The sequence below is a fragment of the Martes martes genome, assembly GCF_963455335.1.
Source record: "Martes martes genome assembly, chromosome: 5".
Classification (NCBI taxonomy): Eukaryota; Metazoa; Chordata; class Mammalia; order Carnivora; family Mustelidae; genus Martes; species Martes martes.
This window is the reverse complement of record NC_137892.1, coordinates 22,433,842-22,503,859: the sequence shown is the minus strand read 5'-3', so window position 1 is coordinate 22,503,859 and position 70,018 is coordinate 22,433,842. Positions and strand designations below refer to the sequence as shown.

Sequence of the window (70,018 nt, the reverse complement as noted above, 5' to 3'; positions counted from 1 at the left end):
CCCGGGATCATGACCTGAGCTGAAGGCAGAGGCTTAACCCACTGAGCCATCCAGGCGCCCTGCATGGTTTCTTTTTATAAATAAGTATAAAGTATCATTATGGGTGGGTTCGGGGAAAGCATAGTATTATATAGTAGCATAGATAGGGCAATGTTATCTAGACCTGCACTGTATAAAAATAACATATTATCTTATATTCCTATGCAGTAAGAAAGCCCAGGTGCGATTACTCTCTGGACCCAGCCTTTTCTCTATCATCTTCACCTTTGATACACTATCTTGCTGTTGTTTTATTCTCCCTTGTCCTACTTCTGCTGTGAATTTTTCAAACCAAATATGTACATATGCATGGTAGAGGCTAATTCAGAAACTGCATCCTACTCTATTTTTAAAGACCTATTTAAGGAGCATCTGGCTGGCTCAGTCGGTTGGAATGAGTGACTCTTGACCTCGGGCTCATGATTTTTAAAAATATTTTAAAATTATTTATAATTATTTAAATATTTAAAATTTTAAAAAATAAAATCTTTAAAAAAATAAAAAATAAAGCCATTAAAAATCTATTATGGTTTGAGCATTAGGAGAGCTCGACAAATTTACCTCGTCTCCAGATGAACATCATGTCCTGGAACCAGGGAGCAAGGAATGAGGACTGAGTCAATTTTCATCACAGATGACATAACTTCAAAATAAAAGCTTGGGGCACCTGGGTGCCTCAGTGGGTTAAGCCTCTGCCTTCGGCTCAGGTCATGATCTCAGGGTCCTGGGATCGAGTCCTGCATCAGGCTCTCTGCTCAGTGGGGAGCCTGCTTCCTCCTATCCCTCTCTTTCTGTCTGCCTCTCTGCCTACTTGTGATCTCTCTCTGTCAAATAAATAAATAAATTCTTAAAAAAAATAAATAAAAGCTTACCCTAGTCTCCATTGGAATTAAGTAAATATATAAAATATGAAACATGAACTCAATATTGCATATAACATTGGTGAAATTGCTGGTGAATATTTTTCTTCTTCTTGCTTAGTCGGCTGAGACTAAGCATTTTGGATTTTGGACAGATAGTCACTGACTGCTGTCTGGGCATGGCCAAAAAGCAGATTTTTTTTTTTTTTCCCGCAGAAAGGTCTGTATGCAATTTGTCTAATGATATTTATTTTCCGAAGGTGATTATCTGAGCTACATTACATGATCCTTCTGTGCTTTTCCTTGACGGGGATCAGATTCTAAGTCACACAAGTTGAAGAAATTTAATAAGCTTTCATCAGCATAAAGCTAAAAGAAACAGAAGCATGAGTCATTAAATGATCAGAGTTCTTTTTAACTTATGGATATCATATTCTAAAGTGAAATGAATAAGGGCAATTATGAGATGAACTTTCTGAGCACATGTTATCACACTAATGAGCAATGGTTTCAGAGGGATAGCCTGTCATTTTGTCAGGACCTTTGGAGACAAGTCCAAGAGCTCATATATAATCAGCATAAACATTAAAATGCCCAATAACTTAACATGCTATTCATTTGTGTTTTAAAGATTTTATTTATTATTTGACAGACAGAGATCACAAGTAGGCAGAGAGGCAGGCAGAGAGAGAGAGGAGGAAGCAGGCTCCCCGTGGAGCAGGGAGCCCGATGCAGAGCTTGATCCCAGGATCCTGGGATCATGACCTGCGCCGAAGGCAGAGGCTTAACCCACTGAGCCACCCAGGCGCCCCTATTCATTTGTTTTTAATCACAAGCCCCAGCTCATCCAAACGATTACTAAAGTATATTTCATTCATATTTCCTAAAAAGTCAAACGGGTGAAGTGACAAAGATTCAGATTCTGGGCTGTGAGGCAGATTGCCCACGGAATGCAGTAGTGAGATAGCAAATGTCTGGGGCATATGTCTAGGGTACTAGGTGGGAGAACTGTTCTCGAAGGAAGCAGGTAATAAAGTGAAAGAGAGTCCCATTCAGATCGTAAAATGTTTCCCTCAAAGCACGGCATCAAACTCTAAACTTTTCCATTGCTTGATTAAACCCGAAATCCCTGAAAACCAAACCCAGAGATTAATTCTTGGGCTTGCCTTATTGTAATAGTTGAATTCAGCATCTCTCCGTGTCTTTAAAGGAAATCAGGACGACAGTGTGGGAAAATGAGGATCCTGATGACTAGAAAAGCAATTATCAGGATTGGAGAATCCAGGAGCCCCCCCAGAACTGAAATACTTGCTCCTGCTTACCTTTCCAGAGGCTCACCTCCCTTACAGAAGAAAGTGAACAGTCCTACGGGAAGTCCCACTGTGGTTTGGCTGGTGACCAGAATTCAAACTGAGACAGAGTGAGGTATAGAACCGGAGTAGAGAAAATGAGAGCTTTCCATTACAAAGAATTACAAGAATTTACTAACTCACATTATGTGAACTTCATGGAAATGGCTTTGGAAGGAGCTCAGTTTTCCCATAGCTTATATTTCGATGTGGGTGTTGCCGTTCTTTGGGCTGGCTCAGGAAATCACCTCTGATTCTCAAAGTTTGATGGCTGCACAGGCAAATACAAGCTGGCCATGAACCCATGTGTCGAAAGGCAACAAGTTCCTTTGCATGAGGCTGTGGAATGAATTCAGACTTCAGAGGACATCCACGTCGGATTTGGTGTATGAAAGCATCCCTCCGAACTCCCCTCTCCCCAAAGCAACCTTGAAGACTGCACCCCTGCCAGGAGGGATAGATTGGAGAGAAAATAATCTGCACTACTAAAGGAGGCCTTACTGGCTGTCCTAGTCAGCTGGGAAGGCTGGTGGGAAAAGCTGAAGGAAAATGGCTCCCTAAACTCATGGGGTCAGGAGGGTCCCTGGAGACAGTGCCCCACAGAATATCGTTCTGCTCCGTATAATAGGCAACAGACTGAGCTTGTTTTTTTTAAAGATTTTATTTATTTATTTATTTGGCAGATCACAAGTAGGCAGAGAAGCAGGCAGAGAGAGAGGAGGAAGCAGGCTCCCTGCAGAGCAGAGAGCCCGATGCGGAGCTCAATCCCAGGACCCTGAGATCATGACTTGAGTCGAAGGCAGAGGCTTTAACCCACTGAGCCACCCAGGCGCCCAGAGACCGAGCTGTTAACTGCACCTAAAACCGGGTGTCCTATGTGGAGATTTCACTGTGGTTAATTCATGGCATCCACAGGGATAAAACCAATAAGCAATATATGAAGTTCTAATTGATTTATGTAGTCACAGCCACCAAGTAGGATCAATGTTAAGAGCAACCTTCATCCACTTCCAGACCCAAATCTGTTCCCAACCCTAGAAGGTTTTGAGTAGGTTGCTGGATATCCTTAGGAAAGTTTCTTTCCCTGATCATACTACTAGCCTCTGTCCTAGGACCTTGGCCATTTTACCTTGGAAACATACACTTGGAATAATAATTTCAGTTTTGAGGATTATTAAATGCTAGCTAGCTAACCCTCATTCCAGGGTCTCCAAACATCACTGTGATTCAGGGTGTGTATGCGGTCAAGGAATACAGGATTTCGATTCAAGTCGGCCTCACCTGAAACCCAGTCGAGCCCAAGATATATACATTTTTTTTAAGATTTATTAATTTATTTTTAGAGAAAGAAGAACTGTGAGTGGGAGAGGGGCAGAAGGAGAGGGAGAGAATCTCAAGCAGAGTCCCTGCGAAGCATGAGCTCGATGGGGGGAATGGGAGGGGGAAGGTGGGGGGATGCTTGATCTCATGACCCTGAGACCATGACCTGAGCCAAAATTAAGAGTCAGATGCTCAACTGACTGAGCCACCAAAGCACTCCTCAAGATACATTCTGCAGTCATTTTCTCAGCTCCTGATTATAGGGCTGGTGTAGCAACAACAATTGATAACATTTCCAGGTTACCTCCTGACCCATGGAAGGAATATTGGCAACATGGCAAGAAGCATCAGATCGAAGTTATCAGAGCTCCTTCTCAATATCAAAATACTAAATCAAGGGGCGCTGGTGGCTCAGTGGGTTAAAGCCTCTGCCTTTGGCTCAGGTCCTGATCCCAGAGTCCTGGGATCGAGCCCCTCATTGGGCTCTCTGCTCAGCGGAGAGCCTGCTTCCTCCCCTCTCTGCCTGCCTCTCTGCCTACTTGGGCTCTCTATCTGTCATATGAATAAAATCTTTTAAAAAATACTAAATCAAAATAATACCAAGGAAAATAGGGAAATCCTGGATGATTCCTAGATTTCTAGATAAATAAATGTGACAACAATAGAATGAGACCATTGCTCAGAGACAGACCAGCCTTCTCTTTTCTGTTTAGTGTGATCCAGAATAATTTGTAGGTTAGAGGCTCATAGAGGGTGACCTTATTGAAGGATATTCTAACCAGGCTCTTCTCAGTTAATACGGCAGTGTCTGCCTCGTTCAGCAAGACCACGGCCAATGTTATTTTCCAAGTGCCAATGTTAAGCTAAAAGACATTGTTTTATTATTAGTTCTTGCTACCCAATTATACAATGTGATATAAAGGACATTGAATGTTGTTAGCCTCGCTAGTTAAGCACAATGCAAATGAACTAAGATTCTCTCCAGTTGCTTCCTGCCCTAACCACCCATTTGCAACTGTTCCTTTCCATTTGTCAATGTAATTTTATTTCCAACCACAATATTCCTACATATGAAAAAGACGATCATATCCAATTAAGGGTAAGCCAGTAAATACAGTTGTTTGAAAATGTCATGCTCTATAATCCTAGCATTTTCCAGTAGTTAAAATAAGATTGCCAGGGGCACTTGGGTGGCTCAGTCGGTTAAGCCCCTACCTTCGGCTCAGTTCATGTGCTCGTTTTAAAAGGAGGAGATTATAATAAAAATAAAGATGCTCGACTTTTTGGTATTTCAAACCAGTATTTCCTTACTCCGTGGGTCAGAAGCCACGCTGGAAACGTTGTCAGTTACCAACCTTACAACCAAGCACCCAGCACAGTGCCTATGCCTAGAAACCCCAGGTTCTCATTCACAGAATGCCCCCTTACAGTTTTCTCGGTGATAATCGCTCTCTGCTCCACTGCCAGACTGTTCCAGCTTCTTGAGCATCACCAGGATGTCGTTGAATTCCTGAGTATTACTCTGAAAACCTGAGTAACTTGGCTTCATTTAGGGAAACATTTCCTTAACCTCAGGAAAAGTCAATGAATCAAATCTCTCTGTCTCTCTCTCTTCCCCGACCCCCTCTCCATTTTTGTCCCCCAGCATCTTTTATATGCTACTCAGTCACCTTGGCCAGTAGCTTTTCTCCTCCTCCTGTAGTCACTCATACCCTCTTCCATCCTACACCCCTCCCAACAGTTACCCCTCAGCCATCAGCCAACTCGCTTTGATTTCTGGTCCCCACCATCTTTTCTCGGGGACACCGTACCGGTCTTTCAGCTGATGATACTTTTTACCTCTCTCATCCAGTCTTGGGCAGTCAGATGCTCTTTTTACAATATGACCCTAATCCTAATTAGGGTCCTAAGCCTAATCCTAATTCTCTCACGCTTCAAACTTTTCAGAGGTCCTTTGCGGCCCTGGGAAAACATCCAAATATAATCACATGGCTTTCCAGAGGCTTTGTGATCCATTCACACTGACCACTTTTATCCTAATGTGCTAGGACTGCAAATCCCCCAGGAGAAAGGAACGCGGCGGGGTTTGTGCCTGGGCAGGAATATTACAAAGGCTGCAGCACCCCCTGGTGGCCAGCGTCGTGTTGGTGCGGCTAAGGACTAAAAGATGAAGGGGAGTAAGGGCTCCCAGAGCCCTGCGTGTGCACAGCAGCACCTGTCGCTTCCAGGTGGAGGGCTTCTTCCTCCGTTCCTTCCCGCATTTGAGGGGGAGAAGGCAAAACTGATGTTCTCAAGGAAGGTGGTGTGTGGATGACTGTCCTCAACTTCCATTTTTCGAAACACAAACACATTTTCCCTGCGTATTTAAAATATCGCGCCCTAAGAGTGGGCTCCAAACCTAAAATCTTAACTCTACAATGTGGAGAAATGTCTCCGAAGAGGGGAAAACCTGGGCCTGGCTTCTGTGCTTTCTGATCGCTGACAGTACGGGTGGAGCGGATTTCTGGCCTCCAGGCGGTCTGTCGTTGCATCTTCCCTGGGGAGAGACTTCTGAGGACTAGGGGCTTCTGAGCGTCTGCCCTTTTCTGGAGACGCACGGGAGACTCGTGTGATTGGCCAACATCAGGGTGTCCTTGCAGGTTTGTTCTTACCTATCAAGTAGGCAGTCACTGGCAGCAACATTCTGAAGAGGTCACACCAATTTATACGATAGATTTAGTGCCGCCTTGGAAAAATTATACGCTGTGTACGTCCTGGCAGATTTGGGAACTCGCAAGAGTCTGGCTGTGCATCCTGGGGGACAAATCTGTGGCTATCTCTTCAGAGAGATTAAAGAACAGTAAAGAATAACAGACTAATGTGCCCCTCCAAGTCTTTACTAGTGAGCCATCTGTGGGGAGCTGGGCAAAAACGCAGGGATCCCTCAGTTTCTGAATTCTCACCATCTGAGGACTGCAGACAATTTTACTCCAAATCTACTCTAAATCAAAGCCCACTCTAATGAATCTGCAGGTACCTGCGAACCAAAATGTGTATTTTAGGGACGCCTGGGTGGCTCAGTCAGTTACACATCTGCCTTCAGCTCAGATCATGATCCCAGGGTCCTGGGATGGAGCCCCACATCAGGCTCCCTGCTCAGTGGGGAGCCTGCTTCTCTCTGTCCCACTCCCCCTTCTTGTGTTCCCTCTCTCTATAAATCAAATAAATAAATCTTTATTTATGTGATTTGTCCATTATGGGTATCAGCTCCGGATTATTAAGGGCTATGGAATGAATGTTTCTGTGCCCAGCCCCCCGGCCCCATCAAAAAAATGCTTATGTTGAAATCCTAACCTCCAAAAGTGATGATATTAGGAAGTCGAGCCTTTGGGAAGTGATTAGGTCTTGAGGGTAAAGGCCACATGAATGAGATCAGTGCTCCTATCCAACAGACCTCACAGACCTCCCTTGCCCATTCCTCCTTGTGAGGACACAGCGAGAAAGCAGCACAGGCTATATACAGGAAGAGGGCCTATGCCAGAAAGCAACAGGCTGTAAACTTGATTTTGAACTTCCTACCCTCCAGAACTATGAGAAATAAATTTCTGTTGTTTATAAGCTACCCATTCATTGTATTTTATTACAGCAACCCAAAAGACTAGGACATTAAATAAAAATGTCTTCTGAGAAATTGATCCTGCTGGTTAGTTGCTGGCTAACAACATTTCAGGGGAAGAGATCATCTCAAAGTCAAAAGTCACAGATCGCTAAGGTGAGAGTCCTGTAAATGCACATGTAAATATAAATATATATATGCTATAATTATATAGGGAAAATGTGAAAGAACGTAAAGTTCTGGTTCACCATGGTGCTCACTGTTGGTCAGCAAAAAGAGGAAGGGGAAGGAGAGTAAATACTCGGTGCCAGATGTTTAAAAGATACTTTAGGTCACGCACAGGAAATGATCGTTGGTGTCAGTGACCGTGATCGTGACACGAGCAGAAGCATCACATCAAAACTGCATTTCCATGCACGATTTCGTTCCTGGGAACTGCATAGCAGAAAGATAAGGGAACGCTAGCCATTTTGAGGAGCTGTTTTATTGGCTGTTTGGGGTTTTGTCCTAGTGTTTCAGGCAGCGCTTCTCAGTCACTGACTGAGCCTTAATTGCCAAGTTGAGAAGACTAACTATTCCTTGAGTTTCGACCCGGATAAACCTCCAGCAGGTACCTACTGCCCACTTCACTGTTCACTAGCCGGTTCTCGCTCAAACCTCACCAGTTGCCAGACCTCCACCAAGACCGTAGTCCCTCTTCCCTCCCACCCACAAACCTCCCTGGGGCGCGGTTAGAAAGTAGCTACTTTTTAATTTCCTCACTTTATCCAATTTTCCTTTCCTATGTGATGTGTTATTATGTATCTCCAACAGAGTATGTCCTTTCTCGACCTTGCAGTGCGGGGTTCATTGCCTTGTAAAAGGAAAGCACAATACCGTGTAGTCTCCTTGAGTGCTGCATACAAACATACTGTTCATGAGCTCAGGAACTGTCAAATAACGGAACAATAAGTATTTTATTATTTTTTAAAGATTTTATTTATTTATTTGACAGACAGAGATCACAAGTAGGCAGAGAGGCAGGCAGAGAGAGAGAGGAAGAAGCAGGCTCCCCGCCGAGCAGAGAGCCCAATGCAGGAGCTCTATCCCAGGACCCGGAGATCAAGACCTGAGCCAAAGGCAGAGGCTTTAACTCACTAAGCCACTCAGGCACCCCAACAATAAGTTTTTTAAATGCTTCAGTCATGCTCTTAATAAATTGTTACAGGAGTTGAAAAGCGATGTTACTGATATGTAGGAAACTTGGCCGCGTTTTTCATATGGACAAGGCATGAATGAGTATTTTTCCCATTTAAAATACTAGCACAGGGACGCATGGGTGGCTCAGTCTGTTAGGGGTCTGCCTTTGGCTTGGGTTATGATCCCAGGATCCTGGGATCGAGTCCCATGTTGGGCTCCTTTCTCTGCGGGGAGCCTGCTTCTCCCTCTGCCTGCTGCTCCCCCCGCTTGTGCTCTCTCTCTCTCTCTGACAAATAAGTAAAATCTTTTTTTTTTAAAAGATAACTTTTAAAAAATGGTAGTCTTTTAAAGGACATTTGTACAGAGTTTCTACTGCATTCCAAGCAAATCTCTCATTTGGTTCCTTCTGGAGACTCTGAGGGAGAAAGTTCCAGGCCTTTCTCCTAGCTGCTGGTAGCTGTGGGCAATTCTTGGCATCCCTTGGCTTGTAGACCTATCACTCCAATCTCTGGTTTTGACTTCACATGGCCTCCTCCCTGTGTGTGTGTGTATTTGTGTATCTCTAATGTCCCTCTCCTTTATTTTATAAGGACACTAGTCACTGGATTTAGGGACCTTCCAAGATCTAGGGTGATCTCAACTCAAGATCCTTAATTACTTCTGCAAAAACACCCTATTTCCAAGTAAGGTCTCATTCACTGGGATGTGGAGTTAGGACTCAGATGTATGTTTTTAGGGGACACAATTCAACCTGCTATCCATATCAACATAAATAACACATTTTAAATGAAAAATAGCCATATGTCCCGAGTAAAAATTTAGTGATGAGTGATATTGCTGCATATTTTTGTAAATCTTTTTAATAATCAGGATTCATGAGCTAGGCGCTCGTCTGCTTTTTTACTTTCAATCCATTATTTGTTGTTTTGGTTGAGATACATGATGAATAAAAAGCCTCCACTCAAAGAATCTCAGACCCTACTGGGAGGGTTTCAGAGGCTCCCAGGGGTCTTTGGGGCACACTTTGAGAAGTGCTCCCTCAGGTATACACTTTAAAATATATGCAAAGTGGAATTTCTAGGCATATGTATATATCTCCTGCTTTCCTAGGTAAAGGAGGAGACTAGCAGTTTTTGAGGGATCTTCTTGCTCAACATCGTTGCTTACCAACCTCTGATATTGTTACACTTTAGAAGCAGGTGAGTGGGAGGGGCACCTGGGTGGCTTAGTCCAGCTGGGCATCTGCCTTAAGCTCAGCCCCTGATCCCATCAGGCTCCCTGCTCCCTGGAAAGCCTGCTTCTCTCTCCCTCTGCTGCTGCCCCAGCTTGTTCTCTCTCTGTGTCCAATGAATAAACAAAATGTCAAAAGAAAAGAAAAGAAAATAGAACCCTTGCTTCCTATTTTGAAATTCATTCTTTCTTCCTCTCCAGGCGCAAACAATGCTTCTGCTTCTGGCGCAGTTCTCACCAAGGTGCATTCTCCTCCAGATCTTATCTCCTTAGGGGTCCTCTCCCCACTGCAGAGGCCTTGGGCACCACAGGCCAGTGGAGGTCCTGCACCTCCCTCCTTACCAACACCCCTCACCCCCACCCAGCCTCTTCCTCCGCCTCCCTCCCTTCCCTGCCTGGCTCCTACCCACCTCACCCTATTTACTTCTCATAAAGCCCTCTACCACCTTCTTCTGATCATCTTCGAGTGCGTGAGCCTCACCATGGTCATTTCTTTAAAAATGGCATGATCCCTAAGGTGTGTTCGTATGCACAAGAAAATGCATAATTTAAGAAATCAACACGTTTGTTACTATTACTATTACCTACAGTTTTTTTAAAGCACTCCAGCACAAACCAGGCTGTGATCATAGGCAAGTTACTCAACTTCGGATCCTCAATTTACTCATCACGAAAACAGGTGTCATCATACCTGACTGCGCAGGTATGTGTAATACGCTTGGCGCGGTGCCTGATAAGGAGCGCTCAAACGACGTTTATTTTTATTTAACAAAAGCTTATTGAGTGCTTACAGTGCCAAAAAGTAAGGTACTCTCTGCAAGTACTGAAGCCCTGTAATAATGCTGTGGGTAAGGCAGCACTGTCCTCATTGTACAGATGGAAACGCTGAAGCAGAGCGGTTGACGTGGTACCTGCAAGCGGCACGCCCCACCCAGACACCAGCGGGACACACCCTTCTCTCTAGCCCCGCCCCGCCACGTTCAGGCCGATGGCCCCGCCCCTCGCCTCCGGAGCCGACGGCAGCGAAGCCGACGTCTCGCGAGCTTCCACGTACACACTCCAACGCCTCTCCGCCTCTGCGCGGGGAGAGCACATCCGGGTTGCTGGAGCAGGTGCCTCTGGCCCCGCCCCCTTTTTCCAGGCGCTCGCCCCACTTCCGGCCATCTCAGGCCTTTTCCGCCGGTGCCGTGCCGGCCTTATCTCCGCTCTGTAGGTCGTTCCCGGCGCCAGGCCCCGGTCCCTGCGCACCGCTCGCCGGCACCCAGCGGCTCGCTCCTCTCCCGAATCTCTCCGAGGCTCGGAGCGACTCTGCCGTGCGTCTTCGCGGGCCGCCGGGGCTGAGGCCTGCCGCGCGCGGCGAGTCGGCGCCGACCTGACCCCGCGTCTCCCCGCAGCTCCGTTGAGGCCGCCGCCGTCGCCTCGGGATGCCGGGGCCGGGGTCCGCGCAGCGCTGGGCGGCCGCCGCGGGCCGTTGGGGCTGCAGGCTGCTCGCGCTGCTGCTGCTGGTGCCGGGGCCCGGCGGCGCCTCCGAGATCACCTTCGAGCTGCCGGACAATGCCAAGCAGTGCTTCTACGAGGACATCACGCAGGGCACCAAGTGCACCCTCGAGTTCCAGGTACTCCGTGCTCTCGAAGTCCAGGGGCCCCAGCTCGCGGTTCCGGGGTCGGGGCTGCAGCCTGCTTGCTGCCTCCTTCCTGCCGTGGTTTTTCCGTTCTTTGGCCGAGTCAGGAATCACCCCTAGGTAGCCGATGCGGGGCATTGGCGTTTCCTGTTCTAAACCTGGGGCGAGGGCCATTTTAGACCCGATAGGAAGATGCGTGGATTCCAGAAATGCTTCCTGTAGCTGTGACTTGTCCTCCTTCCATGCTCCGGTGGCCTGCATTTCAACGCCCATCGAACTTCCCTCCTTGAAAGACTCTCCTTTCTTAAGAAAAAGTTCTTCCTGTTCTGTGGCGCTTAGCGTCCCGTCCCCTGCTCTCCCTGACCCGAACCTCCACTTTAATCAGATTTGAAGGACGGCCAGTATCTCGTTCCACTGCTTTTCAGTTTTTCCACGGATGTTACTAGGACGCTAGGTGAATTCTGCCCCCTGTCATGGGAAGAGCTCCATGGGAGGCCGGGTGAGCACCTGCCAAAGGTGTAGAACGGAGAGGTGTGATCAGTGAGAGGCCCCTTTTTGTCTTTAGGATTTTATAGAAAACTGACTTTAATTCACAGAATGTCGTTTATTAAGTTTGTTACAACAGTCTTTATTTCTGTTTTCCTTGGTAGGCTGACTTAACATTTGAGTGGCTGTTGAGTGGTAGATGCTGGTGATTACAGAAGTGGTTCATAAAGCTTGGGTCACTGCCATCATTCTTGATTCCCTACCCATTCTACCCTTTCCCTTTTTTTCTCCTCATCCTATGCTTTTCTTAGTAATTGCCCATTCATCAAGACACTGCTTTAAAAAAAAAAAAAGACTCTGCTTTAAGAGCAGAAAATAGGAGATAAAATGATCTGGTTTTGGGAGCAAGGAGGGCTTCCTTTAGGAAGTGATTTTAAGCTCAACTCTAAAGGATTAGTTGTACATACTTTGTTAAGGGGGATGAGGGAGTAACCTTTGCAAGAGTGACTGGGTATTTGAGGACCATTGAGAGATCCAGTATAGTTGGGAATAAGGAGCCAGAAGAAGGGAGGTCAGGGGCCAGACCATGTGCCTTGCTGGCCTAGTTAAAGATTTTAGTTTTTCCTAAGAGTATGGGAAAGCTCTCAGGGTTGTAAGTAGTGCAGTGCTGTGATCCAGGTGTTTTGGGTAGTTATATGGATATTCACTTGTGCAAGTAGAGATAATAGAGTGTTGGAGAGTGGCTGTGGAAGACTGATGCGGAGAGTACAAGAGTGGGCCAGGCTTCTAGGATGGGAGCTGTGGGGAAGGAGGAAAGTGAAGGGATTGGAGAGAAGTTAGTAGGTGAAATCAAGAATTTGGTGATGATTTGGCTTTTGTGAGTGAAGGGAGGGGAGGCTAAGGATCACCCTTTGGTTTGTTTAACTTCATGGATCAGAGCCAGGGGACAGAAGAGAAGATAGCAAGGGTGGCAGTACAAAGTGTGAGTGTGTTTCAGGTGTCACCATCAGACACTGTGCTTGGTGCTGAGAATACTACCACTACTATTCCGGGCTAAAAAAAATTAGATCTTTTATGTAGGAGGATATAGATACAGTTCTTTTTTTTTTTTTTTACTTACAAAGCTGAGGCTTTGGAAGCTTTAAACAGGGTCACAAAACTTAGCCAGGAACAGAATCAGTATGCAGTCCCAGGTTAAATTCTCAACTCCTTTACTATATACACCACTGCCCAAAGATCAGTAAGACTGACCTTGACCTCCGGGAGCTTCCATGGACACATTACAGTCATGCAGTGTTAAAGGCAAGAGCGAAAGTGCACTCTGGGTACAGTACTGGCCAAAGGCAGAGGGATCCTCAAGTGAAAGGTAGCTGAGGGGCTGATGTTTGAGCTGTGTCTAGGAGATACAGAATTTACTCTACAAGATGGCAGAGGGGGAAGGGCATCCTAGGCAGGTAGATTGTGAGACTCAGTTCCTGAAATCAGCTTGAGCCCCGACTAAATACAGTGAGTAATAGTGTTGCTTTGTAACTGTGGATCCAGTAGCACTAGTGGTTTGTCAGCACTGTTTATTGGTAACAGATCGATGATGAAACACTCTTGCTGAAACTGCCCCCCTAAAAAGGCTGTGCTGTTGAGACTGGTTACTGGGTAGGAATATCTCGATGTGACCAGCAAAATAGGAAAAAAAAAAAAAACCCAGCCAGGCCTCCATTTGGGGCTCACTGGTTCCACGGTTCACTAGCTCACTGGTTCTTTGCACACTTGGGTGCTTCCTCATCTGTGAGTCTGTGTCCAGCTTCAGCCCCCACAGAGGGAGGACAAAGGAACCCACACCTAAGTTCCCAACCTCTTTCTGTGAGACAGCTTTTGACTCATAGTTTCTATTTTTCTCCTTTAATAAGCTGTAGATTGGTAAGCATTGCCATTGTGGGTCCTGATTCTTTAACAGACAGGACCTGTTTAACCTCTGGCTGTTCATGCAGGTGTAGAACAGACTGGTTCAGAGACCTTCTGGCCCTCTGCTATTTCTGGAACACAGAGTGAGGAAGGGTATAAAAGAGGTGCTAAGGCTACCTTGAAGGAGGTGCAGAGGAGTGGTTTGGCATTGTTTTTACTTTTCTGGAGGTCACAGGAATTGAGAAAAGGTTTTAAGCGAATGGGGGACGGGGAGGTGGGAAGGTTGCCCCCCTACATGTGAGGAGTGGGGAGGCTACTGGCATCTGGGGGTTGGAAACCAGAGAGGCTGCTCAACGGGCTGTGGTGAAGAATTATCCCAGCCCCTCCCACGAAGAATTTTCCAGCCCTAAGGGAGCTGAGGCTGAGAATGAACCCCTGGGTTGGAGGGAGGAGAGATCGGGTTGTGGGAAGACCTTTTAGGAAGTTGTGCCTTTAGTCCTGTCTAGGGTAGGCCTTGGATTAGGAATGGAAGAGATGGGATGAATTTGAGAGAGGCAGTAACGTCAGGAGATTTCTGTGAGAACTGGACAAGTAGGGACACTTAGTTCGGGATGATTCCCAGTTTCTAATTTCTGTGACCAGACAGATTGTGAAGGGGTACTTTTTTAATCTGAAATAAGATTATTTGTTTTAAAGTTTGGTGGAGGAGAAGTGGCATGATGATCAGTTCTGGTCCTATTCCATTTGTGTACACATTTGATGATCAAATACAGCGGCCACACGTGAACGCTTGGATTTACAAAAAAATGCTTCTGCCTTCAGCTCAGGTCATGATCTCAGGGTCCTGGGATCTGAGCCCTACATCCAGCCTGCTTCCCTTCCTCTCTCTCTGCCTGCCTCTCTGCCTACTTGTGATCTCTGTCTGTCAAATAAATAAATAAAATATTAAAAAAAAAAAGTCATGATTTTCACTTGGAGGAAAGGTTGACATTTGGAGGAGTGGTAAATGTCCAATTGTTAAGACGCTTTTTACGTCAAAACATTATATCCCTATGTTAATATATGCTTATTTTTGCAGTTCCCTCAGTACATAATTATACTTCATTTAATTATCAAAATGATCTTGTAGTTAGTTCAGTTATCCGTCTTGTCTCCTACGTGACAAAAGGTCACATTAGCAGCCAGTCCTTTGAAGTGCAGAGTTGGATCTCTGTCCTACAAATCTATAAAGTCAATATTAAGCTAACCAGGAGGGTTCAAGCCTGAAAGTACAGGCTTGTACCCACCCCCGTCCCCATCTCGGGGTGCTTGGGAGCCCTCAAACGCATGTCTCTCATATCTTTCCCAACTTTGCAACTTGCACCCTTTCTTTCCTATGTCCTATGTCCCTCCCTCTCTATTCCCGCTTATTTCTCCCTCCTTTAAGGAGGCCTTTCTCCTCCCTAATCCTTTTCTGACTATGCCCGTCCCATTACCTCAGGAAAAATCTCCCTCCCCTTCTGTGCAACCCCGGTGGCCTATAACTGTAACTGATTAAGCATAAGCCCTTGAAAACAGCTCCAGAATCCTCTTCAGAACATTTCATTTACCTCCCCCACCCCAGCTTTCTTTTCAAACATGCTTGCTCTAAAATACAAGCTTTCCAGATAAGCAGATTTGTTTGCTTTTGTTTTGTTCTGTTTTGTTTTTGCTTTAATCACAAGTGTACAGACAATATAGTTTAGTCCTTAATGTTTCTTTGGAGAACAAATTTGTAAGATAATGATAAACTCTTAGATACCCCAGAAGTCTATTCAGTTCATAATGTAGTTCAAAACAAAATATGTATCACATTCCATATAACTGACTTATAGAAGCACTTATGAAACAAACCTGTCTGTAATTCGTCAGTAAAATGAGTTGAAGTTCTGTAATAGAAACATGCTTGGGGTGTCATGCCAGGGGCCGGTCTACTTTCCTACTTTACTGAATTATCCGTGTGTGTGCTTGGATGGTGCTGAGAGGAAACCACGGGAGAAGATTTGGGGAGGGAGAATATTACATGACAGTGAGCTTAAGGGATAAGAGTCTGAGTTTAGAATTCAGATTCTGCCTCGGCCTTTTGCTAGATGAGCAATCTTGGGTAGGTTGCTTATCTTACCTCCATTTCTCAGCTTGTCAGATAGAGAGCAAGAACCCTCTCTGGTAGGGTCATTGGGAGAATTGAGTGATTTCCCTCCCTTTACTAGAACAGTTGCCTGGCTGGTTAGCTAGTCCCTCTCTCTTGTTATAAGGAAATTTGTTTGGTTTCTATAAAGCTTCAGTTGAACTGACATCTGCCTCCCAAATTCCATCCCCTGCTGGATTGAAAAAAAAGTAAAATTGCCTGGGATAGGGAAAATCCTTTGCCGATAGCCTTATTGTCATTTTGACAGGAAATCTGGTTACTTTCTCAAACTCATTAGTTGCAATGATGTCTTCCTTTTCCCCCCTTCTCTCTGTAGGTGATTACTGGCGGTCACTATGATGTAGACTGTCGACTAGAAGATCCTGATGGTAACGTGTTATACAAAGAGATGAAGAAACAGTATGATAGCTTTACTTTCACAGCCTCCAAAAATGGGACATACAAATTTTGTTTCAGCAATGAATTTTCTACTTTCACACACAAAACCGTCTATTTTGATTTTCAAGTTGGAGAAGACCCACCTTTGTTTCCTAGTGAGAACCGAGTCAGTGCTCTTACCCAGGTAAATAAAACGTTAGCAATGTAGCGGTGTGTTTAAAGAGGGGGAAGCATAAATTAATATGCCTTAACTTACTGACGAACACAGAAGTTTGAGGCTTTTACACAGTCTTTAAGATCTATCTTAGTTCTTATAGTAAATTAAGCCTTTCACAGAGAACTTTGGACATTTTTGGTGAAAACCACTGTTAAAGGATGTTATGAACTTTAAGGTGTAAAGAAAACAAACCTTGAAATAGGAGGATCATTTCAGTGGGAAAAGAAGTTTAGGAAGACTGGACAGTGCCCCCACATTGTGAAGATGTGGAGGGATGTGATTTCATTAACTGGAAATAAAATGATGCCTTAACTGATGCATGAATATGCCACAGGCAGTGTTATACCAGTGTTTAGTGTCAATTCACGCTGCTACTAGAATAGTGTTTGCTGTAACTTAAAGTAAAATATTAAAGATTAGTGGTAAGTCATCTAACAGAAAATAGGTAAAGGGCGCATGGGTGGCTCAGTTGGTTAAGCAGTCGACTCTTTTTTTTTTTTTTTTTTTTTGCCTGGCGCTCTTCTCCAAGCCCAGGTGTCTGAGCACTCAGGCCTGGGGCACGGCAGGTTTCTTGTGTTTTGTACTTTGATAATAGGCCTTTACTAGCAAGACTACCAGATACCAAGCTGGCACCCAGGAAAGAAGGGGCGTCTCCCCTACCCCAGGGGACAACCTGGCCCAGAGCACAAAGATACTATTTACTCTATAAGGTCCGGGAAGAAAGCCCCGACTGATTCATCTCAAGATGAATGAAGTCCTCATGACAACAGCAGGGCCCCCGGGCTCCTGTCCGAAGTGCTCACAAATGGTGAATCTCTTTCACAGACACCCCGGAGCCATGCCACGTTCTTCCCATTTTACAGATGGACAAAATTTTACAGGGGGACAAAATTTAGCATCAGCACTAAGCAGTTGACTCTTGATTTTGGCTCAGGGTCTCAAGGTCCTGGGATTGAGTCCTGAGTAGGGCTCTGCACTTGGCTCGGGGATCTGCTTGAGGATTTTCTGTCTCCCTCTGCCCCTTCCATCTCTAAAATAAATCAATTGATCTTAAAATAAAAAATAGTTAAGGAAGATAAAGGTAGATTGGATTTTATTTTGAAGAAGACCTTAAGGAGAGAAAGATAAGGAAAGAAATTGAAAGTTAATGAACAGATGCTGCTCAGGTGATGAGAAGGGCTCTTTAATTTCCAGTTTAAATGTAGTCTAAGCTTAGATTGTATCTAAAAGATACTCAGTTGGGTATCCGGAGGAATTATTTACCATCTACTTGTTAGGACCTTAAACTGGTATATCATTCTTCCCAGGTTCTAATTAGTCTGTTAGCCAAAGTGATATGGTGATAGAGGCAGTTTTGAATAATGTGTGAGAGCCTTAATTCCTAAACCTACTGTGAGCATTAACAGGATGTATTTACATGCTCGTGCTTTTAGAATTTTAGCATCCTGTAAGAATGGCACTTTGTTTTGTTTTTTAAAGATTTTTTATTTATTTATTTGACAGAGAGAGAGAGAGCTCAAGCCGGGGGAGAGGCAGGCAGAGAGGAAGCAGGCTCCCTACTAAGTAGGGAGCCTGACACGGGGCTCGATCCCAGGACCCTGGAATCATGACCCAAGCCAAAGGCAGGTGCTTAACGACTGAGCCACCCAGGTGTCCCAGCACTTTGCTTTGTAAAAAGATTTATCTTTGGGGCCCTTGTTTATAACTTAACCTTCATGAATTTTAATTTGAATAGGAAGGTAGCTTGCCCTAAAAGCCTGAATAGATAAATAAAAGAAATACATGGTAATAAAGCAGTTGGGTTTTTTTTTTAATAGTACAATGAGGAATTACTATTTTTTTTTAAGATTTTATTTATTTATTTGACACAGAGAGAGATCACAAGCAGGCAGAGAGGCAGGCAGAGGGAGAGGGGGAAGCAGGCTTCCTGTCGAGCGGAGAGCCCGATGCGGGGCTCTATCCCAGGACCCTGAGACCATAACCTGAGCTGAAGGCAGAGGCTTAACCCGCTGAGCCACCCAGGCGCCCCAACAATTGGTATTTTTTATCCATTTATTCATCTCACGTTTTTTATTTCTTAGTCTTAACTTTTCTCCTTTCAAAGAGCTAATAAGTCCCTCATACAGTAATGATACTTACAAAGCAGTTCTTCACACCTTAAAGTGAAAAAAAATTACCAGCTGGTAAATGCAGAAAAATTATAGAGTTGTTGTAAATTCCTGTTTTTCACCTGTGGAAGGCGATGGGTCTGGAGTAGACTGTGATTACCGGTCCCTGCAAAACCACTAGGTGAAAGGCTGAGGGGAGGTTTACAGTGACTGGATCACACTGATACCACCTCAACCTAATGACCAGTCCCGGATGGAGAGATAACTAGGCGTTGTGTGTCTTCTATGTGTCTTTGCATTGAGGACGTACATAGCGTTGTCTGGGGAGGTGTTCCCATTCAGAACATTGTGTCTGAATCCCTTCAAGTCTCTTGCTCCAATACCAGTTTACAGGAAAAACAGGATGGAGGAGCACCATGAGGATACATGGTCAGCAAAATCCAGGAAGTTGGAAATGCTGTAGGACGGTGGACCCATTTCTTCCAACAGACAGGAAGGGAAAGAAGCAGGAAGAGAACCTAAAGATTCAAGTAGACTTAAAAGACACATCAGCCAAGTGACTGTGTCCAAGTTGTTTGGATTCTGATTTGGAAACAACTCATTTGAGATACTTGGGGAAATTTGAACATTAACTTTCAATTGAAACATTTTTAGAACTATTTCTGATTATTTTATGGGTGATAATGCCCCTGGGGTTACAGTTTTCAGGGTTGCCTTTCAGAAATGAGTATAAAGTGTTAGAGTATCACTGAAATGATAACACAAGGGATTTGCCTTAAGTTAATTAGAGCGGGGAGGAAAATGGGTGAGGAATACTTGTTGGTGAAACAAGATTAGCTGTGGGTTCTTTACTGACATGAGGTTTCATTGGACTGAATGTGAACTTGAATATGAACGTTTCTGCTTAGGGTTTCCCTTTTTTCCCTGCATATTCTGTTTCAAAAATTATATGAATCCATACAGTTGGTCCCTTAATTTGTGTGATTTTCTTTCATCCAGCACTTCTTAACCCTCACTCCATGTCGGGCTTCAGGGAATCCTTAAACATTCTGAATTTGTGTCAGATCCTTACTTCTGTGCATACTTCCAGGGTTAGCCCACATACCACTCCAACAATGCTTGGAAAGTAGAGATCGGTTGGAAGCACATTGTAGCCCCCTACCACAAATTAGAAGGCATTCGTTTTAGCACATTTTTGCTAATCTTTGATTCCTCGGGGCCTAAACAAGAATAGCAAAGATGTCGGGTATTCTAATAGACACCTGCAGTTTGTGGACCACATATTTCTCGCACTTGTTAGAACCGTTTTAATGGAATATTTTTAAAATGGTTTCTTTCATACTTACTTTGGTAGAACTTTATTAAATGTTTGAATTCTTTTCCAGTGTCTATATTCCTTCATTAAAATTAAGGCAGGAAAAAAATATTCCCAGAATCTTTGGAGAGATTCTGTGGATTTATTAGTAAAAGGAGGGAAGAAGCTGTAAAAGTTATAAACACGTTAGGAGACGTGAGTCCAAATAACTTTGTAACGTAGAGGTATTATAGTGACTGAGTTAGCTTAATGATTTTGGGGTCCAAAAGCAGAGAGGAGCAGAAAGGAACATTGGAAGGTTGCTAAGATGAACTTCATTTAGTGGAGAATTTTCCAGAATACAGGAAAGTAGTAATCTTCACCACCTTCCTTCCCTTGCTTCCCACACTCAGTGGTCCTCATCACTGACCTCTGTCATAAAAATGTTTTTCCTTTGTATTGCTGTGCATAATATACGTTCCTTCCATAGTGATGAGGGAAAAAACCCTCAGATTATTTTAAGAATTCTTAATATATGGTTTGTGATATAGAATAAGTATAATTTAATAATTGTATAATTATATAATTGTATGTATATTATATAATATATACTAATATTGTATAATATATAGATAGATAATATATGTTATATAAAATATATAATTACATGATAAAACATATAAAAATAATAAAGTGTGTATTTCCTCACTAGAATTAAGTTTTTAGCAGTGGAAGAATACTAAACTCTGCCGTATAAAATAAAGTTTAGATATTCAACCCTTCTCGAAGCAGATCATGTGACGAACTTGTAGAGAGGTGAGGTGCCGTCACGTGACGGCTTACAGACTGATGACATGGTGAAGCTGGAACTTCTTCCCATCAAGAATGGTCCTATAGGTTCCGTTGACTGGCAGGAGGAAGGTGACATATTTAGCAAATGGGTAAATTAAAAACGAAAGACTATGATGCTCTGACTGGTCACTCTCAGACTCAACTGCTTTTAAAATCGTTAACTTTGACTGATTCAATCTATTTTTGTGTCATACTTGGTCTATTTTTGTAGACATTTGGGTTTTGATTTGTCGTCTTCTTACTCATCAAATTTACTGACCTGCCATTCTCGTCCTCCTAAGTCTTCCTCATGGAGGAACCTGAACTTGAAATTCTGTCACCACCAACCATAACTGTTAAGTGTTCCTGCTGCCGCTGTTAGCTCAGTGTTCCATCTAGCACCTGAGCACTGCTACAGCTGTGACCTTCCCAGGTGGTGCAAGCCGCCTCCTCCCTGAATCTCCAGCCTCAGGAGTTGCCCTCGGAGGGCATGGCGAGCACCACTGGCCTGCACAAGTGAGCGAGCCAGAGCCACTTCAGTAGCAGGCTAATCAAGTGAGGAATGGAGATGAGATCGAAAGATGAGTTACACATACTAACGGGAAATCTTTCTCTTTAGATGGAATCTGCCTGTGTCTCCATTCACGAAGCTCTAAAGTCTGTCATCGACTATCAGACTCACTTCCGTTTGAGAGAAGCTCAAGGCCGAAGCCGAGCAGAAGACCTAAATACCAGAGTGGCCTACTGGTCCGTAGGAGAAGCCCTCATTCTCCTGGTGGTCAGCATAGGGCAGGTGTTTCTCCTGAAAAGCTTTTTCTCCGATAAAAGAACCACCACAACTCGAGTCGGATCCTAACTACGGTTTGAGAGTTGACACACCATTGCCACCATAATATTGCTGTCCTCTAATTAATTGTAGGTACCGAAGAACTTAATATTGGCAACATTTTTAAACCTTCCTCATACACTTGTTGGGGGGGAATGTACCGTGCATATCCCCAAACTGTGGAAAGGACACCTTTTTTTATTTGTAAAGGTAGAAAAACTTTGGAACTTATTTTGGGCTCCCCACGTTAAATAGTCAGCACCAGTGATCTTTTCTCAGTTGTTTCTATCTACTCTTCGCACACTAAACTTTGGTATTTTGATTCCTTTTAGCCATTTAAAAGTACTTTTCTTATAGGTAGTGGATATTTTAAAAACCTTCAATTTAACGTCTTGTGTGTTGTGGAGGAAGAAAATTACCTTTTAATTGTTTATAGTAAAGTTTTGTTTTTCAGAAAACCGAACGTGATTAACTGTAGCCCAGGCCCTATTCTGCACTGTTTTAATTTGGGGGTGGGGGGAGCCACCGTGGAAATGTTAGTTAATATTGATATAATTTTAAATTGATGCATCATGGTATAATTTATTTCTTGCTAGTTTGGGAAATGTCAGATTTTTGGTTTTTGTGTTTATTCTATGACTTATAAGCAGATATGTTCTTTTTTCATGAAGACATTCTTACCACAGGGAAAATAGTATGTTTCAATAGTGTAACAGTTTATACAGGCCTTAAAAATTAGACTGTTAAACAGGGAGAGTAATTACAGAAAAACATAAGATTCTATAATGGGAGGCAAACGAAATGAGAAAAGTTTTAGCGAGTTATCGGCACATATTACATTTTCAGAGCTTTTACAGAGACAAAAGGTGGTCTGTTTCATTTTAACATTTTGATTGGCTGGTTCGGGCTCTAATGTGGTTTCAATGTCTGAGTCATTCCTGGCTTAAATTAAGAGTTGTAATATTTGTATTGTAAAAGTGCCATATATTTTATCCTGATGGGTGTGATGCACTGAGAAGTCAGTTTCTTTGGTTTTTTTTCTTTCTTTCTTGTTTTGGTTTGGTTTTTGGTTTTTGGTTTTTGTCTTGCACATGTAATTTGTACAATCTCTGGTTAGCCACCCCAAGATGATTTAAAACTTTAGAATGCTGTGTGTTTCTTATTTGATAATCCTCATCAATTGTACTGCATTTAATGAATATTAAACAGTGCATATTCTGTACACTATAGGGTTTAGACTGTTTTTGTGTTTTATAACTTGTGTAGACTGAGCTGGTCGAGATAAGATTTGTTCAGGTATTCCAGAAGAGAATACGAGACAAATGCAAAACTATAGGTGTTTAAAGCTTTTCTGCTGTTAAAAAAAAAAAAATGCAGCCGCTTTTTGCCCTGCCTCCCCCCCCCCCCCCCAGACTGTGGAGTGCTGAACAAGGCTGTCCTATTGTAGAGACTCTGATAAGTGACACAAAGCTAGCATACTGATTGAATAGCAGTTCGAGTCACTTATCACTGCGGACTAGAAATTAATTCCTAATGCTAAGCTGTCTTTAACCATCTTCGAAAAGCATATATGCTTCTGCATGTAAGAGCAAAACAAATTCACAGTTGTCATGCCTGCTAACTTCAGATGCCCACTGTGTAGCACGGGATGAACCCGTTTTCAACCCTTGAATTCTAAAAATTTCTAAGACCAAATGGCAACTCCTTAAACTGTGTATCAGCAACTGAAGTCTAAGATTTTGCAGATTTATCTGTTTGGGTTCTTGCAGTAGATTTGTCCTGCAGCTTTGTAAGTGTCCCTCTAGATAGATTTGCGCATTTTCAGCACTAGCTTTAATGTGACTGATAAGCATGGGCGTATGTCCAGTGTCCTTCTCTCTAATTGCCTGTCTGCTCTGTCGCCTTCAGACACTTAACACCATAACGAAGCAGAGCTGGGTACCATCAGTGCCTGGAGTTAGCAAAAGTAATGCAGTCATTTGATCTGTGCCTATCAAAACCTCATCATACTGGACTGCTACCATAAATAACTTCTGATGACACTCTTGAGACCTGTTAAAATTTCTGAAATCGCCCCTGTCACCTGCTGTAGAAGATGGTACAGGCTTAGTCTCGTCTGTATATAACTGGTTCAAATTTGATGGCTGTCTGTACTGAACCGGGTGTGTATAGATAAATTAGAAAATACATCTCTATCCAGACCTAAATGTCAAGACCATTTTTCTTTCTTCCTCCTACTGTATAATTTGTAGCTCATCTTTTTTCTTTAATCTTTTCATAACTTGTTGGAACAGTTTGAGTTTCCCAAATATTTATGTTTAGACAGATGGCTTACAATATATATTTAACATCACTAGCTGTATATATTTTTAAAGTAAAATAAATAATGGAAAGGGACTTGATACACAAGTTTATTACTAAAATTCCAACTGTGTTAAGATATTACTTTGCTAATAATCTAAACATTCTTTTTTCTATTAAAGAAACAAATGGTTTGTGGTTCACAGCTTTCATCCTGACTGATATGATAATCGACTCTGAAAATATAGTGGACTGAAAAGCAGTTTTACCTTTGAAAGATTTCCTTTAAATCTCTGTACATCCATTTTTGCTTTAGTTTGTAAATGTGTAACATTTGTAGTTAAATAGGACAAAGCAGACCCTATGACTATTGTTTTAAAAAATTAAACAAGTTAATATATAAATAATTCAAAGGGGGTTTTCATTTACTTTTGAAAAGAAAAATTTCTCTAAACAGATGTTGGTTCTCCGGGATTGCACCAATCAATTCTTGTAGAATAAAAAAAAAAAAAATCTTTCAACAAACTGACTTCACTTGTTTCTGTCAGGATTTGTCTTTTTAAAGCTTCTTACAAACTTGTAGCTTGGGCTATAGTTTGTAGCGAGAGTGATTTTTTTTTTTTTTTAAATTAGGCTCCACACCCAGTGTGGAGGCCAGCTCAGGGCTCGATCTCACAACCCTGAGTTCATAACCTGAGCTGAAATCAAGTGATAGATGCTCAACTGACTGAGCCACCTAGGCACCCAAGAGAGTGATTTTTATTCGGTATTTCATTTAAACATCTCAGGGGCTGGCCAAGAAAGAAAGATAAAGAAGAATACCACCTCTAAACTACCTCCTTTTTAGCCTTTGTGTATTTCTTACTGAAAGTTTGGGTGAAAAGGAGTTAAGCCCTCAGTTCCCTAAAAATCTCTTCATTTGTTTTAAGTAAATTAACTGCAGTTGTTCAATACCAAGTTTCCTCAAGTTTTTTTCTTCCCCTTCATAATGCAATCATAGGAGACATTCTGGTTCCTGGGCAAAATTCAACAAAAGTAGCAGAGAAGGAACGGTAAACCTAGGTTAATATTTATTGAACACATACCCTGTGTCAGATGCTATGCTAAGTATTTTACTTGTAGCGACACATTTCATCTTGGCGATAATCCCGTGAACTAAGGATATTCTTACCATTTCACAGATGAGGAGATGGAGGCAACAATAGGTTAAGGAGCCTTCCTGTATCTCAGTCATGAGCATCAGTGGTGTGACCCATGGCAGTCCGGCTCCAGAGCCCTCTCCCCCACTCTGGCACTGCCTTCCACACCCCAACTAGGGGTAGATCTCAAAAGGTTTTGCTGGCTTGATTTCAGTATAGCTCAACAGCGGGTCAGGGCTTTTTGGCTTTGGAGTCACAGCCAAGTTCAAATCATGATTATGTGACCTCACACAAAGGATTTTATGAACTCCATGTATTTCTGTTTCTTCATCTATTGCTAAGGTAATCTCTACTATAATGGGAGGTGTTTGTGAAACCCTTAGCATCAGTGCCTATCACATAGAAGTACTTAATAAATAGCTCTATTTTTCTCATTGGTCCAGTTCTAGTCTCTTGATCTTTAGTTTCTAAGGTTCTCACTATAGCCTCTGTTCTGTGGCTCTTAAATGATATGTAACACAAGTGTGAAAGTGTTTATCTACCATGTACTTCATAGTCTGCTAGAAGTTTCAAAAATGAATAAGACAGCCAGACTGCCAGGAGCTTAACTTAGTTGAGGGAGACAGGATGGCTCTATGGGCAACTAATGTTACATAAGAAGTGAACCGACTTGGAGTCTTAAGACGTTCTAGGATGCTCAAAGTGAAGGAGAATATATGGATCTAAAGACTGACTGCCCAAGGAGTTTAACTCTGTCTCTTCACAGGGGAAGCCCATGGTTGTCTAACTAGGCCAGTGATTACATGGATTAATCTCTAATTCAGGGATATGGACTATTAGCCAATCTCCGTTGCTACATATTGAAAACACATGTTAACTTTGTTAATAATAAACGTGATGTTTGATCTAACTTCTCTGTCATGGTTGCTTCCAAATTTGGGAAGGAAATACAAGGATGTTATCCCTAAACCACCAAAAGCACTGTTTTTCAGTCCATATCTCTCCATTTTATCCATAATATATTAGAAGTGATCATATTACTTGCTGGAATCAGGATAGACGAGAAATAACACTGGTCTGGTACAATCTCTTAGCACTGGTAACTACTAGTGATTACTACTTTAATAAAGAAAAGGCAACACGAGAATTTGAGAATCAGTGGTTCAAAGAGTAAAATCCACTCAATCTACCATCCACTTGGGTGTATTTCGGTTACTTTTATAGATATGTGTATATATATATTTTAAAGAGTTGGTATTATATTGCCTGAATAAGATTTTCAACTTAAAATTGTAAAATCTGACATAATACAGAAGTCGTTAAATATGTATAATTTAAAGAGAAGTAATGTAAAGCATACATTCATATAACCAGTGCTCAGGTTAAATGGAGCATTGCCAGCGCTGTAGTCGGCTTCTGTGTGCCCTGAACTGACCACGCCCTTGACCTTCCCCACTAGGCATAACTCATGGTCTGATGGTAATGAAAATTGTTTTCTTATTTTTCTTTTTATTCTTACCAGTTTTGTGTAGTAGTTCTTCTCAAGCCACTTTTCTTTTTTTTTTTTTTAATATTTTATTTATTTATTTGACAGAGATCACAAGCAGGCAGAGAGGCAGGCAGAGAGAGAGGAGGAAGCAGGCTCCCTGCGGAGCAGAGAGCCCGATGCGGGGCTTGATCCCAGGACTGATCCTGAGCCGAAGGCAGAAGCTTTAACCCACTGAGCCACCCAGGCGCCCCTCAAGCCACTTTTCTTTTTTTTAAGATTTTGTTTATTTATTTGACAGAGAGATAGAGCACAAGTAGGCAGAGAGGCAGGCAGAAGGAGAGGGAGAAGCAGACTCCTCGCTGAGCAGAGCCCGATGCGGGGCTTGACCCCAGGACCCTGAGATTATGACCTGAGCTGAAGGCAGACACCTAACGACTGAGTTGCCCGGGTGCCCGGTGTAGGATCTCTTACATCCAAGAGTAGAACTGTTTGCATATGGAGTATGTGTATCTTCATCTGTACTAGGTTATATCTCACTTTTCCAAAGCGATTGTAGCAATCAGTGCTTTGACCAGCGGCAGGGGAAGGCTCTACGTTTGGTATTGTCAGACTTGAAGACTTTCAAACATCTCCTGGGCGTGTGATACTGTAAAGGCAACATCTAAGAATTTGAGAAATAATAGGGCAGAGACTACAATCCACGCGTAATCCCACCAACCTTTTTTTTTTTAAAGATTTTATTTATTTATTTGACAGAGAGAAATCACAAGTAGGCAGTGAGGCAGGCAGAGAGAGAGGAAGGAAAGCAGGCTTCCCGCTGAACAGAGAGCCCCGATGCGGGACTCAATCCCAGGACCCTGAGATCACGACCTGAGCCGAAGGCAGAGGCCCAACCCACTGAGCCACCCAGGCGCCCCCCCACCAACCATTTTAATGTATATTGGTTACCTTTTTAGATACATGTATATGTTTTTAAAGAAACTGGCATTCTCCCTGGTGTTGCATAATTTGCATTTCCATGAGATTCATTTGTTTTCTCACAGCTTTGCCTACCGTTTGGATTTCCTCTTTTGTCAAGTCCCAGTTGAAATCATTTGCCCATTTTTTAAAAAGGGATTGTTTTGACTTTTTTTGGTTCACAGGATCCCCTTATAAATTCAGGAGGCTAATGCTTTGGTTATAACTGTTTCAAATATTTTCTCACAGTCTTTATCTTTCTGCACCTAATGGAATGTATCAGCTTTTGTTTTTTTATTGTTGTTGGTTTTGTGTCTTGTTGAAGACACACTTCTCCATCCTGGAGTCACGAATATCTTCTTTTGTAACATTTTCTAAACTAAGTATAATTTTGTTTTATACTTGAATCAAGTTTTGCATATAGGCTAAGATATATAACCTTATTCTCATTTTTTTCTTAATTCCTTGCTCATCTTTCTCTGTTTTGATTTGCCGTACCAATTCTGTCATCAATAAATGCCTGTATTTACGAGTCTATTTCTGGGCTCTTCGTTCTGTTCCATCGGTCAGTCTGTCTGTACATCAGTAACATATTGCCTTAATTACTAAAGACTTTAAAATTCTTGATGTCTGGTAAAACAAGTCTTTATACCTTTTTTCTTCGAGATTTTCGCTGTCACCTCTTGGCATTTTTGTACAAAGTTTGGAATTAGCCCAAGTTTCAACTAAACAAAATAATCTGTCACTTTTCTGTATTACTTGTCACCAATATATTTAGCCCAGATTTTCAACTTCCTAGTCTAATATATATTCTAAACTAGAATTCCTGGGGCACCTGGGTGGCTCAGTGGGTTAAAGCCTCTGCCTTCGGCTCAGGTCATGATCCCAGGGTCCTGGGATCGAGTCCCACACTGGCCTCTCTGCTCAGCAGGGAGCCTGCTTCCTCCTCTCTCTGCCTGCTTGTGATCTCCATCTGTCAAATAAATAAATAAAATCTTTAAACACAAAACAAAACTAAGATTCCTTTTAAATGCGACTTTAGCTGTATGTTCATTTTCTGTGCTCTGTGACCAGTGACCACAAACTTGCCCGTCCCCAGTAGCATACTTCTGTTATCTCCTAGTGTCTCTGGGTCAAGAGCCTGCACACAGCTTAGCTGGGTCCTGTGTTCAGGGGTTCACAAGAATGCCACAGGGAGTCACCTGGCCTGCATTCTCAGCTGGAGCTTGGGGTCCTCTTCCACACGCATCAGGTTGCTAACAAAGTTCAGTTCCCTACAGCCCTCCGCCACTAGAGGTTGCCTCTCCATACAAGTGGATCAGGACTTGACAGCATGCTGCTTCCTGGCCGGCTGGAGAGACACTACTTTGAGTCTCTTTCAGAAAAGGCCAGCCAGGAGGTGCTCCCTTTTGACTCAGAGCCAACAAAATAACGGCATTAATGGCATCTCCAAAATCTTTTCACCTTTGCCCAATCTGTTGGTAAGAAGAAAGTTGGTAGGTTCTGCCCTCACAAGGGTGTGACTATGGGGATGGGGAGGGAGCGCAGAGGCTGTCTTGGAATTCTGCCTATCACAGACTCCATTCTACACGTCTGGTTATGTGTTTTTTAATTACTCATTAATTTCAAAGAATTTTCTGATTTCATTTTTATTTGTATTTGACCCACAGATACTATTTGGAACTAGAGGTCTCAATTTCCGGACATAGCAAGCTAAGTAATGCATCGTTTAATAACAATAACATTAACATTAATAACGATATATATTCTCTGCGTGATCAGAATTCTTTGACATTTGTTGACAATTGCCTTATGACTCCATTTACCTCCCTCTCAGTTTATATGTTGTCATATATTTTGTATCTCTTTAAATATAAGTCATTACTGGGGGTGCCTGAGTGGCTCAGTGGGTTAAGCCTCTGCCTTCGGCTCAGGTCATGATCCCAGGGTCCTGGGATCGAGCCCCGCATCGGGCTCTCTGCTTGGCCGTGAGCCTGCTTCCCCCCCTCTCTCTGTCTGCCTGCCTCTCTGCCTACTTGTGATCTCTGTCTGTCAAATAAATAAATAAATCTTTAAAATATATATATATATATATACATATATATATATATATATATGTCATTACTGTTGTTTTGTATAGTCAGTATTCATTTAGGTTTACCCATATATTTGCCGTCTTTTTTGCTCTCTGTTTCTTGCTGTGTCTTTGAGCTACCGTCTGGAACAAGTTAGTGTAGTTTGACTCATGGCAGATTCACTTGAATTTTTTTTTTTTAATGTCTTTATTTTTCCTCCCCCCCCCTTTTTTTTAAAGATTTTATCTATTTGAGAGAGAGAGACAGTGATAGAGAGAAAGCACGAGGGTGAGGGGCAGAGAGAGAAGCAGACTCCCCGCTGAGCAGGGAACCCAAGGTGGGGCTCGATCCCAGACTCTGGGATCATGACCTGAGCTGAAGGCAGACACTGAACCGACTGAGCCACTCAGGCGCCCCTTTTTCCTTCGCTCTTAAAGGGAATTTTTTTTCTGGGCCTGGAATCCTCTTGGGGGTGAAGATCTTGAAGCTATCTTCCCATTGCCTCTGACTTCTGTATCATAGCTATGAAGAAGTTAACTATTAGTCTCTTGCTCCATCGAAACTAACAGAATCTTTTTTCCTCTGGCTGCTTTCAAGGTTTTTTCTTTGTATTTACTTTTCTACAGTTTTAGAAACTGTGAGGATTTCATTGTATTTTTCCACTTGGATTTTGTTTGGCATCTTGCTATGTGGATTGATACATCAGTTCTGGGAAGTTCCCAACTACAGTCTTTAAATGTCACTTCTGCCCACTATTTTCTCTCCTTGACTTTTGGGGCTCCAAGTAAACACATGTTAGACGTTCTTTGGTGTGTTTCCTAGATCCTCGTTTTTCTAGATGTTCTACATTTATTTTCTCTGTATCCTACGTGGGTTCTTTTGCTGTGGCTATAAATCATGAATTCACTTTTCAGCTATTTTTAATTGACAATAGTCAATTAGTCTCATTAAGTTTCATAATTTGTTTTTATATTTTTAAATTCTGTGTGTTTTGGTTTTGGCTTTGGTTAGGTTCTTTTTCTTATCTTCTCTGTTATATTTTATGGTCTCCAGTTCCTTGCTGCATTTTAAAGTGAGGATTTTATTTCCATACATTCTCCTTTGTGTCTGATAATTCCAATATCTGCAGCCCGCGGTGGTTCTGTTTCTGCTGTCTCTAGTTCATGTCACTGGTCTTCAGTGCTGTCTTGGCATTGTCTTTGTTTGCTTGTTGTGGAGGGGGTGGGGGAAGAAAAAGAAATAATTTGAGACCTGGGGTGATTTCATCTTCCTTGAGAGGTTTTTGTTTCTCTCTGCCACGTGCCTAAGGTCATTAGCAGTCTGGAACCTCGGGCTTTAGAGTCTCTGCCCCCCTCCAGATGACCCACTACACTGCACTCTGTACCCCCACTCCAGGTTACAACCCTTGGGCTCCAGTCTTTGGGTGGAGACCAAACCCAACCATTCCCTTTCCACTCTAATTGTTGATGAAAATACACCTCTGCCTCTCCACTAATTCCTTTAGACAAGGGCAAAAGAGCTCTGGCACTATTTCCTGAACTCTAATCCTCTTCCTTAATTTGACCTGATAAATCCTATCTTTTATGTCTTCAAGCAGATGCTTACTGTTTCCTCATGTTCATCTTCAGTGAGAACATGGTCCAAATGACCTCTTTTCTCATTACCACCTCCAGAAATCCAAGATTACACCTGCTCTTAAATAAGACATGTAACCTCTGTTCGTTGATTCTCCACTTCACCCTTGGGTGACTCAAGGAAGGAGTTCCAGGTGACCCCCACCCCAGATGCTATATACCCATTTATCAGTGAGTGACTCATTTCATTCATTCAACAACTATCTCTTTGGCACCAAGTATGTTCTGTGCTTTACCCCTAGAAATAGGGATTTGGGGATAGACAAGAAATTACTGTTTTGTTCCAGGAGACGGACAGGTCAGTTTTCGCATGAAAGGTTAGTTTAACATGGGGTAAACCCCTTAAAATGATTTACATGAGTGTACGTACATCTTTAGTCTTCTGGAGAGTTTGTGGTTTTCATCACATTCTTGAAGGAGTCTATGACTCAAGTAGTTTTAAAGAGTCACTGCTCTGTGCGATATTAGAGTAATTTTAGCTTTTTTGTATTAATAAAAAGGTTTCGGGGCACCTGGGTGGCTCAGTGGGTTAAAGCCTCTGCCTTCGGCTTGGGTCATGGTCCCAGGGTCCTGGGATCGAGCCCCGCATCGGGCTCTCTGCTCAGCGGGAAGCCTGCTTCCTTCTCTCTCTCTGCCTGCCTCTCTGCCTACTTGTGATCTCTGTCTGTCAAATAAATAAGTAAGTAAGTAAGTAAATAAATAAATAAATAAATAAATAGGTTTAGAGTCTAAGCCCAATTTGTTATTTATTCTGCGTTGCAAGAATTGGAGGGTTGGGTGTTGATTAGCTCAAGAATAAAACTCCCTACCATTCAGTAGATGCTTGACGAAATATCTACTGTGGGATAGGCAGTGGGGGTCCTGGCATAAATATGATAGTTTCTCTGGACACAGACCCTAAACAGAAAATTAGAATATCTTACCTGAAAGTAGTAGTTCTCAAACATGGAGATGATATAAGAATCAACTAGTCTTTTTGTAAAATACTGACCTTTCTCAGGTTCCTTCCCCTGACCCTGAGACTTTGATTCATTAGTTCTGGAATGAGTCTTGGAATCCCCCCCTCCTCTGCCGCAGGATTCTGATGAAGTGTTGTTATACCACATTCTGAGAGGCGTGGTAAACTCTTTTGTAATACTACATGACTGCTCCTCTGTATTCTACTTCAGGCGATCTAATTTATTTTCTCCTCTGAACAGTGCTTTTCCCCCCATGGTACCAGCTAAGAAACCAAAGCACAGAACAGTTGAGTCGACTTGCCCACAGTCACACGGTTAGCGCTAGAACCAGGGTTCAAGGGCAGAAAGCTACAGGGGCAAGCTGGTGTCTCCCCTGTGTGTATGTAGGTGGCTTCCCAGCCATGCAGAGATATGGGATGAGCTTATCCTGACCCTCAGTGGCTCTCGTTTCCAGGGTCTCCCTGTTAAATTTATGGTTAGTCCGCTGGTCTACTACTCACCTCAGGCGAGACCACAACTTCAGGTTGGCAGAGCTGTGGGCTTTCCCCATTCATTTCCTCCCAAGTTTGCAATTTTTATTGCCAACACCATTAGGAGTGAACTTTTTGCCATCCATTGCAAATCAAGTTAGCTCTCTCCAGCAGTGGAGCTCCTGGCCCAGTGTGCCCCAACCCAGGTGGGGAGTCTGTGGGGTTTGGGAGATCAGAAAAGCTTCTGGAAAGAATGCAACAGACTCCCACTACTCCTGCCCACAGTTTGCAGAGTTTTGAAAAATGAATAAATGATTCTCAGTTTGTTGTTTGCCTTGTCAATTTCCAGAGTCCTCAAATGATTGCTTGGACAATTTTTTCCAGTTTACTTTTTTTTTGGTGCGGCGGGCAGTGGGGGCAGTGAGATTTGACATCTTCACTCTATCATCACTAGAATCCCAGCTGTCCATTTTGTCAGGTCTGGGATTTGATTTTAGCCCACCTACCATCTAATAAATTATCTAATAAATTAGTAATTAGGTGCTATTTAATGGGTGCTGTCAGAAAACACAAGACTCCCAGCACAGAAACAAAGGACTTGGTTACCCATGGCACAGCAACAAGTGTAACCATCAGCATATTTGCAGTGGTTCTTCTTGGTCACACGTCCCATGAGTGTGACACGAAGAGGCTTAGGTGGGTGCTACACACGCAGTAGGTTTGGGTCATGTCTGAGGAACACGGAACTTGAGGAACCCACCACTTTTAAAGCAAGCCTGTTCTTTGTCCTGGAGGGAGACATCCCCTCATGTCTCAAGGTTGCTCACTATAAACACCAGCCTGGGAAATGGCTCAGTTAAGGAGTAGTCAGGGTCATGCGTTCTTTTTTTTTTTTTTTTTTAAGATTTTATTTACTTATTTGACAGACGGAGATCACAAGTAGGCAGAGAAGCAGGCAGAGAGAGAGGAGGAAGCAGGCTCCCCGCTGAGCAGAGAGCCCGACGCGGGGCTCGATCCCAGGACCCTGAGATCACGACCCAAGCCGAAGGCAGAGGCCCCAACCCCCTGAGCCACCCAGGCGCCCCAAGGGTCATGCGTTCTTGATGAACCCAGCAAGACACACAGGAACATGAGAAGCAGAGGCACATGATAACTGTCTCTCCCAGCTCATTTTACCTAGTTTATTGGAATGAAGTTGTTAATAATATCTTTCATCTTTTAAATTACTTACAATTTGTAGTGTAGCAGTGCTTCCTTTTTACTTCTAGTATGATTTGTGTCTTTCTGTCCCTTTTTTTTCCTGAGTAGTTTTACCAGTACCTACTAATTCTATTAGTCTTTTCCAAGAACCATCTTTTACTCTTGTTGATCCTCAGTTACTTTTTTCTATTTCTTTGCCTTCTGGTCTTATTTTCATTATTTACATTTTTTTTTTCTGTCTTTGAATTTAATTTCCTGCCCCCCCCCCCAATTTCTTGTTATGGATGTTTAGAAAGTTGATTCTCTGCCTTTGTTTTTCTTTTTCTTTTCTTTTCTTTTTTTTTTTTTTATTGGCTTTGTTTTCTAATACATACTTTTAAGATTAGAAATTCCCCTCTAGGTGCATCTGGGTGGCTCAGTGGGTTGGGGCCTTTGCCTTCGGCTTGGGTCATGATCCCAGGGTCCTGGGATCGAGCCCCGCGTGGGGCTCTCTGCTCAGCAGGGAGCCTGCTTCCCTCTCTTTCTCTGCCTGCCTCTCTCTCTACTTGTGCGCGCACTCTCTCTCTGTCAAATAAATGAACAAAATCTTAAAAAAAAAAAATTCTCCTCTAGTTATATTTTTAGTTATATCCCACAAGGTTTGATATATGGTATTTTTAGTAATACTTAGACCAAAATCTGTATTTCAGTTTTTTAATTTGTTTTTATTTTTCTTTGTTGAGATGTGCTCTGTGGCCAAAAATATGGTCTAGTTTTGTTACTGTCTGATTTTGTTAATGTTTCCTGTGTACTTGAATATGTATCCTAAAATTGTATTGGGTGCCATAATCTATGTATGTCAATCAGGTCAAGTTCATTAATCATATTCAAGTCATTTCCATCCTTACCTAGTTATGTGTGGGTATGCTGGACATACATTAAATATCCAGGAAAATGATGGTGTAAGCTAAAGAGGTCAGAGGTTCAAGATCTTGAAAACAGCATTTAATGCCAAACATTTCAGGGGTGTGAAGCCACAAGAAAAACATTTTACATGTGGGGAGGAGGCATCTCTTCTCTGATTTAATTAGCACTCTTCTCCACTTTGCTCATATCATTCATTCATTCATCATGACCAATGAATGGATCTTGAGTTGCCTTGCTTGTTCTTACATCTTTTGTCTTTCTTTTGGACTAGACTGCAAAATCTCCATGAGGACTGGGAACCACGTGTGTCTTCTTGATGCTATATCCCTCCTGCCGGTTACAGAGATACCAGATATTTGTGGCATAAATGACTGGTGCATTTTCTTGAAATGTATACTTGATAATTAGAGGAAAAAAACAATTAAACTCATAGCCAATTTAACACATTTTCTTAGTATATCACATGAATATTTACGAAGAACAATGCAAATTTGGATCAATTTAAAATATAAAATGGAACACTTCAAGTAAATTTGCCCTTGACACTGGTGACTCAGGGTTGATTTATGCATGCCACGTGGTGGTGAATGGGAAAATAAATGTTTCTCAAACTTGTCATTAGTGGTATTTCAGTGAAAAAACTGAAAAGTGTAAGGGCCTACTTAGCCAGAGCGAGCCATTTTGTTGTTTATGCAGTAAACTTAGATTGACCCTGCCCCCCCACCAGAGGAACTTACTTAGAAACAAGTCTGGGAAACCAGTAAAATATGACCGACCAGCCCCTGATAACAGAGCCCATATACCAGGACGTGTCAGGTCAGGGGGAGGTAACAGAGCCCAGAATACAAGGATGAGTCAAGCCGGTGGAGACATCCAATCAGTAAAGCACCTCCCTAACCACCCAAGAATGTGGGCCCTGCCTTTTGGGCGCCAATTCTGACCAGAGTGATAGTCTAGTTCAAATAGCTACTATAGGGTGAATTGTAATTCAACTGGCCACCTGTGTGTGGCCAAGCTCAACCACATGGCCTTTACTCTATAAAAGTTAGTCTGTGAGGCTGGGAGGGGTCGCCTCTTTGCAAGAGACAGCCCTGGCCAGCCAGTTTGATTCTCGATGCTTGGCGTGAGATAAAGCTTTGCTTGACCTTCGCTTTGTATCAGTCTCACTCCTTTGACCGTGGACCCAACAAAAAGCACTGATTTGAAGGGTTGTCAGGTGAAGTACAGGCAGAGGAAATTTTGGCAGGGAGTAGGGATTTTCTCAGTATTAAAAAATGGAGGTAGATGGTGCAACCACTCTGGAAAACAGCATGGAGCTTCCTCAAAAAGTTGAAAATAGAGCTACCCTATGACCCAGCAATCGCACTACTGGGTATTTACCCTAAGGATACAAACGTAGTGATCCGAAGGGGCACGTGCACCCGAATGTTTATAGCAGCAATGTCCACAATAGCCAAACTATGGAAAGAACCTAGATGTCCATCAACAGATGAATGGATAAAGAAGATGTGGTATATATACACAATGGAATACTATGCCGCCATCAAAAGAAATGAAATCTTGCCATTTGCGACGACGTGGATGGAACTAGAGGGTATCATGCCTAGTGAAATAAGTCAATCAGAGAAAGACAACTATCATATGATCTCCCTGATATGAGGAAGTGGAGATGCAACGTGGGGGGTTAGGGAGTAGGAGAAGAATAAATGAAACAAGATGGGATCGGGAGGGAGACAAACCATAAGTGACTCTTAATCTCACAAAACAAACTGAGGGTTGCTGGGGTAGGGGTGTCGGGAGAGGTGGGTGGGGTTATGGACATTGGGGAGGGTATGTGCTATTGTGAGTGCTGTGAAGTGTGTAAACCTGGCGATTCACAGACCTGTACCCCTGGGGATAAAAATACATTATATGTTTATCAAAAAATAATAATAAATTAAAAAAATAAAAATTAGAAAAAATAGAGGTAGAGAGGATTGGTGAACTGGGTTGAAACGGTAGGAGTAGGATTGGGGTCTTGAGATAGATAGGGTAGAATTAGATATTTGGCCTTATAAAGCTTTTTATGATTAAAAAAAATATTTATTTGTCAGACAGAGCTCACAAGTAGGCAGAGAGAGAGGAGGAAGCAGGCTCCCCACTGAGCCACCCAGGCGCCCCGCTTTTTATGATTTTTGATTGCATTTTTGTTCTCCGTTCATATTCAGCGGAATTCCATTCTGTTTCATTTGGGCGGAAGTAACCCTAGAGAGGAAACTGGCTTTTTCCGAAGGGGTTGATGCGCCGTGCATCCCTGCCCAGAGATGTGGCCGACGACAGCACTAGTCAGTGAAGGGGCCCCAGAGGGAAAGGAGAAGCCAGGGGGCAGCCTTGAGGACCGGGAGAGTGGCAGGACCTCAGGAGGGGTACAGGGTTTGGGTAAGCCTGGGGATTCTTTCCTTCAGAGTTTAGGGACTCCTGTCCGGGATGCGCGAAGGCAGCAGCTGCAGCCCTCATCCCAACACCCAGATCTGTACGGAGCAGACACCCTGGCATCGACCGCACACACGGTCTCCGAGCCAGGACGCCCGGGGACCTTAAAAAGCAACAGCAACAGCGCATGGAGCGTGCCTGTTGGCCTCGGGTACAGTGTCCCCCACGCGACTGCCCTTGCTCCACCACTTCCGGCCCTCTCGTCCCTCCACGCAGACCCAGGAGGGTTCTTGGGCCGGGTTGCCGCTGGACCACGCTCTGCGGGCTTGTGTCCTGGCGCTGACCCGCAGGACGCGTCAGGCGGACACGGGCACCGCGCCCACCCGGCGGCGCGCGGGGGCGGTGGGCGTGGACAGGCTAGGGGCGGGGCCTGCGCGCCGGACCTGGGCACCACTCCCTCCGGGCGGCGCGCGGAAGGGGCGGGCATGGGCACGCGAGGGGCGGGGCCTGCGCGCGGGGTCCCGCGCCCTCAGTCCCGGCGGCGCGCGGGAAGTAGCCGCAGGCGGCTTCTCCCGTGGGGAGAGGAAGACAGGGGAGTCGTGGGGCGCGGTGGTGGCCGCCGCTGTGCAGGCGAGTAGCGGGCGCCGGGGCGGGAGCGGGGGCGGGGCAGCGGGGCATGGGGCCCGCGGGCGCTTTCGTCCCTCTGCGGTGAGGGTCCGCGCAGCCTTCTTGCTTTGCTTCCAGTTTCCTTCTGACCAGAACACCTATTTCTGGGGGAAAATCCTCAGAACAGAAGCAGGCGGCCGAGACGTCCTGCGCGAGCCTCAGCCGGACCCGCGGAACCCATGCGGAAACTTTCGGTTTGGGTTTTTGTGTTTGGGCTTTTGTGTTTGGGCGGCGTCTTGGCCAGAAGCGGGTTTGGATAAGAGCACTTGGGACCGGCAGCTGTGAGCCGGTTGTCAGGCCGTACGCGGAAGAGGGGAAAGGACTCTTTCAAGGCGGGATAGGAGGCCCTTTAACGCTCGGAAGAGCGTGTTGGCCGGACCCGGAGCCGAGTTAAAGGCTTTTTCTGTCTCACTGAAATCGGACTCGCTCGCGCGTCCCGCTGTGCAGAACCTGAAGTCACGCTTAGGCGGCGGAGTCACGGGCACCTGGTCTGTGGTCATTTGCTCCTCGTGGTGCTTTTATGTATTTAACAAGGACCTGCTCCTAAACCTCTCGTCTTTAACACCCCCTCGCCCAGACGTCCCCTGCGAGGTCCCAGCCATCCCTTTATTTAGGAGCAAAACAAAAAGCAGCACTTGGTTTGAATGGAAGCCTTGCCGCCCAGGTTCTGGTTCCACTCCCGTTTCCGCCTCTCCTCGCAGGCTGCCTCCATCACCACCCCCGGCGCCCTTGTGAAGTCTGGGGTCTGTGCAGGTGTTCACCTTACTACACCACGCGGTCGGTTGCTCCCTCGTCTTCCATGTTTTTTCTTCAGTTGGCTTCCAGGTCGCCACATTCTCCCGCATTTCCTTCCTTCTCCCCCGCCCCTCCTCCTGCGTCTTTAGGTTTCTGTTTCTTTTCCCAGCCGCTGAATGTTGGCTGGCGAGCCGCAGCGCCCCGTGCTGGGACATACTCTCTTTCTAGCCATACTTTGTTCCAAAGCAGTTTCCATCCCAAGTCCTCTCTCATGGCTGTAAATAACATTCATAAGCTGGTGCCTCCCCGTGTTTCGCTTTCCTTCTATCCCGAGTTCCAGATGCGTATTTCTAGCCGTTTCCTCAACAGCTCTGCTTAGAAGTCTGATGGGCATTCGACTTTAGGATGTCCAGACAGAATCTGGGGGGTACCACATCCACCCAGTCCGCCCTTCTATATCCCCCTCATTGACCTTCCTTACCACCCTCGAGGTTCCTGTGGTCTTCTTAGCTCAGACCCAACATCCAAGCAGCCAGCCAGTTCTGCTAGCTCTGCCTTGAAGAAATATCTCCAGTCTGACCACATCTCAGCCCTCTCCAACAAAAACCACAGTTCCCTCTTACCTAGATGGACTGTTAAGTCTCTGATTTGGTCTTCCTGCTTCTGCTCTCCTTCCTCTATGGCCTCTGTCCAAACAGCAGTGATTATTTTTTTTAAGATTTTATTTATTTATTTGACAGAGAGAGAGAGATCACAAGTAGGCAGAGAGGCAGGCAGAGAGAGATGGGGGAAGCAGGCTCCCTGCTGAGCAGAGAGCCCAATGTGAGGCTCGATCCCAGGATCCTGAGATGATGACCCAAGCCGAAGGCAGAGGCCTAACCCACTGAGCCACCCAGGAGCCCCAAACAGCAGTGATTTTTAAAAAAATATCATCAGAACTTTAACTTCCCTTCAAAACTTTCTGGTAGCTTCTGATCAAAATCATGAAAACTGGACTCTTATGATTGTTTCAAAGCCCTGTGTGATCGAACGTCCAAAAACTTTTCTGATCTTGTCTCTCCCCTTGGTCCTTGCTTACTCCGCTAGTGACCTTGACCTCACTGCTGCTCTTTGCCTGCAGTGGGCCTGGGCTGCACCCTCACAGGCTTCCCACTTTCACTCACCTCGCTTCCCTGTTGATATGCTATCTCGGGTTACTGCCTTTTTGGCTATTTTAACAGCCCTTTGCTCCTGACCTTTGGTGCCAGTTGTTGTTAGATACTGATTGTTATTCTCTAGTGTTCCACAAAGCCTGGGCCCCTTTAAGCCCTTGTTGGCGTCTAGGGTTCTCTAATATTAAAAATGCACAACCATGTATGTCTTGAGCCTCATTTTGATAAGACGTACAGTTTGTTGTTATAGTCAGCGTTTTTGTAAAATGTGCTTCCTGATTTGGAGAAGATTTCCCTTTAAATATAGAAAATGAAAGAAAAATGTTCACTTTGCCGAAAAGAATGTGCAGTAATTTTTTTTTCAATTCCTTCATTTCATTAGGAAATGATAGTTGCTCATTTGGAGGTTTTTTTGAATGGCACCAGGAATAAGTAGTTTTTTTGTTTGTTTAAGATTGTATTTATTTCTTTGACAGAGAGAGATCACAAGTAGGCAGAGAGGCAGGCGGAGGGGGAGGGGGAAGCAGGCTCCCTGCTGAGCAGAGAGCCTGATGCGGGACTTGATCCCAGGACCCCAGGATCATGACCTGAGCCAAAGGCAGACGCTTAGCAGACTGAACCACCCAGGTGTCCCAGGAATAGGTAGTTTCAATGGGAAGAAGAAAAACAAAGGCACTTGTTCGGGGAATATTATACACATTTCTGAGTTGTGTGGTGACTAAGTCAGTGTCAGAATATCAAGAATTTATAGTGAAATTCAGGTCTCTTTTTAAGGTATGTGGGGATAGAAGTGAAAAACAATATTTTTATTATTAGGAAAGGCTTTTGGGGGATAAAAGACTGTTTAATGTTTAATGCTTCTTTATCACTTTCCTCCCGAGGAGCTAGTTCTGTGGTGACATCAGTAGCATGTGTACCTACTTTCCCTTCATTTATTTATTTATTTAAAAAAATTTTTTGAAAGATTTTATTTATTTATTTGACAGAGACACAGCGAGAGAGGGAACACAAGCAGTGGGGAGCAGCAGAGGGAGAGTGGGAAACAGATTCCCCACTGAGCAGGGAGCCCAACGTGGGTGGGGCTCGATCGGATCCCAGGACCCTGGGATCATGACCTCAGCGGAAGGCAGACTTTTGACCAACTGAGCCACCCAGCCGTCCCCTTTCCCTTTTAAAAGAGAAGATACAAAAGCTCTCATTTCAGAATTGGGATTTCAGGTGCTTGAATAAATATGTAAAATGGAGGATTAAATAAACATTTCCGGGGCACCTGGGTGGCTCAGTGGTTTAAGCCGCTGCCTTCGGCTCAGGTCATGATCTCAGGGTGCTGGGATCGAGTCCCGCATCGGGCTCTCTGCTCGGCAGGGAGCCTGCTTCACTCTCACTCTCTCTGCCTGCCTCTCTGCCTACTTGTGATCTCTCTCTGTCAAATAAATAAATAAAATTAAAAAAAATAATAAAATAAACATTTCCAATGAGGGCATTCGGAGTACGGAGCAAACTGAAGATAAGAACAGGTCAGTTAAGGCGAAGCCAGGAGTGACGTTAAAATCAGAACATCTGTCACAAGCTGCTGTGTTGAGCACTCCTTAACCTGGAGCTTCCCAGCAGCGGAGAAAGGAGGCCACACAGCTGAAAAGCAGGTGCCCTCGAAGATCCGTGTGTGTATTTTTGTTTTTATACCTTGCAGAAACAAAAGTTTTTGTGTTTGTTTCTGTTGTTTTATAAGTGATGACACATTGACTTGCTCTAAGGACCTATTTTCAGAACGAGGGAGGTACATATTTTGCCTTCTGGTGCTTTACCATAAAGTAGAAATTGGATGGGGCCCTGTTTTGATTTAGAATTAACAATCCTGGACTCTGGGGAAGTTTGTATACACATTCAAAAAACAGAGAGCAGGGATGCCTGGGTGCCTCAGTGGGTTAAAGCCTCTGCCTTCGGCTCAGGTCATGATCTCAGGTTCCTGGGATCATACCCCACATTGGGCTTTCTGCTCAGTGGGGAGCCTGCTTCCCCCTCTCTCTCTGTCTGCCTCTCTGCCTGCTTGTGATCTCTCTCTATGTCAAATAAATAAATAAAATCTTTAAAAAACAAAACAGGAGAGCAGACAGTTAATCATGGAGATGGGCTAAAGCCACCTGGAATGTGCAGATATGGCCCATAAGCAATATATCTGGACATCAAGTTCATATGACTTCTATTTAAAAGTACAAAAACCTCGAAAACCATTTTTTATAAAGATTTTATTTATTTATTTGACGCACAGAGATCACAGGTAGGCAGAGAGGCAGGCAGAGAGAGAGGGGGAAGCAGGCTCCCTGCTAAGCAGAGAGCCCGATGTGGGGCTCGATACCAGGACCCCTGAGATCATGACTTGAGCCGAAGGCAGAGGCTTAACCCACTGAGCCACCCAGGTGCCCCCATTTTTTTTTTAACTTACTAAAAAACTTCTCCCCCACCGGTTGCATTATCATGTAGAAAAAGAAGATATATAGAGAGATGCATATAGATATATGTATTCACACATCTACCGCACACAGATAACCAATGTTATCTTTTTAGTGTACTTTTTTCCCATCTGTTTTCTCTACAGCATGTTTCACAAAGCTGATATCATACTATAGATGAGATCAGACTGTATAGGCTACTTTTGTTTACTTATAGAAACATTTTCTCAGGTCCTTAAAATTATTTCCAGCAAACTTTTTTTTTTTAAGATTTTATTTATTTATTTATTTAGAGAGAGAGAGAGAATGCACAAGCAGGGGGAGGGGCTGTGGGAGAAGGAGCCCTGACTTTTTTCTAATTATGCTTGTCTTTCACCAGTATTTGGACATTTTGATTGGTTACCTCCAGTAGAACTTCAACTAGCCTCTGATACTGCGTCCACATTCTCTAATAATAAGAAAATACAGTCCTCTGCCTCAGACATCAGAATTGCAATGACACGTTCCCAGAGATCCTGTGAGAGGACAAAGCTGATTTAACCTGAGGAATTGAAAAAAGAGACCATGTGTAAGGAACTGGGGGAACATGGGAAGAGAGACATGAGAGGAGGCTGGAGGAAGGAGCCTGATCAAGCAATGTCTCCTTTGCCATCTTGAGAAATTCTATGGGAGGTAACTAGGCTTTCAGGTGCTGGTCACTTTGTAGTATATGTAGATATTGAATTATAATCCTGTACATCTGACACTTGCATAATTTAAAAAAATTGTTTTTAAGTCTAAGAGCAGTAGGAAGCCCTTGCAGAATTGTAAAGAGGAGTAATGTCATCGACAGGTGTTTTTCGTAAAGATCATTGTAGCAGCCAGGCAGGGAAAGGAGCAGGCTGGCTGAGAGAGCGTGTACTGGACCAAGAGGGAAGCAGGATCGTGGAAGTGTGCAGAAGGGCCGTGGGAAGACTTGAGATGTATTTTGGAGGTGGAATAGATGGATGGGACTTGGGGAACAGCTTAGAGGTGAATGCACGGGAGAGCATCCAAATTCCATAGGAGTGGAAGGGGAAGTATCTTGAATGTACTGTATTTATATTCACATCATTTAAAAAAAATGCAACATCATTTAAAACAAGGTACGTTTGGATGGGCTAGCTAGTTCCTCTTCTGCCTGAGTCAGTAATTTATGTGATAGTGATGATGATGATGGTAAAGCGCTCTGTGTTTAGCTCTCCCTCGAAACCTAGAAGGCTGCATTAATCTTATATCTGGAATGCTGTCTCCTTTCGGAGGGTGTTCTTGAGTGCTGGCTGTGCCCTAGACCTTGGAGTTACAAAGGAGAACAGGACAGATCTGGGCGTCGTGGTAGGGTTTACATTCTGTGGGGAAAAAATGAGAAACTAAGCAGATACACGTACACGTCATTAACTGTAGTTGTGATCAGCGCATGACACCATGGTACTAGGGGGCTAGGCTCCCATAACACCTTTCTCATACAAGCCTGGCACCTAAAATGAAAAATGCGGGCACTGGTTCCCTTTGACCGTGAATAAATATCAACAGGGAATACATGACAGTTAACCCTTTTATTGATGTCGGCTTTTACCATCCTTATGGATTCTGCACAACCCCCAAAAGAAGAAAATAAATACATGACAGCCAATCGTCAATAGTGTCATTTCAGTATAAGATCGAGCGGCTTCTGATTCTACTTATTGTATTCCTGAAGTTATCAAATACCCAAGTGGGATTTAAAAAGATTTCCAGTGTAAAGAAGTCAAAGAAAAGTCCACGTGTTCCTCCTCTGGCTGGCATAGGTCTTTTCTTTGGCTTTGTGGCAGCCTCATGGAGTTCAGCCGTCCCATGCTGTACGTAGTTCAGGGAATTGCTGTAGTTCAGCAAACGTTCTGGAAAGAGCCAAACAGTAAATATCGTGGGCTCTTATGGGCCATATGGTTTCCACTGGAACTACTTGGCTCTGCCTTTCTAGTGTGAAATTAGCCATAGACAGCTCATGAGGGAATGTGCATTGTTTTCTTCCAATAAAACTTTATTTACAAAAACAGCCATAGAAGGACACATGGGTGGCTCAGTTGGTTAAGCATCTGCCTTTACTTGAGGTCATGATGCCAGGAACCTGGGATCCAGTCCCACATCGGGCTCTCTGCTCAGCAGAGAGTCTGGTTCTTCCTCTGCCTGCTGCTCCCCCTGCTTGTGTGCTTGCTCGCTTGCTCTCTGACAAATAAATAAATAAAATCTTAAAAAAAAAAAAAAAGCCATAGACAACACAGTGAACGTGCATGGCTTTCTCCCAATAAAACTTTACTTGCAAAAACAGGTGGCGGGCTGCGTTTGCCTGCTGACCTCTGCCGTCATGCCTTGTCGTGAATTTGGATGCTCTGTCCATCACGGCTGGGTTGCGTAGAATAGAATCTACTGCAGGTAGTTGAAGCAGAAAGGTATGCATTTGAGGATATTATGGGACTTAGAATATCGTGGGGGGAGTTGAAGAACTAGACTCCAGGTCGGGTTTCTAGGAAGACCTCAGAGCAGCACTTAGCAGACTCGGTCTAGCAGAGCTGGGCTTCTGCCACGGATGCTCCGGCCAGATCAGCAAGCTGCTGGCTCGGGAGCCTTAACCAGCAGCGCCGCTGCCTTGGGCTCTGCCTCTCTCTGCCCGCGGTTAACTCAGATATGTGAGTGCCTCTGATTGGCAGAACTGATGATATACCTGGATCTTCCCTTTGGGGGAAGCCTGGGAAATTCAGCTTTTAGCACTGGTGGTACAGGAGGTACCGGAGATCTGCAGCCAGGAAGTCAGAGTCAATTTCGGATGAGCCATTTTGCAGGCTCTGCTGCAGAACACCTCATTGGCGGCTTCACCTCCGGACTCTCCCCCATCTTCGCATACTCGTGCTTCCAGAAAGCACCAGCAGCAACAGGACGCTGTCTCCCAGTATAACGCAGCTACCCCTCCTAGAAACAGGGGGCACTCGCTTTCTCCCTGGAAGTCCCATAGGTCATAACATCATCACAGGTGTTATCCCGGGACCCAGCACACTCAGGAGTCTGGTGGCCCGAGGCAGAGTAGGAGAGACCGAGCTGCTCAGTGACCAGGGCACACCCATATTTGTCATCCTCTCTGTACAAGCAAATCCCCTCCATTTCTGAGCATTCCCAGTTACTCTTCTCCTAACGACATCTCCTGACCCTGCATTCCCTTGTAGCTGCTGGCTGTTCTCTCCATCTTAGCTAGGCTTTTTCCCCTTCCCCATGCCCCCACCCACTGTAGACTCCCAAGCACACTGCGGCTCCTTCCGTGAGTTTGCCGTTTCCCTTGAGGTGCTAAGTGCTGTGGGTGCTGACCCCTGTAGGAAGACCTCTCTTCCTTTGGCTCCCAGTCCCACCCTAGGTCTGATTTCCCTGCCACTCCGTTGCCACTCCTCCCCCTCCCACCTGACTCCTCCTGGTCCAGATGCCCCTTTGGCATCAGCTCTGTCTTCAGCTCTCTGCTCTTCTCCTTCTGCATATTCCCAGGTGCTCAGGATTTCACCTCCGGAGCCCCGGACCTACAAGTGTGAGCGCCTCCTGGGCAGCTCCCCCTCTAGGTCACGGGGCAAGCTCCCTGTGTCCCAGACTAGAGGAATGGGTCACGCACCCCCACCTTGCTCCAATCAGTGGATGGCAGCACCACTCACCAAGCTACACAGGGCACTGGCTTGGGAGGCATATGGGCTTCTTGCTCTATGAGCCCCCAGTGCCTCCCTGCGGACCTTTGTGTGTCCCCTGTCCTTTCCTCAGTGCAGGGGTCTGCATCCTCCCCTGGGTTCCTGGCACAGCCTCTCAGCAGGAGGCTCTCCCAGTGCAGAGCCCCATACACCGCAGCCTGGTCTCCTGCCCTGTGCGATGTGAAGCCATCATGGACAAGTCAGACCATGTCCCTCCTGCTCACCACCTGCCAGGGGCTCTCTATCTGCCAGTGTGATCACATTCAAAGTCCTTGGGCACCTGGGTGGCTCAGCCGGTTAAGTGTCTGCCTTCCACTCAGGTCACAATCCCAGGGTCCTAGGATCGAGCCCCACATCAGACTCTGCACTAGCCGGGAGCCTGCTTCTCATCTCCCTTTGCCCCTCTGCTCTGCTTGTGCTCTCTCTCTCAAATAAATAAATAAAATCTTTAAAAAAACAACAGTCCTCAACAGAATATGTCAGGCCCCTCACTTGATAATTCTGTTTATCTCCATCCTTACATCTCACTGGTACCTCCCCCCCCCCGCCCCCACATACCTGAGCCCTAGAAGCACCCAGCACGGACCGATCCCAACATACTTCGCTCTGTGGTGCCCCAGTGGTTTTGCAGTTGCTGCCCTTCCCACCCTGAAAGCGTCCACCTTCCTCGGCCTTACTCACACAAGTTTCCTCTGCTGCAGGGATCCCTCCTGAGCGCTTCTGCAGTGCCCCCTGTCCTGGATGGAGCACCAGCGCGGTGATTGTCGCCTTAGCCTGGCTTCACATCCCTGAAACCCAGAGGTCTTGGTGCAGAGTAAGTTTCCCACCACACTTACTGCTAACGACTTACTAATTAAACAAGGAACCACTGATGTTACGCGTATTCGCCACGAGGTGGTGCTGTTCAAATGGGAAAGAAGGCGGCTCTCGGCGGCCGGAGGGTTCCGGCTCTGGATGCCTTCCTCTGAAATGGCCTTGTTTCAGAGGCCCCGAGTTCCGCAGTAAGCTTTTTCTGGGGTAGATCCGCGGACAGACTGAGAATTGCGTGATAAAATGCATGCATTTTATCATCAGATGATTACTGATCCTTCTTTCATGTGAACTCCTCACTCTGGGGCAGCGCACTCTTGAGGAGGGTTCTCAGTTCCGAGTATACTTTCTACTGAATGTGTATCACTTCTGCGCCGTCGTGAATTCGAAACATTGTCAGTGAAACCATCATAAATTGGGGACCAGCTGTATTGCTCTGAAGGTTGTCACCACCCACAGTCCAGGGGGTAATCGGCTTGACTCCCAGGACACCCCTTTACCTGGTAAGCCCGTCTAAAAAATACCTTCACGGCAGCATCTGGACTGCTGTTTGAACTACAGCTGGGCCCCAGAGCAGAAAATTAACCCTCACCAAAGGCCAGGTGAGAGAAGTCAGCTGAGCATGAAAGGAAAGTTCCCAGTGCTGTTTGCATTTAGCCAGGGATGGGGACCAGAGATCTGATGGCAATAAGTGCCCCGAGGAACCCCTGGGCGGTTTGTGAGGAAGAGAGGCTGTCCTGAGAGGGGCGTCCCTGGCTGCTACCCAGAGCTCTCCTCCTGCCTGGAAGTTCTCTGCTGGGGTTCCTCCCAGCACTGGGGCCCAGAAAGGATGATAGCCTTGGGGACACAGCCATTTCCCCTTAACTGGTTCCATCCTGGGCTGTTCATGTTTCAAAATGATGGGGCGCCTGGGTGGCTCAGTGGGTTAAAGCCTCTGCCTTCAGCTTAGGTCATGATCCCAGGGTCCTGGGATCGAGCCCCACATCGGGCTCTCTGCTCAGCAGGGAGCCAGCCTGCTTCCCTTCCTCTCACTCTGCCTGCCTCTCTGCCTACTTGTGATCTCTGTCTGTCAAATAAATAAATAAAATCTTTTAAAAAAAATAAAGAAATTGTGCGGTTAAAGGGCTATATAGCTTCATCATGCCAATTAAAAAAACAAAAAAAACAAAATGAGGTAGAGGTTTGGGGCAGTCCTTAGAAAGTGGTTTGGCTTCCTATTTTACTAATACTGTTGAAGCAGTCAGAAGGGAACGAACGCGGGTGTCCCTGCCGTACCCACCCGTACCTGTACCTGTATCTGTCCTGTTTTTTCCGCCCTCTCTCATTTTCACTGGGGAAAATGGTCGCTTTTCTCCCCAACAAAGGCAGACCCCTCTGTTGGCCCACCGGATCCCCCCGCTTGCCTATACAAGCCATCCCTCCAGCAGTCCTTGTCTTTCCAGCATTGCTGAACTGCCCCTCTCCACTAGCTCTTTCTCTACAGCAAACAGCCATCTTTTAAAAAAAAAAAAAAAAGATGTTATTTATTTAGGGGCTCCTAGGTGGCTCAGTCATTAAGCGTCTGCCTTCGGCTCAGGTCATGATCCCAGGGTCCTGGGATTGAGTCTCGCATCAGGCTCCCTGCTCAGCGGGAAGCCTGCTTCTCCCTCTCCCACTCCCCCTGCTTGTGGTCCCTCTCTCTCTGTCAAATAAACAAAATCTTTAAAAAAAAAAAAAAAAGGATGCCATGTGGATGAGGAGGAAACACTACGCAGAAGAGGGGTGATCCGGCTCCCTCCTGACAGGTCTGAAGGAATGCTTTCAGTCCCTGTAGATCGATTTGCATTTTCTGGATCTGGATATAAATGGAATCAAAATCTGTACTTTTTTTTTTTTTTTTTTCCCGGTCTGGCCTCCTTCGTACACCATAATGAGTTTGGGACTTACCCACGTCAGGCCGTTTATCGTTTCTCTCTCCTTCGTGTTGCCAAGCAAGGCCTTCCACGACCTGGACATCACACAGTTTGTTTCTCCCTTCCCTTCTTGGTGAACGTTTCTCATGTCCTCCTCATTTCTGTAAACTGGTAATTGTGTCTAAAGACTTGGTCAGAGTCGGGCTAAACATTTTTGGCAAGACTGTGTCATATGTTTTGCTGGCTGCGTGGCGAATGGCATCAGAAAAGGCACACGCTGTCTGGTTGTGATCACTGAGACTGAGCATTTGATGGAGGGCGGCGAATCTGTTCTATCTTGGAATTTTGTGTTACATTCATCAGATTTTCTATTTCAGATGCATTGTTTTTTTTTTTTTTTTAATTTATTTATTTGACAGAGATCACAAGTAGGCAGAGAGGCAGGCAGAGAGAGAGGGGGAAGCAGGCTCCCTGCTAAGCAGAGATCCTGATGTGGGGCTCGATCCCAGGACCCTGGGATCATGACCTGAGCTGAAGGCAGAGGCTTAACCCACTGAGCCACCCAGGTGCCCCGATGCATTGGTTTTTACTCTGCTTTTTTTTTTTCTCCCAATCTCCATAGCTATATATATATATATATATATATTTTTTTTTTTTTTCCCAAATGACTTTACTGTCATTTTACATTCTCTGATTTTTTCCAAGCCTTTCCACCATATTCTGCTGTTACGGTTTTATAACACGTTTATTCCGTTCGTTGCCTTCTCTGTTTTTTCCTAAGGGTGTTGGACCCTCGATTCATCTACAGTTTCTCTCTTCATGTGATTCTGTTCTCCCTGCTTTGATATTTTTGTTTTTTCGGTTACAGTCTCTTTAGGGTGTCCGAGGACTGCATCCCTTAGAGTGATTGTCTGTGATAATATAAGAAGGGCGCACCAAAGGGAAACTGTGCGACTTCCTTCATCGAAAATGTCCTGCAGGGACGCCTGGCCGACTTGGTCGGAGGAGCGTGCAACCCTTGATCTCGGGGTCATGAGTTCAAACCCCATGTTGGGTGTGGAGATTACTTAAAAATAAAATCTTACAAAAAAGGAAGGAAAGAAGGGAAGGAGGGAGGGGAAGAAAAGAATGTCTTGCTCTGAGAAAAACGTCAGCTGAACTGAAAAGCACTTACCTGGTTGATTTATATCCTGGCATAGTCTCCTGCTCTTTGTCCTGGGCTGGCGCCAGACCATCCAGAGACTGGCTGTTGTCCCCAGACGGCACTTGGAGCGGTCCCATCCTAGAGCCTACACGCTGTTGGTGTAAATTTTTCCTTATCTCCCTTGTTATGTCTCTAATAACCGTAACGGCTGCCAACATGTATGAGAACGGTTCTCAGCCATTTTGATCTTCCTAAAAACCTTCAAGGCACTGGAATTGTCACCGCTTTATACATGGTGAAACTAAGGCACAAAAATACCACGTAACTTGGACTACGTCATGCAGTAGTTTTAGAGCAGGGTGCTGGGATTTACATTCGGGCAGTCAGATTCCAGAGCACATAGTCCCTTTTTATTTTTGAAGGTTATTGAGAGAGAGAGCAGGTGCATACATGAGTCTAGGGGGAGAGAGAGAATCTTTTTTTTTTTTTTTTAAATTTATTTATTTGACACAGAGAGAAGGTGAGAGAGGGAACACAAGCGGGGGAGTGGGAGAGGGAAGAGCAGGTTCCCCACTGAGCAGGGAGCCAGACTCAGGACTTCATCTCAGGAACCTGGGACCATGACCTGAGTTGAAGGCAGATGCTTAACCAACTAAGGCATCCAGGTACCCAGAGAGAGAGAGTCTCTCTGCTGAGCGCAGAGCCCAAGGTGGGGCTCGATCCCACAACCTTGAGATCATGACTTGAGCTAAAACCAAGAACTGGCTGCTTAACCGACTGAGCCCCCCTGGCGCCCTCCATAGTCTTCGCGAAAATAGAGTATTTTTGGCGTTTGCAAGCTATTCTTCTTGATATTCATTTTCATTTCCTGTAGTCTGTGTGGCTACTTGCCTAGAATGCACATTTGTCAGTCTTCTTTTCACCGTGCTCCTATTTAATGTGGGGGATCCTATTGGGACTCTCTTGGGCTAGATACGAGGTGGGTACATTCTTCCTTCCTTATCTGAGATCTGCTGATCTTCCCTTGAGAACTTCAGCTCAAGAGCTCCTCTATCTTGGGTTGAGTTTTTCCACGGGATCGTTGCCCTGAGAGGTTGTCATTGGCTCAGTGGGGCTGTTGTCTGTAGCGGTGGCCAGTAGCTTCAGTCTTAAATCTTTTCTGGGATGAGGGGTAGAGGTAAGGATGTCATTCTGTCAAGTTAAAAGCACACACACACACACACACACAAAAGTTTGAATCTTTCAGAGAGTAATTTGGCCAAATCTCTCATTATTGCAAATGCATTTGTCCTTTGATGTGGAAATCCCATCTGGGGAAATTATTCTGCAGATGAAACTGCACATCGATGGGATGACTTTTATACAAAGCTGTTCTCTGCAGCGTTGTTCGTCCTAGTAACAGACTGGGAACAGCTCACATATCCGAGAACAGGGAACAATTATGGTACAACCACGTGCTACAAGATTGTGTTATAAAGAAATCAGTGCTGCCTTGGAAAGCTCTGAGGTTCTAGTCTTTTTTTTTTTTTTTAAAGGTTTTATTTATTTATTTGACAGAGAGAGATCACAAGTAGGCAGAGAGGCAGGCAGGGGTGGGTGGGGAAGCAGGCCCCCGCTGAGCAGAGAGCCCGATGCGGGGCTCGATCCCAGCACCCTGGGATCATGACCGGAGCCGAAGGCAGAGGCTTTAACCCACTGCGCCACCGAGGCGCCCCTAGCCACTACCTCTTCTTATATGTATATACACAGATGTCTTCATTCCCGTGACTAGTGATTTTGTGTGCCGCTCCTCGGCGGCCGCCTTCACGCTCCTTCCATTTCACAGAAATGTTTTCACCTGCATTTGCCTGTCCCTGATGGGGAGGGGACCTTCCGGAGGCTTCCCAGGCTGCTTCCATCAGCCTTCCATGCCTGCCTTGCACTGTGGGAAAGACCTCTGATAGAATCAGTGGCTTGGTGGGAGCACAATCCTCTTCTCTCCTGTCCTTCCAGCGCGGAGCACCACCGTCCAGGATGGGAACCATTTGCCCATCTAGGAACCACCATGGTGCCAGCAGAGACTGCCCTCCACCTCACAGCTTTCCACATGTCTTCCCCTTGGCCGGCTCCTTGCTCTCCCCCTCCACATGGAAGGTGGTAGTGAAGTTTTCCACATGTTGTCACGCACTCTCTTCTCTCTGAGCTAGGTAGGAGGGCTCAGGAGGGGGTTGGAACAGCACCGTCAAAGATTTCTGGAGGCTTTTGTTTTCTTTCTGACCAGTGTTTAAGAAAAATGAGACCTAGGGGCGCCTGGGTGGCTCAGTGGGTTAAAGCCTCTGCCTTCGGCTCAGGTCATGATCCCAGGGTCCTGGGATCGAGCCCCGCATCGGGCTCTCTGCTCAACGGGGACCCTGCTTCCCCATCTCTCTCTGTGCCTGCCTCTCTGCCTACTTGTGATTTCTGTCTGTCAAATAAATAAATAAAATCTTTAAGAAAAAAAAAAAAAAGAAAAATGAGACCTAAAGTTGCAGTTCTTTCCTTTTGTTATTTATTTTTGATCATGTCAAGAGATTTCGTTGAGTTGGCTTCACACATCATTTTACCCCAGTAGTTTGGGACACTTTTTATGAAGAGCTGTTGTCTTACTCCCAAGTGTACTTACCTGCAGTGGCTAGCGAGGAAGGTCATGGCGTTAAGTTGGTTTTACAAACTCATCTCAATGAATAAGTGAAGATCATTTACATTGACACCATAAATGCTTCTGAACACTTTAACAATTCTTTTGAAATTGTGACGTAGTTAACATACAGTGTTGTGTTAGTATAATATAGCGATTCAACGATTCTCTACGTTGCTCAACAATTTTTTCCTTTTTTAATACAGGAGAAGCTCCTCTCTGCAGCTTTGCAGAGTGACACCTTTTTTTCGTAACACAACAGAGTCAGCAGTGAATCCTAACCAGTGAAGAGAGTCCAAATTCACTCAGTTTTGTTATTTGGGATGTATGTATTAGCATTTTAGAATTATGCCTTCAGGTATCTCTCAGAAGCTGTCATAACAGCTTCTGTAACAGCTTCGGCTGTGGAGTAGAACCTCAAGTACAGACAATACATTCATCGGGGTAGCCAGCAGTCGCCTCACTGTTCAGAGCAGCAGCAAACCCTTTCTCTCCTTAGGTACGTTAGAAAGAAATGTTCTGTGTTTTTCTTCATCTTTTCTTCCCGTAACAGTGCTTCACCATTTTTGCTGAGGGGTTTTCTTTAACCTTGAATTATTTTGCTACTTGTAAGCTTGTGTTATCAATGCCATTATGATCCCAAGCCTAATTGAATTCTTGACTTGAACTCTGGTCTTTGATCAGGAACAATAAATTTAAAAGCTCTGGAATAAAGCCCCCGCCCCTTTTTTTTTGGAAATAGGAAACCCATATTTATCTGTTCTGAATTTTCTATCTTTGGATAAAAGAATCCCTCTTGAAAGAGCCTGGTTGGGGGTTCTGTTAACGTTGCCAACATTATCTGAAGATTTGTTTTTTGTTTTTTTTTAACACTTTATTTTTTTTTAATTTATTTATTTGACAGACAGAGATCACAAGTAGGCAGAGAGGCAGACGGAGAGAAAGGGGGAGGCAGGCTCCCCGCTAAGCAGAGAGCCCGATGTGGGGCTCAATCCCAGGACCCTGGGATCATGACCCAAGCCGAAGGCACAGGCTTTAACCCACTGAGCCACCCAGGTGCCCCTATCTGAAGATTTGTTTAAACTAGGTTCACATGAAGCACTTTTCTCTCGCAGCTGATCTAATTCTTCCACTCTGACTTCCGAATTTTTTAAAAGTAATAGAAGGACGGGCATCTGGATGGCTCAGTCAGTTAAGCATCTGACTCTTGATTCCAGTTCAGGTCATAACGGGGGGTTTGTGAAATCGAGCCCTGGTCAGTGTGGAGCCTGCCTGGTAGTCTCTCCCTCTCCCTCACGTGCGCGCTCTCTCTGTCTCTCTCTTTCTCTGTCACAAAAATAAATAAATGAACAAAATAAAATAATGGAATGAGGATAGACTATAATGATTCTTTGTTGATTTCACCGAAGGAGATCCCTAGCCTTTGTTTCCAGAGTCAGTCCCAAACCCAGAAGTGAATTTTTCCCGAGGTGAATACTCAGTCTTCTGAACCATTCCAAGGATTAGCCAAAAAAAGGTATTCCTTACTTTTCAGAACCCTTAGTATAATTGCTTCACCAGCCCTGACACCAGTGCCTGACCCCAGCCAGAGAGAAGAGCTCCAAGGCCGTAAACCCCGCATGTCGTTTCGTTTGACGTTTCAGATCTTCTCTTTGTGCTGACTTAATCACGATGCCAGCTGGTCATCTTCTTATTTGTGTCCTGTTTTATAATTGTGTTTGATACAAAAATGAGTTGTGTATTTAGTTGTGTATTTACTATTTGAGTGTTCTATTGCTCTCAACTTTTCTGTTTCTAGTTTACACAATAACTCGATAATGAAGAAGTTGGATTTAAACTCCATATGGACAGACTGGCATGGGACCGACTCGTCTCCCTCAAATACCAAAGCAGTTGACTTTGTTCTGGAGGTTTCTAATTCCATGTCAGACTTCCAAATGTCTCCTGTTAGCATACACTGACTCCCTGTTCCACTCCCCCTTGGCCATCCGCGGTCATCCTCGTGAAGTTCATGGAGGGTGAGCTTTCCCCAAAATCCGATTGGCATTTTTTTCTTAGGACCTCTATGTTACAGTCTCTTGGAGGCTTTCAGATTGAATGAAAAAAAAATTTTTTTTTTCTGTTTGTAACGTTTGGATGACATTTACAACATTCGTCTGCTGTGTTATTTCTTCTTCTTGTAGAATGAAAAGAAATGTTGAGAAAGAAGTGAAGCTGTCCTCCTCTCCCTCGGATACTGATGATGGGTGTCAGGAAGTCTAAAATAGACCCCTGCCCTCTTTCTCTCTCCCTGGGGAAAAGCCCCGGGGTGGAAAAGAGTCAGGGATGCCAGGAGTCAGCTTCCAAGAAACCGGACGACCTCCCCATGCATGATCTGGCTGAGCCAAGCCCCACGACCCCGGACCCGGTGCCCGCTGGGGAGCATGATGGGACTGAGGTCCAGGGAGACACGTTGGAGGAGGAAGAGGAGGAGGAGGTGTTCCTCAAGTTCGTGATCCTGCACGCGGAGGACGACACAGATGAAGCCCTCAGGGTCCAGAACCTGCTGGAGAATGACTTCGGCATCAAGCCCGGAATCATCTTTGCCGAGATGCCCTCCGGCCGGCAGCATCTACAGAACTTGGACGACGCCGTGAATGGGTCCGCATGGACCATCTTGCTGCTGACCGAGAACTTCCTGAGAGACACCTGGTGCAAGTTCCAGTTCTACACGTCGCTCATGAACTCAGTGAACAGGCAGCACAAGTACAACTCAGTCATCCCCATGAGGCCCCTCCACAACCCCCTGCCCCGCGAGAGGACCCCCTTCGCTCTGAGGACCATCAACGCCCTGGAGGAGGACAGCCGCGGCTTCCCCACCCAAGTCGAGAGAATCTTTCAGGAGTCCGTGTATCAGATCCAGCAGTCTCTGTGGAAGGACACCCGAAGTAGCGTCCGCAGGCAGGTCCTCGCCTGAGACAGAGCCCCCAGCACGCGGCTGGCTCTCGTCTGGGAAAGCCGACCCCTCGTCTCTGCATGAGAAAGCACATTTCTGGCAAGAGGTTGGCAGAATTTTACAGAAACCCAGGAGCTCAAGCACGAGACATTTCTGCAGGACATTGTGTAGACTTTGGAGATGCTCTTTGATGCTTTGGATAAACTTGAGACTGTCTGAGCTTCGAGAACATTCCTCTCACGGTTTTCCTGGCCCACGCGTATCACAAAGGATAGTCTTAGTTCATAGCCCTGGTATCTGTCCTTGAACACAGACTTCTGTGGGAGACGTTGTACAGATACAGCGATGCTTTCATTTTGTTCACAGAGAACGTGAGGGAGAGAAGGTCCCTGGGAGATCTGACCGCCCTTCCTCAGGAGGCCCCAGACAGAAATGTCGCAGCCAGGGTGACTGGTATCATTGCCCAGAAATACAGAGAGCCCAATGAGAACATTCAGAACGTTGAGTAGTGATACTTGCGAAACAAAAAGCTGATGCGAGAACGGTGGGGCATTTTACAAGAATCCAGCCAACTGTGTTCTTTCTGCTGGACTTGGGGGATTTGGAGACAGTGCCTAGCCCTGATTAGCCACCCATTTGCTGGCATTGTTGTTAGGGACGCCGGGGAGCCATGTCGTGAGGTCCCCTGGAACCTCAAGCTCTTGTGATGTCATCTGTAACTAGAGCTTTACGTGTGGGGCTTCTGAACAGTTCTGTGTCCCTGACCGTGAGTTCTCCTTCGTCTCTCTTAGGACAGCCTTGAGAAATTCCTCGCACTCCCAGTGCCCTACCAGGAAGCGTTCCTCAGCTTGGTGATCAGAGTAGCCTGACTGCGTGCGTGTACACTGTAGGTTTTTCCTAGACTCAGGATGGAAGCAGGAGACGCATTCTGTGGCCTCCTCTTCTGTGTCCCGCACTCCCAGCACACCGCACAGGCCCACAAAGCCCTGTCCCTTCCCCTCCTGCCTTCCTGCGCCACCTGTGGCTGAAGGAGAGCCAGCAGGTACGGATGGGGGATGAGATGGGGCGCAAGTAACGCCAGGTAGCCAGGAAAGCGCCCGCTGGGGGACCAGGAGACCTGGTTCCAGTCTAGTCTCTGCCTCTGAGGCTGAATGTGACCTTCCCCTCCTTTCTGTGAAATGAAAGGCTTGAACTGATGGAGCTCTAAAGGGCCTTTGTCCTCTCTCAGAATGTGAACAGGTAGGAACCAGAAAAGGGAACAAGCAAATAATAATAATAATAATTTTGTAGTGTGATGTGTAATAAATTGCAGGAGGTGTGAGATCAGCTCCCAATGAAAGGAAACGCTAATGTGTTTACAGCATAATTGATTTCTGATGCTACCTGTTACACTTTAATAGTCCCAAGAGAATTACAATACTTGCCTCCTCAGATTCTTTGAAAATACATTTTTTTTGTAGGGACTGTTGAGCAAAGACAGTCTGCCTGGTTTTTCTTTCTCCCTATCCTCACTTCTCCGTGTCTCCTCCTGGCCCTGGGGTCTGTTCACATCTTTCTCCATCCACCTCTCCATAGCCATCACCGAATGTTCCATGGGGAACTTTCCCGTAATCCTGCAAGTAAGTGAAACCTCCTCCTCCACTAGTACTCCTTGAAGAAGAGATCGTTTTCGTCGTGCAGTGACATTTTCTTAAAGTCCCTTTCTGTCATAGTCGCTTACTACCTACTTTTCTTTCTCAGTTTTAATGGTGTTCTTTTTCCCCCCCTGTGGTCTGTCTCCAATTTCATACAGTAAAACAGCATTAACCCACCCTTTCTGCTTACTACCAAAGCGGGAGCTATGGGCAGTGGGTGGTTTTTTTAATATATGTGCCGCTGAAACGGGCCCTCGATGGTGTTTTTTAAATAAATGTTTTTATTCATTGCCCTTGACTACCCTTGATTATTTCCAACTCCAGGGAAGATCGTGGGAAAGTATTTTGAAAAAAAGGCATCATCTGTACTCCTCCCTAGAGTACCAGGCACAGCGCCTCCTTCCATCTGGAGTGAAATATATTTTTTGTGATGACAAAAAATGTGAAGTCCTGAATAATGATGCATGTTGAAAATAACTGCCTTAGAAAGAATTACCAAATAACTAAACCGAGGATGACAAGAAGGCAAGGTGTGGCCTTAGTTTTGTGTGTGTGTGTGTGTGTGTGTGTGTGTGTACACATCCGTGTAGATGAGATTTATACACACACACACACAGAGGGAAGTTCTCTAACATTCTGCCACACATTGAAGGGTGTCCACGGGGAGGACCCTCTGGGCCTCACTGCCCACCCTGGTGCCTCACAGAAGAGTTGTGCCTAACGGGTCAGTTGGGATTCTTCGAGCTGTAGGAAACAGAAAACCCAATGCCACATGACCTACACCATTAAGGTAAGGGTCTCTAACTTAACAAGAGGTCCCCTAAGGTATGATGTCTCCGAGGTGTCCTTAAAAACCCAAGTTCTTAGGTGCCTGGGTGGCTCGTTTGGTTAAGCATCCAACTCTTGATTTCAACTCAGGTCACGATCTCAGGGTCCTGGGATTGAGGCCTGCACCAGGCTCCCTGCTCAGCCCAGGAGCCTGCTTCTCCCTCTGCCTGCTGCTCCCTGCTTGTGCACACCGTCTCTCTCTCTCTGTCGGATAAATAAATAAAATCTTCAGAAAAATTAAGAAGCCCAAGTTTATAAACAACCGAATAGTATTCTACCTTAAAAAGAAATAAAATTCTGATACATGCTCTAACGTTAGATGAACTTGAAAACATGTGAAGTGGAAAAAAAAAAAAAAACAGGCACAAACACCAAACACAAATACTATTTATATGATTCTACCCTATGAGGTGCTTAGAGCAGGCAAATTCATAGCGACAGGAAGAGCAGAGGTGACCGGAGGTTGTAGGGAGGGAATAATAGGGAGTCATGCCTAATGGGTACAGAGCTTTTATTTGGGGTGATGAAAAGGTTCTGGAAATGGGTTGTATGACATTTGGAATGTACTTACTGCCACTGAACTGTATGCTTAAAATGGTGAATTCTATGTATATTTTACCACAGTAATAAATAAAAATAACCCACGTTCTTCTCATCCTTTGGTCCTGCCATCCTCAGTGGCCTGGCTGAGCCTCCTCAGAGTTGAACCCTGGCTGTTCTGGTGTTAGGCCCCATCGATAAAGCTGGGGGAGCCTCAGCCTCATGAGAGGAAGGGACCGGTTCGCCCAAGCAAGGACCCATGTGTCCTCACTGCATTATTGAAAGTTACTTACATGGGGAGATGATTAAAAAGCCATCTGACTTCTAGCTGGTTTTACTATTTTTTAAAAAATTTATTGGGGCGCCTGGGTGGCTCAGTGGGTTGGGCCTCTGCCTTCGGCTCGGGTCATGATCCCAGGGTTCTGGGATCGAGTCCCGCATCAGGCTCTCTGCTCAGCGGGGAGCCTGCTTCCTCCTCTCCCTCTCTGCCTGCCTCTCTGCCTACTTGTGATCTCTGTCTGTCAAATAAATAAATAAAATCTTTTAAAAAAATTTATTTATTGGTTTTACAGAAGGAGAGAGCGAGAGGGTAGCGGGGAGGGACAGAGGCAGAGGGAGAGAGAGAATCCCAGGTGGGCTCCATGGAGCCCAGTGTGGGCCTCGATCTCACAACCCTAAGATCACAACCAAGAGTCAGATGCTTAACAGACTACGCCACCCTGGCACCCCGGTTTTTTAATTACTTTAATTAATTAATTTTTTTAAAGTTTTTTTTATTATTTAACATTTGTTTCTCCACCTGCACCCGGTGGACCCCTCACCCACCCCCTGAAACACCACTGCTATGGACTCAGACCCCCACCCTTGCCCTCGATAGATTGTGATCTTAAGCGAGACCACTCACCTTCCTGGGTCTCAGTGTCCTCATCCAAAAACAGAGCTGAGAATCCCTGGCTGGTGGGATTATTTTGAGGATTGAATGAAATAAAGCACATGGGGTGCAGGGGAAGGACCTCCCGCTCAGTCATGCTACTACAGTAAGATTGGGGGGACGGGGAGAGGGCAAATAGGATTGCCCGCAACCCTACTTCTGGAACCCTGGGAACTCTTAGGGAGCAGATTGTAAAGAAAGAAAGCCAGCCTTGTCTCCACAACGTGCATTACAGATCCCATCCCAAACCCTGAGGAGCTCCAGAAGGCAGGAGTGTGTGAGCTATTGATGGTGGTCATGCCTGTGGACAGGCTGATGCCCAGCAGGAGGCCAGAGTGGGGGGGCCCCATGACTGTAGCAGGTGGGAGGAGTAGGGCCATCCACTCCAAGAGCAGCAAAGCAGGGTCTGGGAATGCCAGCCCGGAAGCCAGTTCAGGGCAAGGACCCAGGGCACGCCTCCCACCCTGTGTTCTATTGCTCCTAACACTGAGAAGAGGTGGATACGTTTCCTATACACTTTTTTTTTAAACTATGTTAGTCACCATACAGTCCGTCATCAATGTTTAATGTAGTGTTCCATGAGTCATTGTTTGCATATAACACCCAGTGCTCCATGCAATCCGTGCCCTCCCTAATGCCCATCACTGGGCTAACCCTTTCCCCCACAACCTGCCCCTCTAAAACCCTCAGTCTGTTTCCTGGAGTCCACAGTCTCTCACGGTTCATCTCCCTTCTGATTCCCCCCTCCTTCATTTTTTCCTTCCTTCCTTTTGTCCTCCACGCTATTCCTTGTGTTCCACAGATAAGTGAAACCATATGATAATTGTGTTTCTCTGCTTGACTTCACTGAGCATAATCCCCTCCAGTTCCATCCACGTTGATGCAAACAATGGGATTTGACTCAGCCATCAGAAAGGATGAATACCCACCATTTCCTATACATTTGAATTTGAGGTGGGTCACCCACTCACCTCCGCTCCCTTCTGGGACTCAGGAACTCCAGTTTTGCCTCCTTTGGGAGTACTGGCTGGGTGAAGCTTAGACTCTTCCCCCTTGGGGCTGGTGGACAGGGTGGTGAGCAAATAACACAGTCCTCTGCTTTGCTCCTTCCTGCCCTGCCCAGGGATTTCTACCCTGAGCTCAAGGCTGCTGGCTGGCCTTGGTGCCTTGCCTCGGGTCAGAGCTGTTCCCCACTTGAATCCTTCGTTTGTACAGAGCCTTGTGGTGTTGGGGTGGGGGGTACTTTTCCGACCTCTCCCAAGGGCCCCCGGCCTCTGTGTATTGGCAAGGGATCCATTCCAACTAGTTAACAGGACTTAGGACCACTTCTGAGAGGACTGAAGCTGGCTGCTGACGGTGGGCATCATGACAAAGCCTGAAAACGCCGAGTCACTTAATCCCCCAATAGTAAAGACTAAATTCACACACGATTGGTGATTTCGCCACACCACCTCCCCTCCCCACAGGACCCTGCAGTGATTTTCACAGACTCATCACAGACAAGTCTGAGCTGTGACCCAGAGCTGCCGAGGACGTACGGTGGCTCAGCATAAACGGCCAATGTGGGGACACTGGCTTGGTGCAGGTCCAGAAACCCCAAGTCGCACTTCACAGTGGCGTCCGGCTCCTTCCCACTTCAGGTAGAGTGTGTGGGCCCACTACAGGGGTGGGGCTGGCCCAGGCAGGGCGTGGGAGAAGCCATGGCCACAGCGGCCCCGGCGGCGGAGGGTCCCTGTATCCCTGCGTCTCCTCCTGCATGTAGCCTGGCCCGCCACCTGCTGCCGGGCTGTCCCAGAACGTCCCAGTTACGTGACTGTCCTGCTGTACTTGCGGGAAGGTCCGAAGGGCAAGCAGGAAATTTCAGACAGCTGCCAAGCCCTTGACAGAGTGAAACCAGAGCCTCTGAAAATGGACTTCCTTACGCCAGGGACAGACAGGAATGAACTAGCAGGAGAGAATGGATGTTGTCCTTGAACCCGAGGTTTCTTGAGCATTGCCTCCGAGTGGAGAGATGCTTTCAATTTTTGAACTTTCCACAGCTGCCTAAGAACAATATTCCCTTTTTTAAAATATTTTATTTATTTATTTGAAAGAGATCACAAGTAGGTGGAGAGGCAGGCAGAGAGAGAGGAGGAAGCAGGCTCCCCACGGAGCAGAGAGCCCGATGCTGGCCTCTGTCCCAAGACCCTGGGACCACGACCTGAGCCGAAGGCAGAGGCTTTAACCCACTGAGCCACCCAGGCGCCCCAAGAACAATACTCTTAAATGTGTAGTCTAAGTCTACTCGGCGATCCGCGTTAATACACGAAGTTAGAGTTGGAGTAAAGGGTACTTGAACGTGCCATTAATGAGTAACTCAGAGCCCTGAAAATTACTTGATCCAAAGCCCAACAAGTGAAGCTGTGGGGAGAAATAAGAGAGATGCTCCCTTTGCCAGTGAACTGGCTTTCACAACTGTTTACTCCAACATCCATACTCCGTTCACACCTCCTTCCCTTTCTGGCATGAGCAAGAATTTTGGGGGGGGGAGGGCGGGAGGGGGGGTGGTGAATAACGCCTTCATTTGGAGTCTCACTCCTCTCCTTGTCTTCAAATAGAGTTAGCTCTGAGTCACTTTACTCGAGGTGAATAAATAGGAATGCTTTTTTTAGCAAGTAACAGGAACCTGCATTTAAAGAGGTGGTTTCTTCTTCTTTTTTTTCTTTTTGCATAATCTAATTAGGAATGTTCCTGCCAGCTACCTCCTCAAACAGCAGGTTTAAAACAAGGAAATCTGCACCAACTAGCTCCTCCCAGGGGATTTTGTGGCCACGTTGGCCAGGATGGGTAAGCAGCTTTACAGATTACTTTACTCTATTATAAATAAAAACATGAATCTGAAATTATCTTGTGGCGCTGGTTGCACAATTGTGCAAATATACGAAGGCTGCTGAGTTGTACACTTTACATGGGTAGATTTTATGGTGTATATAAGATACAGCTCAGTAAAGAATGAAGAGCAAACAAACCCACCCACGCACCCACTCCCTCCCCACAAACTGCAACGGTAAAATGCTGTAGCCCTTTGGAACACGGCTTGGCAGTAGTGAGTGAGGTTGAAAATGGGGTGATCTCATGAACCCGGGATTTTTCTCCTGGAGCTGTAGAGTTGTACCCTAGAGAAAGTCTCCCACAAGTATTGAAAGAAACACATATAAGGAGGGTGTCTGTTGCAATGTTCTTTTACTAATGAAAGACTGGAAGCAATCCAAGTCTCCCAACGGTGGAAGCATTCAGAGATCCATTGTGGTGGGTACCTACACTGATGACTTTAGAGCATTTAAAATAGCAAAGCTGTATATACCAACTTGGGTTAAGTCCCAAAAACACAGTGCTGGGGAGGGTGCAGCAAACTATAAAATAATATAGACCATCTGATAACCATGTATATAAAGTCTTAAAACACACAAGGTGGCACTCTTTCTTAACGGATACACACGCAGGTGCTGGTATGTTATTTTCTGTGTTTTTTTCTGTGTGTTGGACATAGCTAATAATCGTTTTGTTTTTCAGTTAGCACACACCTACAGTCGTGTTCAATGCTATAGGAACTTCCTTAAGCAACAATGATTTGAGGAATGAAAAACAGAGAGAGAAAGACTTGACAGTTTAGAAAAAGATCTGCTAATAATAGGTTCCATTTTTTATCACCTACGGTCTCAGGCACTGAACTGACATTATGTGCAATATTCTGTAGTTTCTAGATGCTTGGTCTGATCGTGTGCAATGTGAGTCCCAGGAAATTAAGGCTGGAGTAAGTCCTGAGTCCCAGGCTCACAGGCTGGAAGATGATGGGGTCCTTAGACTGTCCCATGGTCTGGCTCCAAAGCCTGGTGTTGGTTAGGCTCCGGAATGCTGTTTCTCAGCGGCTCTGCCTGCTTTTTCACCGTGGGAGAATGTTAGGAGAGAGGTCAGTGCTGCAAAGAAAAAAGGAAAAAACCATAGCAATTTCTAAGTTAAACCCTGGTGTCTGTGTGCGGTGAGGTTGCCCTATTTTTAGTTGTCTTTGCCTACTGTGAATAACTCACGCCTGGGAGTCAGGAAATACGTGTCCTGACTCCACGGAGCCGTCTCTCCTAACGTTTTTCAGTCTTCTGTCTTCGTGAGGCAGAACTTTTGTCCTCAGTTCTGCTTAGGACCCCTGTTTCGTTTCGCTTTGCCTCATTTGTTTTCTTTGCGCACACTAGAGGTCACTGATGGTAAATGGAACACTGATTTAGAGGAAAGAAGAAGAAGGAGAGGAACAGGATAAGTGGGGATCATGCTTATTTCAGGAAAATCCGTGTTGCAGGATACGTCTATCTGTGGGTTATTTCTGTGTCCCTTTAGGAAGATAAGGTGGTTCCGCGGTTTCACAAAACATTCGCTCAGGGAACAAATACGGATGTTCACATACACTCTGATCTGTGAATTTCAAGAGGGTCTCGTAACACCAATTATTTTTCATGAGTAAATGGTACTACAGATAAAATTCCTACGACCTAGAATGCCGTGTATTTTGATGACAGGTCAGCCCGTGAGGCCACATCATCTAAGTTCATGTTTTAGAGGTGCTGTGGAAAGTAAATGAGTCAACCCAGGTAAAACGCTGGACACAGGGTGAGGCATTCCAGGAAGTCACTTTCGTCCCGATCTGGCCCATGACTTCTGGCTGACTGCTAAGTGATTAGCTAAGCAGTTAGCTCCAGATCTTGGTTGTTGCCCTATTTTTTTTCCCCCCTTCCAGACCATATGGGTTCACTTTTCTCTGAAAACTTTGCCAAAAAACCAAAGAACAATCCATCTGCCACTTAAACAAGAACAGATTTATTGCTTTTAACTTAAAAAAAAAAAAAAAAAGATGTCAAGTGCAAAAAAAGGATGCATTCCCCTCATTGGGGGCCTCATGCAGGCTGCCATGTCTGGTGGCTGATGCTGTCCCAATATCCATTCATTGGATCGAAGCCAAGGGAGAGAACCTAGGGGCTGTGCCCTAAAGTGGGAGGTAACAAGAAGGATCGGTAGTCGCTGGCCCCAGGGACTCTAATACCTACTTTGTTTCACTGGATTTTATATTCGCTGAAGGCCTGGAAGGCTTTCAGCCCTTCATCCATGGGTCAGGCGAACTGTGTTACCGTAGGGTCTGCAGTGCTAGCGACCAGGAGAAGAATGTGAGAGTAACCCTTCACCTGCCCCAGCTGCCAGGGACATTCAAGCATTGCTCATTAGATGGTCAATGGATAAGTCAGACTGCCCGACAGTTGGGGACTTAGGGGAACGTCATTTTCCTTTTGCTGAGATCATTCTTCGGGCTGCCTCGTTAGGACCCAAGCTATTTTCTGTGGTCACAGAGACCTACTTCACTTAAAAAGTTTAGTTTTGTTCCATTTAATTTTCGAAACAGATAATATGTTCAAATGTTTCAAAATTCAAAAGAGTAGAGTGAAGCAATCTCATTTCCATTCTTTTTTTTTTTTTTCAAGGATTTTATTTATTTATTTGACAGAGAGATCACAAGTAGGCAGAGAGGCAGGCAGAGAGAGAGGAGGAAGCAGGCTCCCCACTGAGCAGAAAGCCCGATGCGGGGCTCCATCCCAGGACCCTGGAATCACGACTTGAGCTGAAGGCAGAGGCTTAACCCACTGAGCCACCCAGGTGCCCCCCCTTGTTTCTATTCTTGAAGCCAACTAATATTAACCAACTCCATCCCCGTGTGAGTTCTCCCAAAGATACGCTATGCACGCACCATTAACACGTGTACATCGCTGCATATATTACACATGTACCTATCCATAGCTGTCAATCAGTCCATCTCAGAAGCTATCCCTTTATCAATACAGGAAGCACTTCCACATTTCATTCTTTTTGTCGACTATCTAATATTTCATTGTTTCAATGGATCAGAGTTTATTTTAGCCAGTTCCTATTTATGAGCTTTTAGATTGTTTCCAGTCTATTGCTCTTTTCATGCTCCTATGACAACCTTACACCTGTGAAATTTTGCACATGTATGAATGGGTATATCAGTAAGATAAAAGCCTAGTAGTAGGCTTGCTGAGTTAATGAGCATGTGCGTGTGAAATTTTAATAGATGCTGCCAAAGTGCTTTTCACGAAAGCTGCATCAGCTTACATTCCTGCCAACATTATATGAGAGGGTTTGTTTCCCCAGGTCCTTCTGAGAGGGTCAGGAAACTTTGTGATCTTTGCCCATCTAATTGGTTTTAAAAAAATAGCATCTCAAAAGTACTATCTTATCCCGAAGTGTTAATTGTGTTTGTTTGTTTGTTTGTTTGTTTTTAAAGATTTTTATTTATTCATTTGACAGACAGAGATCACCAGTAGGCAGAGAGGCAGGCAGGGAGAGAGGGGGAAGCAGACTCCCCGCCGAGCAGAGAGCCCGATGTGGGACTCATCCCAGGACCCTGGGATCATGACCTGAGCCAAAGGCAGAGGCTTTAACCCACTGAGCCACCCAGGTGCCCCTTAATTGTGTTTTTTAAGAAAGGTGTGGTTGAACATCTTTTCATGGGTAAGAGTCTGGGTGTTCCATTTTTTGTGAACTGTGTACACTCTTTGTCCACATTTCTCTTGGATTATTGGTCTTTCATATGGCTTTGTATAAGCTCTTCATGTGCTGGACAAGTTAGCCCTTGTCTGTGATTGAAGTTGAAAATATTTTTCTCAGTGTAGTTTTGACTTTGCTTTGGGTAGTTTTTTCCCCATGTAAACGTTTTTCATTTGTAAGTGATAGAATTCATCAATTTTTTCCTTTATTTATTCCTTTATTTTTTTCCTGAGTTTTCTTTCCCTAGGGTTTGTTTGTTTGTTTGTTTGTTTTCATTTTTAGGAAGATCTCCCCCATGTGAAGATATTAAAATTAAAATTATCTTCCTTTGGCATCTGGCTGGCTCAGCCAGAAAAGCATGTGATTCTTGATTTTGGGGTTGTAAGTTTGAGCCCCATGTTGGGTGCAGAGATGACCTAAAAATAAAATCTTTAAGAAATAAATAAATAAAATAACATTATCATCTGGTTTCGTCTAGCCCCTTTATGGGTTTATCATCCACATTGAAGTCTTTGACCCTTGTGGAATTTATTTTGGTGTCAGGCGTGAAATGTTGGTGTAATAACTTTTATTCCACTTGCTCTAAACATCCTTTTGTGATCCTCTGTCTCTCCCCAATAGTTTTATTTATTTTGATTTTTAATTTATATTTTTAAGATTTTTATTTTTACGTCATCTCTACACCCAACATGGGATTTGAACCTACAGCCCCGAGGTTAAGAGTCACGCACTCCACCAACTGAGCCAGCCAGGTGCCCCCACCCTCTCGGATAGTTTTAAACGCCATCCCTTCACCTCGTAAGTGTTCATGGATGTATTTTGGGCCTCTTCCTAGACTCCATAGTGTTTTCTGTTAATCTGTCCATTTATTCACGCCTACTCGTCTCACTGTTTCAATCATTGTCAGTTTATAATATGCTTCAGCATCTGAGAAATGCTCTTCATTTTCAGAATTTTCTTCTCCTCTACTTGCATGTTTACTCTTAAAACATTAGTTTTAATAGATTAATGTTAAAATATGCTTATAATCCTGCAAAAGTCCTTTTGTTACTTTTATTAGGACCACATTACATTTATGGCTTAGTTTAAGGATATTTGATAACTTGAAGATGGGTGTCTTCCCCTTAAAGAATATTTTATGCCAAAGAGCAACATGGGGGGCGCCTGGGTGGCTCAGTTGGTTAAGCGGCTGCCTTCGGCTCAGGTCATGATCTCAGGGTCCTGGGATCGAGTCCCACATCGGGCTCCCTGCTCAGCAGGAAGTCTGCTTCTCCCTTGCCCTCTGCCCCTGCTTGTGTTCCCTCCCTCGCTATCTCTCTCTCTGTCAAATAGATGAACAATAATTTAAAAAGCCCTTAAAAACAACAACAAAAAAGAGCAACATGGATGTGTCCTCCCAACCCCATGAAGTAATCTAAAATAAGGATTTAAAAATCTCTGGTCAGGGGCACCTGGGTGGCTCAGTGGGTTAAAGCCTCTGCCTTCGGCTCAGGTCATGATCCCAGGGTCGTGGGATCGAGCCCCACATCGGGCTGTCTGCTCAGCAGGGAGCCTGCTTCCCTTCTTCTCTCTCTGCCTGCCTCTCCGCCTACTTGTAATCTCTCTCTCTGTCCAATGAATAAATAAAATCTTTAAAAAAAAAAAAAAAGAGGTGCCTGGGTGGCTCAGTTGGTTAAGTGTCCAACTTGATTTTTGGTTCAGGTTATGATCTCAGGGTCATGACATCAAACTCTGTGTTGAGATCAAAGCCTGTATTGAGCTCAGAGCCTGCTTAAGATTTTCTCCCTTCCCCCTCTCCCCTAGCTCACTCGTTCTCTCTCTAAAAAAGAAAATTAATAAAAAACAATAAATATATGTATTAAAAAACTCAAAAATGCCCATTCTAATAATTATGTTCCAAAGCAAGCAAATCATTAGAGATCTATAGAAAACGTTGTGTATACTGAGTGTAAAAAGATTTATTATAGTATTTTTGTAATAACAAAAATTGCAAATTATGTAAATGTACAGCAGTAGAGATTTGATTAAATTATGGTAATTCTTGTCTTGAAGTACCATTCCACGATTCAAAATTTTTTCTTCTCATAAATATTTATTAACATAAAAATTCCAGTTATAAGCTTAAGTGAAAAAGCAAGAAACCAAAGTATATTTAGGATGGCTCTAATTTGCTTTAAAAGTTGACTGTTGGGGGGAAAAAAGTTGACTGAGTATGTATTATATATACTTTGAAAAAAGATGAGAGTTTAGTAAACCAAAATGTTAGCATGAGCCACCTACAAGGTTGGATGGGGGGCAATTTTAATTTTTTCTTGGTGTTTTGTAGTATTTTCCAACTTTTTTCTAGGAAGCAATCGACTTTTATACATGATGTAATTGTACATGGAGATCTTACAATCTGCATGCGTCACAAGGTTGCAGTGGATAATGGTCGTAGGAGGTGTATTGGTGATTGAAAGGTATTTTCTGAAGTCGGAGCAGCCTACAAATGCTAATGTCCCTCCATATTATTTATGATAGAGCTGCCCTGCCTGAAGGAAATCTTATTGAAATCACGGTGCCATTAATTAATGGCTGATATGTATAAATCATAGCTTTGAATAGGGTAGCTGGCAGGAAAAAGTTTTTTTTCCAGGAAACACTGTAGTAAAAGTAAATGTGCATAATTAAAGTGAAGAATAGCCCTTCAACAATTTTATTTGCCTGTAGTTTGACCATGTGTCTGTTACAAACCAAAACAACAAAGAAAGAGACATCAGTTATTTTTTAAAAGGATTTTATTTATCTATTTGACAGAGAGAGCGCGCACAAGTAGGGGGAGCAGCAGAGGGAGAGGGACAAGGAGACTCCCCGCTGAGCAGGAAGCCCGATGCAGGGCTCGCTCCCAGGACCCCGGGATCACGATCTGAGCCGAAGGCAGATGCTTAACCCACGGAGCCACCCAGGCGCCCTGAGAAATCAATTATAGTTAGAGTTTTATTGTCCAAAGAAAAAATTTTAACCATCCACAAGTCAACAAGAGGAAAAAGAAGCTAAAGCTGTGCTTCAGAGGCGGACTGTGAGCAGAGGAGGATGGCAGTAAGGCTGCCTGATTTTCACTACCTCTGAAATCTCTCACACGCAGAGCAGCATCCGCATCCCACAGTGCATCTCCCTGCTCTCGGGGTGAGGGCTGTAAACTGTGGGCTCCACGTTCTGTGCTGAGGAATTACGGTTACTGTCCTCAGATAACAGGGAAACATGAGAACTGGAATGCAACATTCAGAAATGAACATTTCTCTTAAGTTTGGTTTTATTTGAAATAGTTCTAGAATGCATTTTCCTCTTAGTCTCAAAGTATTTTACTGCCGAGTTTCTAAATGTTCTTCCTAATTTTTCTACGAATTTCAAATTTATGATATATATGTTTTTTTTTCTGGACACTTGAATGACTTCTTTGAGCTGAAATTTTATAGACACACCACTATAAATTTTAATCAATGAACATACGTCAAGGTTTGAATTGAAGAAGATTTATATACTAGCAGCTTTTCCGTTTGTGGATTTGGGAGGATACAGATTTTCTCTGAACAAAAAAAGGGTCACCTGGGTGGCTCAGGCGGTTAAGTGTCTGCCTTCGGCTCAGGTCATGATCCCAGGGTCCTGGGATCGAGCCACGTGTCAGGCTCCCTGCTCCAGGTAAGCCTGCTTCTCCTTCTTCTCCCTGCTCCTGCTTTCTCTTGCGATCTATCTTTCTCAAATAAATGAATAAAATCTTCAAAAATTTTTTTTTCTCTGAACATACGCAGTTCCCTTCAGTGCTGAGCCTCTCATCTAGATGTCCCCGTATATTTGTGATCACGTATTTTTCTGGGAAGTGCTGATTTTTCTCAGGTTGAGAAATAGGATTCCTCCTTCCTAATTGTCATAGAGGGCTATTCCTACCCTCACCGCCATTCAAAATCTTTTACTGAGCACATACCACACGACAAACATCGTGCAAGAGGCTGAAAATAGAAAGATAAGGAAGATGTGGTCTCTGTTCTCAAGGAGCATTCCTATGAGTGGAAGACACAAGCCAAGGAGAAATATGGCCACAGTAACAGAGGAAATGCCATGTATCAGGTACTGGGGAGGACAGAAGGGGAGCTCTTGGACTGAACAACCACCTGAAAGTCTCACCTAGTGAGTGGCATCCTTAGCGTGCTGTGGTAATAATGCTGATGACTGATGACGAAGACAACGATGACAACAGGGCCAGGCACTGTGCTCAGTACTTTGTACATCATCCACTTACTCTTCACCGCAGCCCATGGAGTAGGTTAGGATAATAACCGTAATTTATTAATAATTGAATAATCAATAACTTATTTTTAATTCATTAATTTTAATTAATTTATTGATTAATCAAGTAATTAATAATT

General features: G+C 44.8%; 2 protein-coding genes across 4 annotated transcripts; both read left to right on the top strand.

Annotated features, from left to right (window-relative positions):
* Positions 1-10,674: 10,674 nt before the first annotated feature.
* On the top strand, positions 10,675-35,147 carry TMED7 (transmembrane p24 trafficking protein 7). Of its 3 annotated transcripts, XR_013966850.1 has the most exons (5): positions 10,744-11,188; positions 16,063-16,308; positions 21,194-21,489; positions 28,957-29,003; positions 34,802-35,147. XR_013966850.1 is itself a non-coding variant. In XM_080804046.1 (3 exons), exons 1-3 carry the CDS (start codon positions 10,997-10,999, stop codon positions 21,428-21,430), a joined length of 675 nt encoding a protein of 224 aa, XP_080660172.1. In that variant the 5' UTR covers positions 10,675-10,996; the 3' UTR covers positions 21,431-22,627. The 3 variants fall into 3 exon arrangements, 1 of the variants encoding a protein (XP_080660172.1); XR_013966851.1 differs by lacking the exon at positions 28,957-29,003 and having other exon boundaries at positions 10,859-11,188; XM_080804046.1 differs by lacking the exons at positions 28,957-29,003; positions 34,802-35,147 and having other exon boundaries at positions 10,675-11,188; positions 21,194-22,627.
* A 2,306-nt stretch (positions 35,148-37,453) lies between these two features.
* On the top strand, positions 37,454-57,024 carry TICAM2 (TIR domain containing adaptor molecule 2). Its single transcript, XM_080804045.1, has 3 exons — positions 37,454-37,572; positions 46,362-46,474; positions 54,346-57,024. Exon 3 carries the CDS (start codon positions 54,402-54,404, stop codon positions 55,116-55,118), a length of 717 nt encoding a protein of 238 aa, XP_080660171.1. The 5' UTR covers positions 37,454-37,572; positions 46,362-46,474; positions 54,346-54,401; the 3' UTR covers positions 55,119-57,024.
* The last annotated feature ends 12,994 nt before the right edge of the window (positions 57,025-70,018 follow it).

Excerpts from the sequence above, each read along its gene's own strand:
- TMED7 (XM_080804046.1), top strand. The coding sequence starts at position 10,997 with ATGCCGGGGCCGGGGTCCGCGCAGCGCTGGGCGGCCGCCGCGGGCCGT. Across the intron at positions 11,189-16,062 it reads AGTGCACCCTCGAGTTCCAG|GTGATTACTGGCGGTCACTA; the intron begins GTACTCCGTGCT and ends TTCTCTCTGTAG. Across the intron at positions 16,309-21,193 it reads GAGTCAGTGCTCTTACCCAG|ATGGAATCTGCCTGTGTCTC; the intron begins GTAAATAAAACG and ends CTTTCTCTTTAG.
- TICAM2 (XM_080804045.1), top strand. The coding sequence starts at position 54,402 with ATGATGGGTGTCAGGAAGTCTAAAATAGACCCCTGCCCTCTTTCTCTC.